We start from the raw sequence: 72,089 nt of genomic DNA, 5'->3' as shown, positions 1-72,089 counted from the left end.
CTTTCGGTATCAAGACCATATTGATACTAAAACTACGTAAAACAGAGCGCCACAGCGCTTTAAAGTGGGAGAGTAGGACGAACGCCGCCTATATCAGGTTTTAATATACAAGCAAAGTGTAAAAATGGATGTACGAAAATTAAAAAAAAAAACATTAGTGCAGATCACTCACAAGATTAACAAAAGAAAAACACAGGTAAATCTCTCTTGCGCACTTGCGAACGCTTTCACGTTGAGTGAAGCTGCTTTATTTTCTTTCTTAGTGGGGCAGCCTCTATCGTCAGACGTATAGCATGGCGACGGTACAGTTCTTATTAGTTACTACGGGAAATGTAGACGCCAGCGGCTACCCCGAAAGAATTATCCGGGAAACTGAGAATAGGCTACTTCCATAAAAACACACAGCCAGGCATTCCACGCTCGCACACCCATTACGTACGTCGCAAGAATCAGAGTAGCTCCGTCGCGCGTTTTTTTTAAGACGACATACGCATTGTCCATGTATAAACCAGCAAAGCCCAGAAGCGGGTTACAGATTGGAAAGTCAGATTTCCGGGTGTTTTGTTCCTAAAAGTCGTATGGAAGGCACCTTACGATTATTGTCGTCATGTGAACAACATTGAGAAAATGGCGGAAGTTTACAATGGATTAAGAAGCACCAACGTGATGTGAAGAATGACAACAAGAGGAGGAACGCTACTGGTGAACATGCGCACAAACATTCTCACAGTATTGACATGAATAGGCCCGATAGTCTGGCTCGGGAAAACAACGTCTCGTACCAGCGGCTGGTTAAATCGCATTTCCTAATTTAGAAAAGGCGGCTTACGAAGAACCAGACGGAAATGACAATGCTGGTCGGCTACGCATGCTCTTTACTGCATGTGCTGGGCGCATAAGTGATAATTATTCAAAATTGACAAGCTACATAAGTGACAATGTTACATAAGGAACAAGCACTCAGTGAACGAAGAACGCGCATGGGGTTCCGAATGGTCAATTATATTTTTCTTTCGTAGTGAGTGTTTGCACTTCGTTTCTTCCCTGGAGCTGACTTTCAGTACGCTGGCGGCCACTTCAGACATAACAGTGTGTCAATTACTACTCAAGTCGCCGCAGAATGTAGGTACTTGAACCTTACCCAGGAAGCTCTGGTCGTTTATGCTTCCGTATAACTTGGGGGATTTGCGTAGTGCGGTAGCCGCTATCACACACAGGATGGGAGGAGAGGTGTTGGCACCATCTCTTGGCCGAGCCGGCCATATTCACCTGGCATGACCGGGATCACCAATGAACATTGCAAGCCCTAAACATCTCAGTCGTTAAAAAAAACCAAAGTGAGAATGCGCTGGCTGGAAACAAAGGTAAATCTAAACATTGCGTTAGCCCTCATTACAAGATACTCAAGTAAAATGTGCCTCGCCACTTTTCTCAGAAAACTTATTAAAACGAATTCGGAGGACAAAAAAAAGTAGGCTTCCCCGTCCGTGCTGCGGAGCTCCAAAATCATCACTACTTTAAGCACACGCTACGCTATGTCTAGAAAGGGGACTAAGATCTTCTTCAGAAAAACTGCGGTGGCTCCGTCAGGTAAGTAATAACCTCATTCTGCTTAATCAGGAAGCAAGATTACGAAGAGCAGGGTAAATTATCATGTTTGTATATTTAATATTCGCACACAGAAACTCCCCCATACTCTGCATTTCAGGCTAGTCTGCGCACATTTTCGTGCCAAAGGTTCTATTCATCAGTGCCTAAATTCTGGAGAGCCAAAATCACGTCATATCCCACTAGGGGGAATTCCCGTGCTATTATTTATCACTGGGGAGGCATTGCCGCAACTAACTTCCGGAATATACAACGTGGCCTAATACAATACAACAATTATTTATTTTATTTTATTTACACATACTGCCAATCCCAATTAGGGATTATTGCAGGAAGGGCACATACATTGTGGAAGTGCAAGATTTATACAAAGGATACTCATTGAAATATTGCAAAAGGAGGGAAACAAAACCAACTGCAATACATTTTTTGACTACATCACTACAATGATAACTACATCAATACCAACTAATAGTGAAAAAAATAGTGAGCATTTCAAACAGCGTACAAAAAAAAACTCAGTTTGTCATTTCAAAAACAATAAGTAACATTCAAGCAGGGATGAAAAAGTTTCCAATGATTGACTGTTTGTTATACTGATTGGCAAATTATTCCACTCACTAATTGCTAGTGGAAAAAAAGAATATTTCAGACAGTCAGTACGGCACTGATATTCATTCAGTATCTGTGAATGCTTTTGTCCTGTTGGCCTTGTTTTTGCGTATGACATGTACTTTGAATTGACTATGTTTAGCTGTTCGTGAATTAATTTATACAGGAATTTCTGACGTGCCAGTTTAGCGCGATTTTTTATTGTTAAGAGACCTGCTTTTTTTAAAAGTTCTGTGGGTGAGTCTGTTATTCTGTACTTGTTATGAACAAATCTTATCGCTTTTCGTTGTACTCGTTCTAAGGCATTTATGAGATTGTTTGTAAAGGGAAACCACGCGACGTTTGCATAATTTAAGACGGGTCTGACGAATGCTTTGTAGGCGAGAAGTTTCGTTTCATGTGGTGCAGAACCGAGACTTCTACGAAGGAAAAACAGTCGTTTTAATGCAGCTGATGTGACATGGCTAATGTGGATATCCCATCTAAAATCTGGTGTTAAAGTTAAACCTAGATATTTGTGCTCAGTCCCTACCGGAAGGGGAGAGTTATTTATAACATAAACGAATTCAGATACATGTTTTTTTCTGGTTATCCTCAAGAGAGCAAATTTTTTAACATTCAGGGTCATTTTCCAGAGAGCACACCAGCTAGATATGTACTGCAAGGCATTGTTCAATTTTACATGATCTTCCGGGGCGTTAATTTCTTGGTAAAGTATACAGTCATCGGCGAAAAGCCTCACATTAACACCAATGCCAGCAGGTAAATCTTTAATGAAGATCACGAATAAAATGGGCGCCAAAACACTGCCTTGTGGTACACCTGACGTAACATTGGCTATGGTAGAACTTTCGCGATTGACTTACACGTACTGCGTTCTGTTACTCAGATAATTGTCTATCCAGTCAGTAAGTGGACCTGTGCCTATTGTTGCTTCTAATTTTCTTACAAGTTTTTTGTGTGGCACCCGATCAAAAGCCTTTGAGAAATCCAATAGAATTAAACCGGTTTGTTTTCTGCAGTCTACATTGAGGGAGATGTCGTGAATTAGTTCAATCAGTTGGGTAACTGTGGATAGTCTTTTGCGAAAACCGCGTTGTAGCAGCGATAAGATGTGATTCTGTTCAAGGTACAATGTTAGATGTTTAAGAATTATGTGTTCCAGTAGTTTGCAGGTTGTGCTGATTAGTGAGATGGGTCTGAGGTTGGATGGATCAGCTTCGCTACCAGATTTATGAACAGGGGCTACCTTTGCGATTTTCCATTCTTGGGGGAGGGAAAAGGTTGATAGGGACTTATTGAAAAGTATACACAAGTATTTGGCTACCCATTCAGCATATCTCCTAAGAAATTCGTTGGGCAAGTTGTCGGGACCGGCTCCCTTTTTAGTATCTAATTTTAACAACAAATTAAGCACTCCGGACTCTGTCACAACAAGTGGTTCAATATGTCGGTGGTTACAAATGTCAATATCAGGCACATTTCCGTCATCAACCGTGAAAACAGATTGAAAATAGTTATTTAGCGAGTTTGCTTTATCTTTGCTTTCTTCCGGGGCCGCGGGCCTATTACGGTTTTTGGGATTGAGGTAGTTCCAGAACTTCTGGGGAGATGTTTTCAAAAAGTTGGGTAGCGTTCTCGTAAAATAGTTTACTTTAGACATTTTTATTTCGGATTTCGTGTTACTAAGAGCTTGACTCAACTTGTTCCGAATTTGTGGCTTAGGTTTTGCCTTCAAAGTTTTTCTGAGGCGCTTTACTTTACGCTTGGAATGAATAATTCCACGCGTTATCCAGGGGTTATGTTTTATTGTTTTCTTTGTTTTAGCCGGCAGATAGTTAAGAACGCAGTGTGTTACGACCGCTTTGAACCTTGCTCATAGGATTTCTATATTTGTGTCAGAATCATTCGCAAGTAGTTGAAACGAAGCAAGTTCATGGAAAAGATGATCAAGTATGCTGGTGTCATCGGCATGGTTAAAGTCAAGATATGTAGTAAAGGAGTTGAACGGTATTGGGATGTCAAATACAAAAACAGAGCCTTGAATAACTTCACGGTCTGATACGCCTTTAAGAAGTACAATGTGTGCTTGATCTGCAGGAAAATGATCGCTTAAAAACACCCAGTCAAGTACATTAGAACAGCACCCTTGAACACGGGTAGGCTGTTTTACAATTTGGGAGAGATTAAATGTCAACATGATATTAAGGAGCACATCCAAGCATGCGCTGTGGTGTTGCATTGTTTGCCAGTTTATATCGGGTAGATTAAAATCGCCGAGCATGATTAGCCTGGCTCCGAGTACATGCCGATGCATATACGTGTGCAATGCTTGCAAGCTATCCTTGTCTGAAGATGGGCTGCGATAAACGCAGAAAACAAATACTGGGCGAGAAGTGAAGAGAAGCTTGCAAAATATTGCCTCGACTCCGGTAACCTCAGGAATTATTTCAAAGGAAAGGTCTTTTTTATTAAGATGGCCGCGCCTCCCCCACGTTTCGGCCTATCTTTATGAATGATAACGTAGTTGGGGGGTGTTACCTCAAAATCCTTTATCTCATTTGTCAGCCACGTTTCTGTCAAAGCTACAAAGTCCGGTTGAATTCCAAGAAGTAAGGATTCAAGTGGTACTAATTTTTGAAGCATGCTGCGGGTGTTTATGTTAAGAAATGTTACTTCTTTTGTTGGCTGCGGCGTTGTGGCTCGCCTGGTGCTTCCGCTGCGTCGTTGTTTTTATCGTTGATGCTGTGACAGCCAGCGGTTATGAGCGCAATAGCATTTGTTTCCTCATCCCATCGGTACAGGTCTTCGTTCACTTTTAATTTGTCATAAACCAGAAATACTTTGTCTCCAGCTTTTTTTCTTGCTTTTGCAACTTGCCAAAGCTTTTTTTCTGATGTCTCTTACTCTATTTGAGAAGTCTTCTCCAACAGAGAAAGCGGTTCCTTTTAGTTTCGTGCTGTTTCTAAGAATGGTTGCTTTGTCTCGGAAGTCGAGGAGTTTTAGTATGACTGGTCTAGTTTTTTGAGCGTCTTGTTTTCCTATCCTGTGAATTCTTTCTATTGGAACGAGTTTGATCTTCAGTATGTTCTTAAGTATCTGCTCACTTATAGTTTGTTCGAGGGTTTCGGGGTTTTCGTCTGCCTCCTCCGGTACACCGTACACAAGTAAAGTTGACCTTCTAGACCGGTTTTCTAAGTCGTCTATTTTTAACTCCAAGTGGTGAACGGTTTTTTCAAGATTGGTTACTTGGGAGACACAGGACGTGATCTTGTTTTCCAGTAATGTTACTTGTTCTAGTTTGGCTTCAATAGACTTCAACCGTTCTTCTTTTATTTCTTTTATGTCATCTGCAATTACTTGAAGCTGTTTCATGATCTTGGCCATATCGGGCCCCGGGTTTGTTTCAATGTCACCACTGAGCAACAGTAATTCCTTAATACAGGCACACATGTCAAACAATTGTGCATACATCTGCCCAGGGCACGGCAGCACTATCAGGCATAGGTAATTTGAGCGAATACAATTGCCATAACGCTTGCTCACCTGCGGCAGATAAACAAACGGGTTGAGACGTTGCATCCTGGCAGTGCTGCCGTGCCCTGTGGCTTGAGTTGAGGGGTGTCCAGTCTTTATACCACTCCAGTCTGCCAGCAGCGCCGTCTTCACGTTGTGGTGATCTGCTTGAGCGCATGAAGTCACCGACGCAGGCCTGTTTCCAGGCAAATCGCCGAGCGTAGATTCCAAGTGCGCAATGCGCACATGATGCGCTTGGTGGCTCGGAAGTGGTGCGCCGTCGAATCCAGATAGCAGAGCCGGGTCTTCGCTCCCTGCTTCCCTGAGCAGCAGGACGCCAATTATCTGCGGCAGATAAGCAAACGGGTTGAGACGTTGCATCCTGGCAGTGCTGCCGTGCACTGTGGCTTGAGTTGAGGGGTGTCCAGTCTTTATACCCCCCCAGTCTGCCAGCAGCGCCGTCTTCACGTTGTGGTGATCTGCGTCAGCGCATGAAGTCACCGACGCAGGGCTCTTTTCCAGACAAATCGCCGAGCGTAGATTCCAAGTGCACAATCCGCACATGATGCGCTTGGTGGCTGGGAAGTGGTGCGCCGTCGAATCCAGATAGCAGAGCCGGGTCTTTGCTTACTGCTTGCGTGAGCAGCAGGCCGCCAATTATCTGCGGCAGATAAACAAACGCGTTGAGACGTTGCATCCTGGCAGTGCTGCCGTGCCCAATCCAGTCATCCGCGATGAGTACGGTGAGGTTCTAAAAGTAGCGGAAGTAAGCCCCCGGCTAAATTACGTGGCCCCCAGGAACTACTTTATGCGTATCTTCATATACCATCACAAAGATTGCATTAAATTCCACAACCTGAACTTTTTAAAGCAAAGCTTTTTCCCTCTACCCCCCAAGGGGTCTTTCGCGACCGTAGGTGTCACCAGAAAACTCCAGCGAACAAATAAAATAATTTATTGGCACCGCCGGGAATCGAATCTGGAACCAATCGACTAACAAAGCGAGAGCCCGTTGTCTTACCAATTTAGCTAGGAGCGCAAGCGGAGACGGGGAAGACAGGTGGTGTACTCACCAAGCACATCTACGGGTTTACCTTCTGCGTTCTCGCTGAATGCCACGTGAAAGCGTCACGCGACCACTCACGCCCTTCTAGCGGCCCTGTGCGAACCTTGCTCATGTGCTAAGAGTTACAAAAATTAAAGGAAGCTCACACGATTGCATGGCATCTCACTTCTAGAACGCCAATGTTGTAAAGCCTGTGGCCTCCAGTGTTCACGTAAAAAATCACACTCCTTGTCGTCCGCCCTCCCGCCAAATCAAGCAACACATTCCAATACTCCTTGATGGCCAGGCCATCACTCCAAGCCCCAGCATCCATATCCTGAGCCTACACCTCAAGGCTAACACCAAAAGTGACGTCACCTTGTAGCGCCTCAAAAACGGCATTAATCAAATCATACATGTGATCATCAGACGAGTTGCCACCAAGAAGCGAGGCCTAAGGAATCCCGTACTTTTCGAATAATTGAAGCTTTTGTCCTCTCGAGAGTCACTTACGTCAACCCCGAGTCTTCTTCTCGACAAGGAAGACATAAAGATGCGTTATATAATGATTAGAAAGGCGGTCCAGCAGGCCATTGGTCTTCTCATGAGTGCGTCCACGCAGAGGCTGCTTAGCACGGGGCTCCACAACACGGTGGAAGAGCTTATAGTAGGCCATCTTTCTAACCAGAAGGTCTGACTCAGAACTGCGCTGGGTAACCGTATGCTTCACCAGATTGGCTGGGCAGCCCAGAATGTCACTCCGCTTGACGCACTCCCAGACTCTTGGCGACTAAACCTAAAGATGCTCCCTTTGCTTAGAAATATGAACCCCTCACATGACGAGGGTCACCGAAAAGCACGGGCTCAAGCGCTAAACACCACCCTCGATGGGGATCATGCAGTTATCTACACAGACGCCTCCAAACATCGAGGGCAGCAATACGCCATCATCGTGGCTACCTCCAGAACCAACCTCCTTGCGTGTACCTCGCTTAGAACCCAAGAAATAACGGCAGCAGAAGAGGCAGCCATCACCCTGGCTCTCACTCAACCAGGGATTCGGAGGGTAGTCACCGATTCCCAGCAAGCATACTGGATTACCAGTCGGGTTCGGTGTCCTGACCTGCACTGCGCGTGACAATAAACCGTTCCCCGAACGGTTCCATTCAGCTCATCTGGACACCCCCTCACGCTTCAATGGAGGGCAACAAATACGCCCACCCAACAAGCCTGCGGTTTTACCTGCCGTGCTCCGGAGCTGCACGAGTACAGTCACCCGCTTGTCACGTTCAGGGAGATAACCCAGCATTATCGCCTTCTGAGACAGACCGTACCTTCGCCTTACCCTGACCTTTCCAGAGAACAACAAACTACCCTACGGCTCATACAATCCGGGAACCTTCCCACAGCCTACGCGTCTTCACTTAATGTATCCGAATCGCTACGACGCTGAATGTAAATTTTGCTCAGAAGTAGGAACACTCCACCCCGTAATCGGGGTGTGCTACTTTAGCCCTGAGCACCCTCTTCTCTTTCCGTAAACTACCCAACAAGAGCAATGGGAGATGCTGCTGTCCAGGCCTCTCTACCTACCCAGCTTCAGCGGGTGGATAGAACACAGGCCGCGCGGACTGCATGTGGGCCCCACAGAAGAAGGAATCACTCCCCAGGGCTGCACTCTGGGCCGTTCAGAAATCTGAACAGAAGTATTTCTTCCTACTCCTCCGTCTCTGCCGCAAATCTCGTCGCCTCCGTTCGCGGCGCAGAGACGGAGAAGACAGATCGTCTAACACCGAGTTGGAGCTTACTTTAATTTTATAAAAAAGTTTCCACTCTTGTGCTACACCAATACAACTCAACCAAACACCGATCATGCATCATGCATTGATTTAACCTTAACAAGAATATATCTTTGAAGTAAGAAATGGTGTGGTTAAGTGCATTTCACTTCTCTCTGGTGTAGATAGATAGATAGAAGAAACTTTATTTAGTCGCCTGCAGAGCCACACCACCATTAAATGGCGCCGCGACGCGGGCCCTTACGTCTTGTCAGCGTGTGGTCTTTACTCGACTACGGCGCGTGCTACTCCCGTGTTCGGTCACCCTTGGGGGCAACGTCCCGTCGGTTTCGCTCGGCTTTTGTCTTTCAAGTGCCGCGGAGACCTGCTGGACGGCCCAGGTTTGGATTTCTTGGTCATAGCACTTCGCCGCAGCCACGAGCCGCGGTGGAATCGTTGGACTTGTCTTGCTATTTGTAGAGCGATGTGAGTGAATTTAAGTGACGTCGCATGGGTAAGAGTTATGGGTGCCGTTTACAGCTTTGCTTTCCAACCACATTCACGGGGTGGATTGGCGCGATTTTTTTAGATTACTTTTATTGCGGACAGTTTTGTACTGCACGTGAATTAGCCTATCGGACTATTAAAGATATAAAATAAAAAATAATTTAAGAGCGCACAATTTGTTCCAGAAGTAATATTGCCGCCTTTGTTTTACGTCAGTTCCGTTTTAATATTTCTGTGATTTACGCATAAATTGTAGGCACCAGTCGTCTAAGAAACTCCCAAATTTGCTTGTTAACTACCTGTACTAACTAAACAAGACGGCACTGCAAGAAGAATATTGTAGTTTCTGTACGGTTAGGTCATCCCTTTATTCTCTACAATAAAAAAGACCGACGAGTGAGGAAGTTTGTTTTGGTTTTAATCGAGCGGCATAATGACGCTGTTTCTAAGGAAGACCTTCCCCCTTTCACTTTTGTATAAATAACTCTCAAAGCCATTTGGAATTGCCACAAAACAGACACCCGTGTCAGCGACAGCGTTAAAGGTTAGTTATTTTTCCTTCTACCGACGCCCAGAAAAACAAAGCTAGATGCTTAGGAGCAGCATCAGCAGCTCCCATAATGGTTAAAAGTATACAGTCCCAGCTTCCACAAAGAAATATATTCTAAACCAACCTGTTAAAAAAACGACGATATTTTATTTGCGAGTATTTTGCTGGAAAGCGCACATAAAGCAATTTTGCACATTATAGTAATAAACCACGTATGCATACCTATAACCCTGCCAACATATTACGTAATATGTTGGTTCTATAAACGGAGGTTCTCGTAACATGTCTACTGTATCCACAATTCTGAAATAAAAAAAATTATGTCCTGTAAGGGGATACATACTTTGTGGTACCGGAATTATTTTCTCGCCGATTATTATGTCCTCTGAAAAAGTGAAGCATGACAGCGTCAGAGTGGAACCACCTACCAGCATCAATTGCGCTTATCAACGATTTTGATGAATTCAAAAGACGTTTGAATGACCTGTATTCTATCAGCTGAGTGAAGTATTTCATTCCTTGTACAATGTTTCATATATTCCACTACTGTATTATGTCTTGTAATTCTTTCTCATGGGTCATCTGTTCACAGTAGCATTTGCACTTTGTCATTGTCATGTCGTATTTGTTTTTGGTACGTGTTTCATTACGAGTATGAACACGCCTACAGATTTTAAAGCAAAGCTTTTAACCTCTACCCCCCTAGGGTTCTTTTGCGACCGTTGGTGTCACCAGAAAACTCCCCCGAACAAATAAAAGAATTTTCTGGCACCGCCGGGAGTTGAACCTGGAACTAATAGACTAAGAAAGTGAGAGCCCGTTGTCTTACCGATTTAGCTACAAGCCCACGCGAAGACTGGGAAAACAGGTGGTGTACTCACCAAACACATCTGCGGGTATACCCGTGCGTTCTCGCTGAATGCCACGTGAAAGCGTCAAGCGCCCACTCACGCCCGTCTAGCGGCACTGTGCGCACCTTGCTCATGTGCTAAGAGTTACAAAAATTGAAGGAAGCTCACACCAATGCATGGAACCTCACTTCTAGTACGCCAATGTGCTAAAGCCTGTGGCCCGCAGTGTTCACGTAAACAATCACAGCTCCTTGTCGTCCGCCCTCACACCAAACCAAGGAATACATTCAAATACTTCTTGATGGCCAGGCCATCACTCCAAGCCCCAGCATCAAGTTCCTGGGCCTACATCTCGAGGCTAGCACCAAGTGTGACATCTCCTTGCAGCGCCTCAAAAACAGCGTTAATCAAATCATACACATGATCAGGCGAGTTGCGACTAAGAAGAAGCGAGGCCTAAAGGAATCCGGTACCTTTCGATTAATTGAAGCTATTCTCCTCTCGAGAGTTACTTACGTCAACCCCCTGTCTTCTTGTCGACAAGGAAGACATAGATATGCTTTATATAATGATTAGAAAGGCGGTCGTGCAGGCCATTGGTCTTCTCATGAGTGCGTCCACACAGAGGCTGCTTAGCACGGGGCTCCACAACACGGTAGAAGAGCTGGTAGAAGGCCATCTTTCTAACCAGAAGGTCCGACTCAGAACAGCGATGGGTAACCGCATGCTTCATCAGATTGGCTGGGCAGCCCAGAATGTCACTCCGCTTGACGTACTCCCAGACTCTTGGTGACTAAATCTAAAGATGCTTCCTTTGCTAAGAAATATGAACCCCTCACATGACAAGGGCCACCAAAAAGCACGGGCTCAAGCGCTAAACACCACCCTCGGTGGGGATCAAGCAGTTATCTACACAGACGCCTCCAAACATCGAGGGCAGCAATATGCCATTATCGTGGCTACCTCCAGAACCAACCTCCTTGCGTGTACCTCGCTTAGGAACAAAGAAATGACGGCAGCAGAAAAGGCAGCCATCACCTTGGCTCTCGCTCAACCAGGGGTTCGGAGAGTAGTCATCGATTCCCAGCAAGCCTACTGGATTCACCCGTAGGGTTGGGTGTACTGACCTGCACTGCGCGTCCTAAAAAACCACTCCTCAAATGGCTCCATTGAGCTCATCTGGACACCCCCTCAAGCTTCAATAGAGGGCAACAAATACGCCAACCCAACAAGCCTGCGCCTTTACCTCCCGTGCTATGGAGCTGCACGAGGACAGTCACCCGCTTGTCACGTTCAGGGAGATAACCCAGCATTATCGCCTTCTGAGACAGACCGTACCTTCGCCTTACCCTGGCCTTTCCAGAGAACAACAAACTACCCTACGGCTCATACAATCCGGGAACCTTCCCACAGCCTACGCGTCTTCACTTAATGTATCCGAATCGCTACGACGCTGAATGTAAATTTTGCTCAGAAGTAGGAACACTCCACCCCGTAATCGGGGTGTGCTACTTTAGCCCTGAGCACCCTCTTCTCTTTCCGTAAACTACCCAACAAGAGCAATGGGAGATGCTGCTGTCCAGGCCCTCTCTACCTACGCAGTTTCAGCAGGGGGATAGAACACAGGCCGCGCGGACTGCATATGGGCCCCACAGAAGAAGGAATCACTCCCCAGGGCTGCACTCTGGGCCGTTCAGAAATCTTAAAAGAAGTATTTCTTCCGACTAATCCTTCTCTGCCGCAAATCTCGTCGCCTCCGTTCGCGGCGCAGAGACGGAGAAGACAGATCGTCTAACACCGGGTTGGAGCTTACTTTAATTTTTTTAAAAAGTTTCCACTCTTGTGCTACACCAATACAACTCAACCAAACACCCATCATGCTTCATGCATTGATTTAACCTTAACAAGAATATCTCTTTGAAGTAAGAAATGGTGTGGTTAAGTGCATTTCACTTCACTCTAGTTTAGATAGATAGATAGAAGCAACTTTATTTAGTCGCCTGTAGAGTGACACCACCATTAAATGGCGCCACGACGTGGGCCCTTACGTCTTCTCAGCGCGTGGTCTTTACTCGACTACGGCGCGTGCTACTCCCGTGTTCGGTCACCCTTGGGGGCAACGTCCCGGCGGTTTCGCTCGCCTTTTGTCTTTCAAGAGCCGCCGAGACCTGCTGGACGGCCCAGGTTTGGATTTCTTGGTCATAGCACTTCGCCGCAGCCACGAGCCGCGGCGGAATCGTTGTACTTGTCTTGCTATTTGTAGAGCGATGTGAGTGAATTTAAGTGACGTCGCATGGGTAAGAGGCATGGGTGCCGTTTACAGCTTTGCTTTCCAACCACATTCACGGGGTGGATTGGCGCGATTTTTTTTGGGTGTATTACTATCTTTTTACCTTTGCCTTGTACACGCGTTGCCAAGGTGTCCTATGTTTGCCATTTTTTGTTTGTGTTGTACTGCTCATGTACCACTTCCCTCAGTAATGCCCCTGGGGCCATAAGGTTATCTTGAATAAATAAATAAACACGATTACCGCCTACACAAAGTTTGAATGGTACTGGCTGATATTATTGGATTAATAAAAAAATACCTTATCTCTGACCTAGGAATTTTTCTGCATTTATTGCCTGGATTTTATCTCAAAATGAAGAGTGTAGTACGACTGTTTTAGTGCATCTTCTATCATTCATAACCCACAGTGCACTAAAACCAACTAAAGTTTGTTAGATGCATGCTTTCTTAAATTATCCACATTAAAAGTACCTACATGTATTGTGCATCATTCTTCGACGGCAGTCCGTAAAGTCGTTTTTATACCAAACGAAAGAAGTTTTTAACCAGTGGACATATTTTACTCATACAAACACCAGCTAACAAAACACTAAACACATTACTCACATGCAGCACTTGTATTAGGGCCTGCTGGCACGTGTTCAGTTTTTGTGTCGTCCCTTTCTTGCCGAACTTCTATCCCCTACATTTCTTTACCTGCCTTTCCGCTATGATGGTTCGGGTTCCGCACTTTTTCTCGTGCAGAAATTTTACCGCGGTCCTTATACCGTGAGTGCCAGCAATCCTTCCAATTGTATCAAGCTTCGCTGGTGCGACCCAAAGCCATGCCAACAGCGATTGCCCGAAGACATAGAAAAAAACATTATCTGTACCGCGGTTCACTCCGGTCTGGCCTGCAAAGAAGCATCTCACACTGCCGCCTAAAAACTCCCTTCCCGCACATTACAATCCTTAACACAAGTTACCCTACGAACACTCACTGTAAACCTTGTACCCCGTCACAACAGCTCACCATGTGCTTACGAAATTGCACCCATACGAGAAGAGCATATCCTCCCGTCAACACTGGTTTTCTAACTGCGACAAATATATCTATAACTGACAACGAACTGATACGTGTAACAACTACACCAACCAGACGACCATGTCCCCATCCATAAACCCCAAAACTATCCCCCGTCAGGCACTCCTCTCAGAAGCTATCACCACGACTATTCCTGCGTACGCGGCCCTGACCTCGTCCACTCCCCTTCCCATGAGCAGTGGCAGTCTGCGTGGACCAACTTGGCATCGGAGCGTAATATAAAACCCTGGCTCCACGAGCCCTGGAATCAGCACAGGCCCATGGCCTTCTGGGCCTAGGAAGCTGAGCACCAGCTATTCCTAACGTCCTTTTACTGAATAAATGTTTGTTTATTCTCATGCTCAACGTAACTGCGCCAATATGGCAAAACGTTTATGCCTATATATTTCTTTTCACTGAATTTTATGAAAGTGAAAATGCCGTTTTGCACCTCCCAATTAAAAACTGGTTTGAGCCACTTTGCTTTCGGTTTACACAAATGGTGAGCTCTCATGGAGGCCTGGTAAACAAATTGCAGACTCACTGGTTAGTGTTGTCAAGCCACAACTTTTGATTTTATGTAGTTTAAAGTCATGTAGAAAAACTGCCCTGTTACCCTCTCCTTCCAAGCGTGCAAATACACCCATGGAAGCAAAACGTTATTTAAACTTTCACAATTTCATTAAAGAAACTGGCAGTAGCAATTCTGCCAACAGACGCACACGAAGAGCGACCTTTACTTCAAACATACTTCTAATTTATGATTCATATAATTTTTTATTCAATCATTAAGTCCGGTAATTTTGTTACTTTAGGTAATCGGTTGGCACAGGTGCAAAGCTTTTTATTACATTGTTAGCAACAATAATAACACCAGCCCCATACAGGTATAGCACGGATAACATTGCCACCACTGAGGTTTTTGCGTAAAAAGTGAACTAAATATTTACGTTTCTGAATATAAAAATCTATTTGTCCACCGTGAAGCCTACCAAAGAAAACTCATCAACAAAAGACGCACAACATGCGCCTGCAGAGGGTACCATAAATATAAAGTGGTGGTATGGGAGTGCGCGTAATATACAAACGTGTATTAAAACCGCGTTACTCCTGCAAGGTTAATTCTACAAGAAAGATTGGAAAAGCAGTAAGCGAAGCAAGGTCGTTACGTGCCGTACACATGAGGCGAGAATAAAAAACGTGCAAGCAAGCTGCGTGCAACTATCATAGCGACAGCTTCCAACCGAGCCCGTTGTGTGAAATAGCTTATTTGGGTTGCTTGATTTGATTTTAGGGTTTAACGTGCCGAAGCGACGTAGGCGATGAGACGCGCCGTAGTGGAGGGCTCCGGATTAATTTTGACCACCTGGGGATCTTTACGTGCGCCGAAGTCTTTTAAAAACATGCGTTTTTGCTGTTCGCCTCCATCCGAAAAGCGGCCGCCGAGGCCGGGAATCGAACCCGCGACCTCGTTCTCAGCTGCGCAACGCCTTAGCCACTGAGCATCCGCGGGGGGTATCTGCTTATTGTTCGCTATTCTATGAATGTCAATTTTCTATCCTCCGTTCTCAGCGCCCCATTTTCTTCGAGAGTGCATCGCTGGGCAAAACAGCAGAATGCATGGGGCAAGTTGACATGCCTGCGGCCTTTCCGCAGAAAGAGCAAGTAGTGCTCAAATGCGTGCGGCTGGCGTCAGAAGGCTTAAAACAAAATGCCCAGAAAATTTTTTAAAATCTTAGGTTTTGATTTTTTTTCCGAATTTCGAAAAGTCAATCTTTACTGAATTAAGTTGTATTGTAAATAAATGGTATTCACAATCCAGTGTTTTGTTTCAAGGTGCTCCGCCAGCACACTTGCACCTCTGCTTCAAAGAAGCAGGGCACCCGAACCGTCCAGATTCGGGAGGCCCGTTTCGCAACCACCTATATAAAAATTGTGGCAGCCGCAGCACATTGAGCCGCACGACAAGCGAGTAGCACAATTTCTCAATCTGCACAAAAAACCCATATCTTGCGGTTACAAATATACAGTTACCTAGTAGAAATTAGGTTGTTACGTCAATATCCTTAGGCCACCCGAAAAAACAAGCCCATCTAAAAACCAAACAACAAAACAAAAAGCATTTTTGTTAGCTGGCCCCACACGAGGAAGACGACAATGAAAACCGAAGAAATAACTAACTGATACTACAATAAAAACCTGTGACAACCACCAAACCATGTAAAGCCCTTCATGTGCACCATAACCCCTAATGATCAAGGTTAACCTGTTCAGTCTTTCTAATAATTGAATGACTCAGAACTTGTGGAAAAGCTGTGACGCATAAATTCTCGCTTGCTACTGGAGTTTATTGCTGTCCGGTGACGCACGGGCTGCTCAGTTGCTGCTAATAACGTATTTTATTTTACGAATTCATGACAATCTTGTGGTACGTGGCCAACAAATATTTTATTCCCTGCAAAATTCAGTTGAAGCCAGTACGAGCTACAATTATTCGAAACCTACCGTCTTCGCCCTACATAAATGGCAACGATGCCTTGGCTGTGTTAGAGATATAATCTGAGATACCTAGGTCCCCAGATGCCATTTTTGAGAATATTTCTTGAATTACTTTTCGCCTGCGTCAATCTTTTTTTGTAGCAGCCGGAAGGCAGTACGAAGTAATAGCGTTGCGGCTGTTCTCAAAGCACATGATTAAGTTTTTAAGCTTGGGCGGTTTCACCTACGTTCTTGAGGCTTAAATGAACTATCCCTCTTCTTGTAAAAAGTTAAATATGCCCATACACATTTTTTGAAGATTAGACTGGTGGTGCCAAATATTTTTCAACAGTAGCGAATTATGATCACCACCATCCTCGAGGTTGGCTGTCATATAAAGCTCCTTTTTTCTACTTTATTTTGCGTAGACTGCTTCTCTAGCGCGTTATTTTTGCACAATTGCGGACAAAGTACATTCGGCTGTTTTTGTGAAAATACGTTAACTTTCCCCTTTTTGTCTTCGACAGGGTCAGCGTGAATCATTTTGGCATGTATACGTTTTGTCGCAAACCCCTGGGCACAGCATCTAATAATATTGATTGTGCATATAATATTTCAGAACGTCTGATGACATTGCACATCGTTTTATTACACTGGTACAGTAGCTCTACGCATTGGAGATTTTCTTTCTATTTCCCCCAAGATTCCATGGTCCGATAACCTTTGACTCACCACTTGGCAGCAGTGAGTCACATTCACTGTGCACGCGCGTGAGCGTGAAAAGTAAATATGAAAACAAACTTACACTGCTTCGCCGCCACGAGAATGTATGAGAATGGCCCGGAAGCTTCGCCGCATTATCACTGTAAATTCAAGCCGATATTTTGATCAGGGGGAAAGAATAAAAACAGACAGACCAATTGCTGCCGCGCCTTCTTGTTTTCTTTGTCTGCGTTGGTGCATTTCTATAAAGAGCACGAATGTAGAGACAGAGCCGGCCCATTGCTTGCAAGCAGAGGTCGGGGGAATCACTCAGGAGTCCAGTCACTCAGACTCATTCGGACTCAAACTCGCACGTGAGTTTGAGTTTGATGATGACATAGTCATGCGATAGTCATGAGATATTCATGGTCATGAGATATTCTGAGATAGTCTGAGATGAGTTGAAATGAGATATTCATGAGTCTGAGATGAGATGAGTCTGAGATAAGATATTCATGAGATAGTCCTGGTGAGTCATAGATTGTGTTAAAATGGGTGAGGCCGCTAAAGCAAATGGGGTATCAAATTCATGGTTTCAATCAGGGGAATCACATGGGGAATATAGATGATGTGTTCTGCTTACAGTCATGAAGGTTGTGGTTAATCAGATGTGAATAAAATTCATATGATCGTGCTAGGGTGTGTGGGGTATGAAATTAAATGTCTCGTTGAGGGGAATCACGTGGGACAAAAATAAAATGCTTTCTCGTTTTATTATGAGATAGTCGTCGTGAGTCATAGATTGAGTGAACATTTAGAGAGACGCCATTAGGGCTTGTTGGGTATCAAGTTCAGTATCTCTATGAGGAGAATCGCATGAAATAAACAAAGAAATTCACCAGCGTTGTTTTGGTGGTTATGCGGGCATTTTTCTAGACATTGCGAGCCGCAAGGTGTCGACCAAGCTACGTTTTAAAGATGGGCTGGTCGAATGCCGCAAGCACGTTTGATTACTTCGAAGCACCAGATGAGGGTTTTTGAATATTGTAAGGGCTTTGGGTAGTTGGTGAAGTAGAACTGTTATTCTACGAGACAGCCAGCTCCGAACGTCGGTTCATTAACCAACGATCACGATGATCAGTACAGAAGAAGACGAAGGGTTCCTGGAAGTGTTTATCATGGGGATAATGTGGAAGTGAAATGAATAAATTTTCACGCATGGAAGCTTCGCGCTTACAATATTGCCCGTCCTTCAAAACTGAACTTGCCTTTACTAAATAGCAGGTGTTCGCTTTAGCTACACGCCCAGGAGGAAACAGAAACTAATAATTGTACAGCCCCGATGACCTTACGACAAAACTCTGAATTTTTTTATTTATGAAGTGAGTGCACAGAATGATCTTACAATGCGGCCACTGCCCGGTTTAAATTTTCTACCTCCAACCCTTCCCTTTGGCACCACTGTTCAGTTTGTGCCACCGTTCTAGCATCTGCGATGAATTTCCGCCGTTAATTCCTAACTAGTACTGATCAGAGGGATGCCCTTTCTATCTGCACCACATGTTTTTATTAATCGAAACTTTATGTTGATACCCCACACACTCTACCGGAATGCTTTGAATTTTAACCACATTTATTTGTTGCCATGACTATCGCATGAGGACAACAAGGAAGCAGCTCTTATATGACACAAGTGATTCCCCTCATCAAGACTTTCAATTTGATACCCATACCTCGCGGTGGCATCACTTTGATTTTTAACCCAATGGATTACTCACCTTGACTATGTCATGATTAAGACCAGAAGGAATTTTTTTCTCACGTGATTTCCCTCATTGAGACCTCCAACGTGACACCCTACACGCCCTAGCGCATATCACTTTGAATGTTAGCCATATCTGACACCATGAGTGTGGCACGATTATAACCAGGAAGTATTTTTTCTCCAACGCGAATCCTCTTACCGAGATAATCAAGTCGATACCACACACACACACTAGCGACATCCCAATAAATTTTAAACCAATATATGATTCAAGTGACTATGTCATTATTACTACCAATGTGCATTTCGTAATTGTCCAACCTTATTTCCCAAGTCGAAACAGTATTTTGAGACCCCATACGCCTACGAGCCAGCACTATCAAGTCCAACGTGTATTATGACTCACGATAACTAAGTTACGATTATGACCACAAAGCGCTTTTGTTTTCCCACGTGATTTGCCTCCTTGAGAACTTCAATTTGATATCCAACAGGCCCTAGCAGCACATCACTTTGACTTTTAACCCACTCTGTGACTATCCATTACTTCCGCGTTACACGCTTCACCATTTTCCATATTTCGTTTCATTACTTTGCAATTTTTAGCTGGTTTAAATTTCATTTGATTGATTATCTATATTTACGCTTTTATAATGATTACAGGCTGGATCTCAGCGATATCTGAATTTTGTGTAATAGAGTGCGTTACACGATCCTGACCGGGGGAGGGACAAGGGGGTGCTCGGCAAAGAATGCTACGCATTAAAAAAGCAAAGACATACCCATGAACAACTCTAACTTAAGAGATTTGTGGGGACAGTTCGCTTTGACACAAAGCGCTTTTCAGGATGAGGGCAAGAATGCGTGGGATCGTAACCCTAAGCAGCTTCGACGTGAATCAACTGAGCCGTCAGCGCACGTCCCCTCGCCCAATCTTGTTTGTTTCGCCTCAGGGCCCCAGCCAACCACAAAGTCTGGACCGCCGCTGTCATGAACACAAACACGGAGCCTACATGAAGTTTGTTATCCAATATATACGTACAATTGCATGCAACCAGTACTTATCATCATGGCCAGCCGGTATAGGTGTATTGCATCTCAAACAAAAATTGTTGCCGACCTCACAGGAGTTACGAGGTTCTATCGTAGCCGATGCAAGAGTTTGAGCTCACGAATTTGCAACCATAATGTTTTTACCAAGCGTGAATTTTAAACTCTCAATGCTAATGAGATCAGAGTACATCTGCGCCCGAGTAAATTCCTAGCACGACAGAGGTGTGAGTGCAGTTAAGTTCTTAATTCATTTTCCGTTTTCAGGACATTTTCAGTTTGGAGTCCATTTTGAGTTTGGGTACTTTTTGGGGTTTTACGCTTTTGAGTTTGAGTGTATGTTGAGTACTGAGTACATTTTGAGTTTCATTAAACTCTGAGTTTTGAGTACATTTTGAGTTTGAGTACATTTTAGGTACTGAGTACATTTTGAGTGTGAGAACATTTTGAGTTTTGAGTACATTTTGGGTACTGAGTACATTTTGAGTACTGCGTACATTTTGAGTATGAGTACATTCTTATATTTGAGTACATTTTGAGTTTGAGCACTTTTTGAGTATTGAGTACATTTTGAGTTTGAGTAAATTTTTACTTTGGGTACATTTTGATCTTTGAGTCCGAGGGAGTTCTGAGTTCGGCGCTGACTGTTAGAGTGTCAGTGAGCGTAGATGTGCTGCTCAGCATTGAGTCTGAGTTTGAATGAGTGGTGATTAGAAAAAAAATGTCAGTGAGTTTGAGTGAGCCGCGTCAACTTTGCGGAGGTATGCTTGCAAGTCACAGACGGACAGTCGGAGCACACAGTGGAACTCCCGCTTGAAGAGGGTAGCCAGAGGGACGCCAGGTATTTCTCCCCAAGCAACCCTTAACGCCGTAAGGAGATTACAGGTGTGCAGGTATCACTTTGCAATTTTCTGGCTCTCAGACCCGCCCCAACGCACGTAAGACTGCTGCCTGCTCCAGAAGGAACCATCATCTTTTATGTATTGGCTAAACCAAATATCTCCAACCGTGCTGCGAAGGCTCTTCGGTACACAAACAGTTCTACCTCACCACAAAAAGAATCTGGCCACCCAGGTGTAGTAGTTTGGCTGACGCCTCCAACGACTTTCCAGAAATGTTCTCGCTCCTGCAGCAGCTGTATATCAACATACCACGGCTGCGGCTAGGCAAGCGCTAAAACAGCTGATGATATGGATCTCTTAGCAAGGAGAGGTCGCCCATCGATCTTTATGCTGGCAACTTTCAATGCACGAACCCTGTCTAGAGAAAAAACCTAAGCTGTACTGCTCTAAGAGATATTCCACTCTGAAAGCTCTCTTTGTAGTAACAAGAGGAGCTCTTAGACATAAATGCGCTATCATACTGGGAATCGAAGTTAGAAGAACAGGAGCAGTATTCATGGAAGGGATGTTCGGGCCTATTTTATGCTACTTAGAACTCAATGAGAATACCATAGAGTTGGATTCTAAATTTATCAAAGATTACCACTTAATGTGGAAGAATTTTTACATTATAAAACATTCGAAGTTGTTCTGATCATTTCAAATAGGCGTTACAAGCTCAACATCATTCAGCCACAACTAGCCACGATGATGGAGTCATCGACATTGTCCAGGATGACGTGGACTCAGCAAGGAGTATGATGACAACACAGTTAACGATGGCGATGGTTGAGCTTAGAACAAAAGTCGGTAAGAAGCAAATCAGAGGAATGTCAGTGGAAAACTTCGCAGTATACAAGCGTAGCAGTCATTAGATACACTGGTTGAACTTGAGAAAATATTGTATTGCTGCGAACCATGTATGGGCTTGCCTATTTATTGTTTGTTTTACTGCCGGGCCACGCCCGGCTGTGTTATCTGCGTTCCAAGCAAAGCGCGTCTTCAATCTTTATTTTTATGCAGCACGGGCTATCATATTCAGATAAGCAAACTGTTTCGCCCCAACGCCGCTAGCCCAGCATAATCGTCTGTGATCTACAATGTTCTGGATGTGAATCGACGGTTCCAGAAACACTCGCGCCGAAAGATAAAAAGCGTGCAGAGCAGACGCCACGGCATTCGGTTCGACGACACTCGCCTGCGCAAGTCACTCTGTTGACCGCTGCTTCGCCGCCTCTGTATTCTTTTGAGTTGTTAGGGGAGCACAAGTTCGCTCCAATAAACTTGTTTCTCATGCAAGACAACTGCATCGTCCTTGGCTTCGTGACATCTGGTGGAGGTGCTGGGTACATGAACCTTACGCCCTCGTCAAGCCAACAAGCAAATGCCACTGGAGCCAGCCGCCGACAACAAGGTCTGCTTACGGACAAAGTGAAGAAAGAAGACGTCGTGACCACCACCATGATCAACGCAAGCACCATGACCATCGCTCCCAGTCCTGCCCTCGTTCTTCAGCAACCAAGGGAGCCCTCATCATTTCGTGGGTCCCCTTCGGAGGACCCCGAAGACTGGTTGGAGCAAGTTGAACGGTTCAGGCTGTTCAATCGATGGGACGACGCGGAGACACCGAGGCAAGTGTTCTTCTACCTTGACGACTCAGCACGGAGCTGGTTCAAAAGCCATGAGAGCTCCCAAGAGTCTTGGAACAATTTCCGAACGCAGTTTTAACGACGTTCACCACGGTTGTGCGAAAAGAGCGGGCCGTCGTCTTGCTGCAGACGCGGACACAACACCCTGACGAAAGTGTTGTTGTGTTCGTCGAAGAGATGAAGAGGCTCTTCAAGCGTGCTGACCCTAAATGACGGGAGAAAAGTAGTTAGGCTTCTTATTACGCGGCGTGAAGGAAGAATTGTTTGCTGGACTTGTCCGCAACCCGAACAAAACCGTCGCCGAATTCGTGACCAAATCCAGCACAGTTGAGAAGGCGAGCCGCAAGCCATGTCCTACGCGGCTGCTGTTCGCCGGCCTCGCCCAACTGCGCCCTCCCGTCACGAAACTCCGTACCGTCGCCCCCTGTCGCCGGCCCGACCACCTGCGGTGCAACCCCTCGCCCCAAGGAAGACCGAGGTGTGGCGAATGCCCGAAAATCTACCTGTGTGCTACCACTGCGGATAGGCCGACCACATCTACCTTTGCTTCCCCTACAAGAGGCTCGGTTTGCGAGGATTCTCTGTCGACGCACCACGCCCCCGACCCGGCCAGCGCCATACTGAGATCGAAGACTACCTGTCACACATTAACCAAAGACCAGCCCGATTCAACCGTTCACCGTAGCCCTACCCGCACCAGTCGCCAAACCGCCGCACCACTACTGACTTCTCACGTGGAAGGGCTCCCAGCCCACGCGAGAGAAACTAAAAGCAGCAACTTCTGGAGGTAAAGTTGCAGGACCACGGAAAAATGAAAACTCTCCAACGACGCAGCGACTCGCTGAAGACCATGATTCACGACATGCCCTCAGCCCGACGACCCGATCTAACCCTGACGTCACTTCCGAACACGACGACAGGAAAACAGCGCTACACGTACCCGACATGACCGAACCTGCCGCTGAGAATACGACGAAGACGACGACGCATAGTGCCCCACCATCAACACGTTCAAGCAGAGATACGATGCCACGACGCACCCGGAACTCGAGGAAGGCGGCGTCCGACGTTCAGCTGTCCATCGACGGCTTTGATGTAGTCGCTCTCATAGACACGGGAGCCGACTACTCAGTAATGAGCAGGCCATTTGCGTCTAAAAAGTTATGACCAGAGAGGACGGTCCGCACATACGCATAGCAGGAGGCCACTTCGTGACGCCAAGTGGAACGTGCACATCGCGCGTCACCATAGACGGCATAACGTACCCTGCGGCGTTCGTCGTTCTGTTTAACTGCTCCCGCGACGTAATTCTTGGAATGGATTTTTTGATTGACAACGGTGCAAAAATCGATCAGCAGACCAAGTCAATAACCTTTTCCCACCATCTCTCCATGACGCCGGAACAGAACCCTGAACGTCGTGCTGCTGTAAGGATTGCCGATGATCATGTCACCCTGACACCCCGCTCAAGCTTGATGATCGCAGTCTACTGTGAAGATGCTGCTCCTGACGTCGACGCTATCGGAGACAGGGATCAAAGCTGGCTTCTCGACAGTGGTGTCTCTGTCGCAAGAGGCATTGCACGCTTGAGGAAACACCAATCCCACGTTTTGGTTACTAATTTCCCCGAGGAGTACTACCTTTTAAACAAGGGCGCGGCAATTGCATTACTCGAAGAAACGCAATAAGGAAGTGACGTGATCACGGTCGCCGACATTGAACGCACACCCGTAGAAACCTTCATGCTCCTGCAGCCCTTCGACGTGAGTCCGGCGCTACCGCAAGAACAGCGGAACAAATTATTGGCTTTGCTGCGTCGCTATAGCGAATGTTTTTCGTCGAGTTCAAAATTACGTCAGACACCTCTACCGAAGCACCGTATTATAACTGAAGATGGAGCCCGACCTACCCGACAGTCACCATACCGCATCTTTTCCCACGAACGGGAAGCCATCCGGACTCACGTCGACGACATGCTCAGCGACGACATTATACAGCCATCGAAAAGCCCCTGGTCTGCGCCGGTCATACTCGTAAAGAAAAAAGACGGCACAATAAGGTTCTGCGTTGACTACCGGCGACTAAACAAAATCACCAAAAAGGACATTTATCCCCTGCCACGAATCGACGACACCCTTGACCATGCCTAGTACTTCTCATCGATGGATTTGAAGACCGGCTACTGGCAAATTGAAGTGGACGAGAGAGACCGAGAGAAGACTGCGTTTAGAACCGAGGACGGCCTATACGAGTTCAAGGTGATGCCTTTTGGGCTGTGCACGGCGCCAGCAACATTTCAGAGAGTCATGGACACTGTGCTAGCTGGCCTGAAGTGGCACACTTGCCTAGTATACCTCGGCGACGTTGTGGTATTCGCCCGCAATTTCGGCGAACACCTTGCAAGGTTGGAGTCTGTACTCGAGGCCATTCGTACATCGGGGTTAACGCAGAAGCCTGAAAAGTGTCGTTTCGCGTATGAGGAGCTGAAGTTCTTGGGCCACGTCGTCAACGCTGCGGGAGTCCTACCTGACCCGCCAAAAACTTGGGCCATTGAGAACTTCGCAAGGCCGAAAGACAAGAAGGGCGTGTGAAGATTTCTCGGACTGTGCGAATACTACTGGCGCTTTGTCGCAAACTTCGCCCTCATTGCAGAGCCACTCATACGATTGACGAAAGATAGCACGCCTTTTAGCTGGGAAAACGACCAAGAAAAGGCATTCTGCGAGCTGCAAAAACGCCTGCAAAGACCTCCCGTGCTCGCTCATTTCGACGAAAACGCCGAAACAGAAATGCACACCGACGCCAGCAATATAGGCTTGGGTGCCGTTCTCGTCCAAAAGCAAAGCGCTGGCGAAAAAGTAATCGCCTTTGCAAGCCGTGGTCGGTCGAAGGAGGAGAAAAATTACTCAGCCTCTGAAAAAGAGTACCTCGCAATTATATGGGCCATTTCAAAATTTCGCCCATACGTATATGGTAGACCATTCAAGGTTGTCACAGACCACCATGCGCTCTCTTGGCTCGCCAATTTGAAGGACCCCTCTGGCTGTCTTGGGTGGTGGAGCTTGCGCCTGCAAGAGTTCGACGGTACAATCGTCTACAAATCCGGCAGGAAACACTCCGACGCCGACTGCCTGTTTCGCGCCCCCGTCGACCCGCCACCAATAGACTGCGATGAAGACAGCGCGTTCTTCGGAGTCGTTACAGAGAGCGACCTAGCTGCACAGCAGCGTGCCGACCCCGACTTGCGTGTCATGATCGACTACTTAGAAGGACGAAATGTCGCCGTGCCTAGGTTGTTCAAGCGGAACTTGCCAGCATTCAGCCTCAAAAACTCAGTCCTCGTGAAGAAGAATTTCAGCCCCGGAACAAGAACGCATTACCTACTTGTCATCCCTGCAGAGCTCCGTGCCGAAATTTTGGAAGCTTGCCACGACAACCCGTCTTCGGGACATCTCGGCACAGCTCGCACTATTGCAAAAATCAAGGCGAAGTACTTCTGGCCCCGCCTTACATCCGACGTCACCCACTACGTTTGGAGTTGCCGTGACTGCCAGCGACGAAACACGCCGCCGACACGACCCACCGGCTTTCTGCAACCGATCGCCGTCCCGTCGAGGCCCTTTCAACAGATTGGAATGGACCTTCTACGCCCGTTCCCTACGTCACAATCACAGAACAAGTGGGTTGTCGTGGCGACAGACTACATGACGCGCTACGCAGAGACCTCCGCTCTTCCGAGGGGCACTCTACAGGAAGTCGCGAAGTTCTTCATAAGCCAAGTTGTGCTGCGACATGGAGCCCCGGAAGTCCTAATCATGGACCGCGGAACGGCCTTTACTGCGGAGCTGATGCAAGGAATATTACGCTACAGCAACACGGATCACAGAAGAACGACGGCGTACCACCCCCAAACGAACGGACTAACAGAACGTCTGAACAAGACAATCGTAGATATGCTGTCAATGTACGTTGATGTTCAACATAAGACTTGGGACGAAGTGCTCCCGTATGTCACATTTGCGTACAACACGGCTATCCTGGAGACGACGCAGCTGACGCCGTTCGAGCTTGTCTACGGAAGACGGCCAACTACGACGCTCGACGCCATGCTTCCGCACGTAGAAGACGATGACCTCAACACCGACGTCCAAGGATACCTTCAGCGTGCGGAGGAGGCCCGCCAGCTGGCTCAAGTTCGTACTATGCGCCAGCAGCTCGTGGATGCCGGGCGCTACAACATTGTTGGTCAACAAATTCTCGTAGAAATATAAGAATGGGAAAGTCTCGATAGCACAACTAAAAACCAAGTTGGTTTCATCATAAGTGACAGCCCAGGCATTTTGCAGGACTCTGAGTTTCTAAGTAGGGTTCGAATGAGGAATAATAGCATTATGATATGCAAGGCATGCCTGAAACTCGTAAGAGAAAAAGAAAACTTACAGAAAGTAGGACGCCAAGCATGGGGTTATTCAGAGCCAGCCCGAAGGAGTTTAAAGGAACCCTCCAAAGAAAGTTGCGCTTCCAAACGAGCAGAACAAGGGCAGTGAAGAAAGGCTAAAGGACAAGCAAAAACGGAAATCTCCGAAACTCCAAAGGCTGTGCGAGCAGCTTTACGTAAGAAAGAAACGGCGAGACTGGATTAGAAAACGAAGGAACTAATTTGGAACCAAAGTTTTCAAGTGCGCTGGATAATATTTAGTTAGCCGAGCTGTTTAATTCATTACTGGAAGAAAAACGAACATTCGTGTATATAACATGGCAGCGATACAGGAAACCCTGCAAATAGCAGAGCGTTTGAAACCAACTAAGCGGAAGCCTAAAATCGGCAACGACTGAATGCATGCGTTCTGAGACGAGCAGGGTAACAATACGCACAATATGACGTAATAATTAGGGTAGCAGAACGATTGCACACCAAATTGTATTCTATTGACGTTAGGTCAGAGAAAACTACACAGAGTGCAAGCTTTGCTTGCCATGTACCTCTAGTAACTGAATAGGAATAAGACAGGCTTTGAAAGGCCCAAAAACAGAAGACGTTGTAGGTGCTGACGGCAAAACTGTGCCTCGTTTGAAGGAGGGAGAAGATATATTACTGAAACAACTTGCTGGGCCTTTTTCGGAATAATTGATTGATTGATTGATTGTCGGGTTTAACGCGTCGACACCATGCAGCCGATGAGGCACGCCGTAGTGGAAGGCTCAGGATTTATTTTCACCACCTAAGAATCTTTATGTGCGCCAAAATCTCGTGCACACTGCCGTTTGTGCTTTTCAGCTCCATCAGAAATGCGGCCGCCACGGCCGGGAATAAAAACGGCGTCTTAAGAACCTAAAATGTCCCGGCAGCCTAAAAATCGTCAACAATATCTGATTTATAAAAAGGGGGTAGCGGACAGCCCCAGTGGCAGCGGAAGTATCGTGACGTAGGCCAACGAGTGCGCTCACCCGTGTTGAATTCCGACGCCGCCCGGCATCTGTAGATAAATAATCCCCCCTGTTCGGGATAAAATCGGCTTTGCTACAAGGTCTGGACTTCATTCAACTCCTGCGTGGCCTTCGCTCTACAAGGTAAAGACAAAGTAGCATAAAAAATTACAGACCAATCAGACTCCCCTCAGGTGTTTAAAAGCTCTTTACCAAATTATATTTAACCGCATTGAAGACAGCTGCGATTCCCAACAACCCACATAGAAGGCGTACTGAACTATAAATCATGGAACAGTAGAAGTGGGGGGCACGATGGCTAGACAGGATACTGGTAAACGTCCCCAGGAGACGAAAGATCTCATTAAAAAGAGAGAAACCTTAAGAATGTCCAACCCACCTGATAGAATAGAACTAGCGGATGTTTCTAGGTTATTGAATAAGCGTGAGACAGCTCACATATGAAAGTATAATATAGAGAGGATCAACTATGCTGTAAATAACAGAGGCAGCCTGAAAACAGTGAAGACCCATCGGTTTCGTTGCGAAATATCCGACGTATGCACTTAAAGCGAATGTCATCACAAATTGGGATAAAATATACTTAATAGCCGATGAGTTCTATAGAAATCTGTGCAGCAGCCGGATATCTAGGATAATGCCAAACAAAAAGTAGTTCCGAGGAGATAGACATCCCACCTGTAACTGCAGAAGAAGTAAAGAAGGCTTTGAAAGAAATCAAAGCACCTGGTGAGGATCACATACAGCAGACCCCTTCAAGGATAGCGGGGAAATTGTACTTGAAAAACTAGCAAACCTGTACACGCAATGACTAATCGCGAGTGGACCGGAATTTTTGAAGAACGTGAACATCATCGTAATTGATATGAAGGGTTACATGAAGGACTTGAAAAATCACAGGCCGATCAGCTTACTGTCAGTCGACTACAAGGCACATAACCAGTGTGTAGATGATCATTATATTATATTACTAGAGGATATTAACAAATATCTACACCTACCGTCATCGTCCCTAAAAAGAGCAGTAAAATACCTATAAGGAAGGGCATCTGACCAGGAGACACACTCTACAATGCAGTTCACAGCATGCTTACAGGAAGTATTCCGTACATTGGATTGGGAACAGGCAGAAGTAAGGGTTAAAGGTGAATACCTGAGTAACCCCAGGTTCTTTGATGACACTGCCTTGCTAAGTAACTCAGGGTGCGAATTTCAAATCATGGCTTTCGCACTGGACAAGAAGAGTAGACCCGTGGGCCTCAAAATAAAATGCAGAAACATAAAGTATTATAATCTTAGGAGAGCACAGTTGTCTGAGATAGGTGTCCAGGCAGTGAAAGTGGTAAACGAATATATCTACTAACCCCTTGTTGTGACCCCGCATGCCAACAACGAGGAAAAATAATTAGAAGGATAAGAATTGGGTGGATTGCATACGGCAGGCATTCTCAGATAGTTAATGGCAGCCTACCATTTTCCCTGAAGAAGTAACACCAGAGATAGCAGGGGAGACGTGTGACTACACCTAAATCCCACGTTAACTCATGTTAGCTTGCAGTGCGAGCAAACGAAAGTAAACTGTAGTTACTCGTGCCAGCCGGTGTCACGCTACACAAACAAAGCATGAAGTAGCTGCTAGGTTAGCCACGGAACAATGTTGATCATGATCACAACCGTAATGATAAATCTTTTGTTTGGGCAATTCTAGACATTTTTATTGCTGGTGGCCTCGTAAAATGGTGCTATTATTCGCTAAATAATGCATTTATCCGGTTGATTTCTTATCAAAGTGCAAACAACCATAACCGACCACCTCCGAGCTTGTTACATCAAGGTCAACTACCACATCGCTTTCGCTACTTGGAGGTCGGAAACACACGGGCTGCAGAGGGGTGGAAACGGGGATTGCAACATTTTGTAAATCATGTTGCAACAACAAGATTTATCGGTAGTTTTATTCGTGTTTTTCGGGTTGATGAATGCTGCGGGAATCGCTGAGCAGATCGTAATTTCGTACCACCAGGGCCCAAAAGGACCACTCTTTTCTGTTACCTAGACGGCATCGTTAATTTCTCAATTACAGTTGTAGAACATTTTGTGTACGAGTTTGATGTCGTGATATTTAGGAAGGTTTTTCCCCAATTTTTTTTATTTCGTTCCCTTTTTAAGTTGACACAGTCCGGTATACGTTACAATTGCTCTCGTGCATGCCGAAGAATGTATAAAACACTGAAAGCAGCTTCTACATCGACAACAATGCTGTAAATTTCACCAAACAGAGCCCCATCCTCAGCCAAGGCTCAATTGATGATCGCTCCGTCAATGTTGTTGTGTAGGGCTACGGGATCATTTGGGCTGTTCATATATTTACTCTGATCAGCATATCCATTACATTCGATTGAACGAATATTTACAGACGACCATACTGTTTACTCATTCTGCTCCCCGAATTGCTTGTCCAGGCGCCATGGCCTAGGAATTCTTCTCCTGCAGGAGTACCATTTTTCTCGTACATGTAAACTGAGAAGAATACTGTGAATGCAGTTTTCTGTTTGCTCTCCTATTGTCGTTTTCTTCTGCTCTACGGGAAACCCAGCACAAAACACCCGTTGTGGCACTCCCCACTTCAGGTTGCTTCACGAAGCACTCTAACTTGAAGTAACGGCAAACGCCACCCCGTTTTTTCGCACTAATATTGATTTCCTTGATGACAGTGTACCGGCCAACAAGAGTCATACGTGTAACCATCGCCCCAATTCCAACTACTACACGATGTTCTTTGCAGCCAAAAGTAACACCAAACACTATATTGGCAGCAAACATCTCCTCATTGCACCTCGTGCACTCCGGCCGCCTATACGTGAAGCTGGTCACAACGCAGTAACCGCAAGACACCTTTTGTGCTCAAAAAAGACACGATGACATAAGTAGCTCCAACTGGTGCATCGCCTTTTCATAAGTGCCATTGACTTCACACCTTCCTCATCTTTTGCAAGAAAAAACATATTTCAATATTACTGTCGCCGACAGACCACTTTTTATTGCGTGGGGTGATTTCACACCATCAAACATTTTTACGGGTTTTGTCCTTCGACGCAATATGTAATACCCGAAACCATCAATAATTCGGCACGCAACATACGATCCGAACCCACTATTTCAATAAAGAAGTGGAAGTGTCTACTTTTTTCCTGTTTCCCATCCCCTATCGCCATTGACGACAACGCGTCATCGTTACTGATCCCAGACGCGTTTTTCTATGCAGATGCACATGGCTTACAAAATATCCAGTGGCTATCCAATGTTGAAGTGTTAACGTGGAAGCTTCAATAAAACGGTCTGAAACGTTTCTTCGATCTATATCACCCCCGATCAATGCAACTGGGACATCTTCCTTTTTTGGATATCTTCACTGATAATAAGCAATACAATCTTTCGGCAACCTACGAATAGCGATTACACGTTATTCTTTTTCGTTTTTGGCTGGCTTCTTTCTATGGCCTGAGTGTTAATGTTTTTGCTTGTTTCTGTCTCCAAGTCCGTTTCCAAGTGCGTTTGCAAGTCAGTTCCAGGTATTCTAAGGTATTTTGCGCGTCTGTGCATTTACAATCAATAGCACGTCTACAAGACCCGCAGTAACGGATCATCACAAGGTCGGGTTTCGTCGGGGAGATGAATTGCATTATGGGACGGCACTTCCCGTGCACGTATTCTGCAGTATGATTTTGCAGGGGCCATCCTCACAAGCGTAAAAAAATAACCCAACATTTCTGGTCTGCAGCCGTTCAGTAGTCGGGCGGCCTGGTAACTCTCGCTGGAGCGGCGTCTCCACTCCGTGGAGGGGACCGTATAGAAGCTTTTTAGATGTGACGCTGAGAGCATCTCTTGTCGGCGGCCCTGTCCTTCCTGCGTGCGTCCGTCGTCGTCGGCGTGCGCACTCTCCTCTCCGATAGCGAACGCTCTCTCGCGAGGGGCATTGGATTGGATTCGATTGGATTGGCTTGGCTTGGCTTGGATTGGATTGGATTAAAGCGGATTGTGTTGGATTGTGATGCGTCACAGCCGGGGCAGACGCGCTGGCGCGTGCCCAAGTGAGAGCGAACACACTCTCTCAACATCTGCGGGTGTGTGGCCCAGCGCGCTCTCACTCCGCCGGTGGGCGGCGCTTCCAGCGGTGCTGCGCATGTGCAGTACTCTCTCTCTCCGCGGTCTCCTCTGCTTCGGGCGCGCTGCGCATATAACCGGCGTGCCACTCTCCGGTGGCTTTTCGGTCGACGGTTGCTCTCCACTTGCGCTTGAACCCCCCCTCAGTGTCGCATCACACCAGGGTTCCCGCGAGGGGAGGTGGGCGTAATTTTTTGTTATGCTGCAAGTGCTTTTACATTTGTTACAAATGTCTACACTATAAAACGTTAAAGTTCTAGCCACTGTCCATAGTCTCACTCACAATGTTTGCTCCATTCTGCAACAAAACTCATAAACGAGCCATGAACAGAATATACAACTTCGTGTGACTTGAAAGAACTAGCATTTAGTATCTCACTTAGCTGCATTGCCGCCCCAAAAATTTTTTTTGACAAAAAAAAGCAAGAAGTATTTAAAAACTTTTAAATTGGCCCCACAGTGAAGTGTTATGAGCAAGAATGACGTCATACCGGCCAGCGATAAAAAATCATTTTCGGTGCGTTAACTGCACGTTAGCATTTAATTGATGCGGTAAAATGGAACTAGAGGCCGCTATACAGAAGTCCAGTCATGTGTCGTCATGACAGGTCAGTTAGGCGGCCACCAATCGCACAAACAAGGTTCCGTGACGTCATAAAAAAGTATTATTTAATTATTTTTTTATTTTTTTTATTTAAGGTTGCCCCCAAGGCCCGGGTAGGGCGTTACAGAGGTGAGCAGGCATAAAAGATACAGATATCGCAAAAAAATAATGAACACACAAGATAAACAAGGCTACAAGTCAAAATATACAAGGAATCACAAAACGGCAAAATCAAGAGAAAAGTCGCAAGAAAAGCACAAATGTAGCCTGTGGACAATAGCGACAGATAAGCATTTAAAAACCGATTGCTAAGGGACATGAAATGGAAAAAAGGCGCTACAAATCTGTGTATGATGCAATACGTAATACTTAAATGGAGTGGCTGATATAGTGATGTCGGTGAGCAGATTGAACACGACAAAATTAGTACAACAAGGCACAACAGCGTTAAAGAAATTTTAGGAGGCGCTACAAAACTGTTTATGCTGCAAAACAAAATAGTTCCAAACCAATGACAAAATGAGTACAACAATTCACAACAGCGCTAAAGAAATTTTAGAATGAAGTATTATTACAAACATGGATAGTCGAAGCTGATTTCAACAACTTATTGTTACGGAATATTTAAGGGGTTCTGGAAGGCGGTTCCAATGGTTGATTGCTTGGGGTAGAAAAGAGAAATAGAACGGATTTGCATGACAATGAATGGGGTTCAATTTTAAGGCGATGATTTAAGTGACGAGATATAAAACAGGGACTTGATAGGAGTAAGGCATGAAGCGTCTCGTGATAAAACATTTTGGGAAATAAACACAAACGTTGTGTCTGGTGGCGTAAATATAGATCGGGGAGTAGCAACTGTGATTTCATTGTCATGACACTAGATGTGCGATGATATTCAGAAAGAATGAAGCGTGCGGAGCGGTTCTGGATGGACTTCACAGATGAAGCTAAATATTTGAGGCCAGGGTCCCGTATAGAAGCCGCGTATTCCAATTTAGGGCGTATAAGAGCTTTGTACTGTTGTAGTTTCAGCGAAGATGTTAGACCAGAAAAATTATGTTATAAATACCTAATGTGCGGTTCGCATTGTTTGTTATATAGTTTTTATGCGGATCTCAGGATAGACTGGATAATCTGCACGCGCCCAAGTATTTATAGGAAGCTACGGTTTCAATAATATTCCATTGAAGGGTATAATTAGGGCTTCGAGGCGTTTTTCGCAATACTTGCAATGATTGACATTTATTAGTATTAGGTGTCATTAACCAGTCGTTACACCATGCAGAGATCATGTTAATATTGGACTGAAGTATGGTGGAGTCAATATCACCTGTAATCTCACGGTAAAGAACACAATCATCTGAGAATAGGTTAATGAGAGAGTGAACTTTACTAGGCAATTCATTAATGTAAATTAGGAAGAGCAGGGGTCCGAGGACAGAGCCTTGGGGTACGCCTGAATATACCGGACAAAAAGACGACGTGCTTTGGTTAACCGTGACAAACTGAGAGCGGTTTAAGAGGAAGTTACGTAACCAGAGAAGAGCGTTAGGATCAAGGTGGAGCGTACTTAGTTTAGTATTAATAGTTTGTTTGTAAAGCATGCCAGTTTGGGTTTCCCAGGAAAAGTTTTTACGAAAGCCGTGTTGTGAATCGTGGAAAATGTGTTAGAATCCAAGTGGCGGGCGATTTCCGATGAGAAAATATGTTAAAAAATTTTTCACGGAATGCAAGTCAATGAAATGGAGCAGTATTCATTTGCAGTGTGTTTATCAGCACTATGGACGGGAACCACCTTCTCTACCTTCCAGTCACGCGGCAGGGTGCCTGGGGGCATAGACTGCTCAAAAATTCTAGACAGAATAAGAATTCCTGTCAGAAATTCTAGACAGGAGTACTCTTTAGTGTTTTTCAAAAACTTGGAATTTATAATATCAACGCCAGAGGCTGAGAAAAGATTAAGAGTATCGATAATTTTTGCGACGCCGCATGGATCAATAAATACGGGATGCATGTTAGAAAATTCACGGCTATCAACTCTTTGACGAGGTGCGTGCTGGCACTTCGAAAAAGAGGTTACAAAGAAATCATTTACACTGAAACACACTGTTCATCCCATAGCACGACGCCATCACTTGAATGAATTGTTATAGGGTCATCCTTATGACCATTCACAAGTTTCGAGAATTGACGTGGTTTTTTTTAAACATATGAGGCAACGTTTGCGTTTGATATGTATGCTTGGCCTCACGGAGCACGCGAAGATAGCTTCGATGTGCAGCATGATAAGCGCGCCATTGTTTTGGAAGATTTGAGCGTTTCGCGGTACGGTATAGACGCTTCTTTTTGTTAGCTAGTAGCTCAAGATGTTTATTGAACCACGGGAATCGGTTAGTTTTAATAGAACGGAGCGGGATATATTTACTAGTTAGTTCGGCCACTTTGTCGCTGAAGAGACACCTGTTGTGCTCTAACAACCGCGTGGAAAAGTTGTCCATCAATTCGTCAAGAAATATGGATATTTCTGTGTTTATGCTACCATTATCTGCGTTAGAATAATCCCATATTTGCTTCACTTTTTCTCCGGCGACCGGGTGTTGAAAAATTTCAATCATATTCAAGAAGGGCATGATCGCTAAGCCCTGGTAGAACTAACCAAGAAGTAACTGCTTCTGGACAGGTTGTTAAAATAAGGTCGAGCTTGTTAACCGAGTTACCCGGGCCGGTTGAGTTACCTTGTGAGCGAAGTAGAAGGTTGAGCAGAGATCAAGAAAGGCCTTAGCTTCGGAATTTGGAGGTACTGCACTGGGACCATCCGTGACCCATTTTATGCTGGGATAATTAAATTCACCGAGAAGAATAACTGGCGTGTGGGGGTATCGAACATAAATTAAGTTAATTACGTCGTGAAGGTTATCATTGAAATATTTGTCGGCTGAGTGGGATCTGTAGCATGCACCAATTATAATTTTGTTATCTTTGAGAGTTAAGGACGCCCTTACAATTTCTAGGTTGCCAGATATGTTTATGGGAGCAGACATGAAATTTGAGTTTATTCCTATCATTGCACCACCACCTGACCTATACGTTCTATCGTTACGATAGAATGCGTACTTCTTTTTGCATTCTAAAATCTCAGAGTCGCGAATTTGGCTCGACTCCCACGTTTCAGGGAGAACTATGATGTGAGCGGTTGCTGAATCAATCAATGCACTTAGCTGGTCTCGCTTATTAAGAATGCTGCTGATGTTCGTCAAAACAACCGAAAGCATCTTGCTAGATCCCCATATCCTCAATAAGTCCTAATTGGAAAGATCACACGAGGTTGTAGCTGAAGTGGAAGCACTCGGACTATTTTTAGGGATCAAGGTGTGATGATTCCACTTGCTGTCGACAACGCGGCCGGTATCGGTATTGAACGTGTAACATTTGCCACCCAAAAGTAATTTTGCGAGAAATTGGCGAGGGGGTCATGGCTGCTTCACACGTTTTCTTTATATCTTAGTTACGTTTTCGAAGATTGCGATAATATTGAAATCATTGTTATGGGGACTAAGATGTCTTTGTTATAAACCAAACTTGTATTTTGTATTGATGGCTTCTCTAAGAAGCAGCTGATTTTATATATATGACTAGTGAATACAATAATACTAATATAAGCATGTAGGGTGTAGTAACCGGCATCCGGGCAAGCGTGGAAAACGTTGCTTTATTTCCCGAGGCGTGCACTGGCAGCCTCACAACTGAAGGACGCGCACCCAAGCCGGGTGCGCCAATTTATACACAAAGCGTCGCTGCTGCGCACGCGCTGCTAGCCAACCGCTGCGCTGATAACGCGATCGCAACACGACACTCCCTCCCTGCACAATTCTAAAAACTATCGTAGGTCAAACGGTCCGGTGGTCGTCGTTCCCTGTTGCTCCTCCGCAAAGGGACCGCTTCTTCATTGCTGGCCGACGGCGCTACCGTGGCACGTGTAGCCGGCTCGGCAAGGCGTTCCGTTGTAAGTGCAGCAGGGACCACGTCAGGTGCATGAGGCAGTTCGCATTCAGGGTGGTTGTCTGGATGATTGGTCGATTCAACGCAGGATGGTCGCAGATGGTCAGCGTGCACGAACCTCACTTTGTTTCCGACGCACACCAAATAGGTTGACGGAGACTTGACACGCTTCACTCTGCCAAGCCACCATTTCACCACATCACCGCGCACAGAACGCACCAACACACTGTCACCCACAGCAAACACTCGGGGCCGACCTCTTCGCTTGTCAGCCAGAGTTTTCATTTTCTCCCTCCTCACAACCATTTCATTTCGAGTGTCTGGCCGTAGCAACGACAACCTGGTCCGCAGTTTCCTTCGCAGGAATAATTCCGCGGGTGTCCTTCCCGTAAAAGTGTGAGGAGTTGTGCGGTAAGAAAACAAAAAGTTGTCTAGTCTGTGTTGAAGAGACCTCGTAGTGCCTTTTTCAGAATCTTCTAGATTCTGTTTGAGTAGTGCTTTCTTGGTGGATTGCACCGCGCGCTCCGCAGCTCCGTTAGACTGCGGATGATAGGGGGGTGTCAGTGTGTGCCTAACACCATTCGATGAAAGAAAGTCTTCGAACTCTTGTGCACGAAACTGCGGACCATTGCCAGTTACCACTTCCAAAGGAAGTCCATGCGCAGCAAACCAAGATCGCACAACTTCAATCGTCTTCGCGGCAGTTGTTACACCCATAGGTTTAATTTCCAACCATTTGGAGTAGGAGTCTATGGCTAGCAGAAACATTTTTCCTTTTTCTTCTGCAAAATCAAGATGTACTCTTTCCCATGGGTTTTGGCACACTTGCCATGGTGTCAAAGGTACAGGTTGAGCTTCAGGAAGGACAGACTGACAAATTTTGCACTTCCGCACAGTTTCTTCCAGGGCGCTATCCATGCCTGGCCACCATAGCATTGACCTTGCTACCGCTTTCATTTTGGTTATCCCTAAGTGCTGTGCGTGCAGCAACCCCAAGACAACACTGTGCAAGGACTGCGGCACAACTACGCGATTCAGCCACACAATGCATCCGTTATCTACACTGAGTTCAAACCGGCGCAACCAGAATGGCTTTAACTGCTCGGGTACAGTTTTTTCCAGCCGTGCCATATCATGTCACGAACGACACTCAACAGTTTGTCCTGTCAAGTTTCGCGCTCAATATCTTTCGCTGTCAGCGGCAACTCATTCAGTGGCGCAAAATAAAAAATATCTTCACTGTGGTCGTCCGTGTCCGGCAGCGGCAAGCGAGACAACGCGTCCGCATGACTGATAGCCGACCCTGGCTTATGCTTTATCTTGTAGCGATAGTTCGCCAAAAATGTGACCCATCGATGCACTCTTGCAGTTGCAACAGCGCTGCCCTGCCGTTTAAGATCAAGCAGGGTTGTCAGGGGTTGGTGGTCCGTTAACACGTTGAAATCTCGCCCGTAAAGATACTTGTGAAATTTTTTCACCGCGAAAACTATGCTCAGGGCTTCTTTTTCTATTTGCGCATAGTTACGCTCGGACGGGGACAACGACCGTGAAGCAAAAGCGATGGGTTTTTCATTCCCGTTTTCAACGTGCGATAACACAGCCCCTAGCCCGTATTCCGATGCGTCACACGTGATTTGCAGTGGCTTTTTTACATCGTAGAGCTGCAAGACGCTTTTGTCGGACAGCATTTTCTTGCAAGTTGCGAACGCCTCGTCGCACTTACGCGACCAATGCCATCTGCTCTCCTTGCGGAGCAAGTCGTGCAGCGGTTCTAGAATCGTAGCCAAATTTGGCAGAAACTTTCCATAGAAATTTACTAAGCCCAAAAAGGCCTTCAGCTGCGTCAGGCTAGTAGGTTTCGGCGCCTCTTTGATGGCCACGACCTTTTCGGCCGTAGGGTGCAAGCCATTTTTGTCAATGTCATGCCCCAAATACGTTATGCGCTGCTGAAAGAGCCTACACTTCTTGGCATTTACTTTGATACCATGTTCACTCAGGCGCCTTAGCACCTCCTCCACTCTGTCGTAACACTGCTTGTAGTCTACTCCGGCTATGACAATGTCATCCAAGTAGCAGGCAGTGCCAGGCATACCTTGCAGGATTTGATCCATTACAGCTTGGAAAATTGCTGGAGCACACGCTACGCCATAAGGCAAGCGACGGAACCTAAAAAGGCCCATGTGAGTGTTTATGGTGAGCAATTCTTGTGCTCACCAATGTCATCCAAGTAGCAGGCAGTGCCAGGCATACCTTGCAGGATTTGATCTATTACAGCTTGGAAAATTGCTGGAGCACACGCTACGCCATAAGGCAAGCGACGGAACCTAAAAAGGCCCATGTGAGTGTTTATGGTGAGCAATTCTTGTGCTTGCTCATCCAGTTCCAGCTGAAGGTACGCCTTCGACAGATCAATGACAGAAAACACGGTTCCGCCTTCAAGTGTGGCAAAAATATCCTCGGGCAGCGGCAAGGGGTAATGATCGACTTCAATTGCAGGATTTACTGTGATTTTGTAATCCCCACAGTGCCGAAGTTCTGTTCCGTCTTTCTTTGGAACAATCACAAGAGGCGTCGCCCACTTGCTGTGCCTTACCCGATACACTACCCCCGCTTTTTCGAGATTAGCGAAATCTTGCTCGACTCGCTCGCGCAAGGCGTATGGCACTGATCGCGCTTTGCAGAACACTGGGCATGCGTTCTCTTTAAGTACAATGCTTGCTTTGAAACCCTTGATAGCACCAAAACCAGCATTAAATACATCACGGTACTTTTCAGTGAGGGGCGTTTCCCTTTCCAATGCCTGCACGGAAAAAACCTCACGCCAGTTGAGTTTTATCTTTGAAAGCCAATTTCGGCCAAACAGCGTAGGCATCCTTGCGCCTTCAGACTCTTTAGCAATCACCAGAGGCAATTTGAAACACTGTCCTTGATACTCAACTTTTACGTCGGCTACTCCAGCAACACCGACAGGCGTACCGTTGTACGTCATTAATTTCACATCCTCTTGCGTGAAACTGGCATTAGGAAAGTGCCTCGCCCACTCTACTTCCGAAATAATCGACACGGCCGCACCCGTATCAATTTCCATAGGAACTACCTTCCCATTTATCGTAACGTTTACTCTAAATGGGGGTGTGTCGGAACGGTTCACGTGACACAAAGTAAGCAAATCTCTAGCCTCCTGCGGCTCTACTCTATGCACAAGTTTCGTTTTACACATTTTCGCAATGTGACCCTTTTTTTTACATTTGAAACAGTCACTAGTCAAAAAAGCGCAACTCACAGGAGGGTGGTGTCCTGCACACCGTTGACAGCTCGTTTTAGTCCCTTGCGACGCCTTCTTAGCAGGGCTCGTTTTTCTTCGTCCCACTTTGCTTGGTTTTCCTTTTTGCGGAGATTTCTGCGTCCCTCGTTGCCAGTACACTTCCGTACTGTCAGAAGATGCTCCCGACTTGTTTGGTTGCAGCATCTCTTTCGTGTCCTGGCTCGCTGCTTCCATGGCGATGGCGACCTTGCACGCATGCTCCCACGTGATTTCTTCGTCCGGAAGGGCAAGTAACCTGCAGCGTACGGCTTCAGTGCGCAATCCCGCCACCAGCCGATCCCGCAGAGCGTCGTTCAGGAAATTGCCGAACTCGCATGTCGAAGCCAGCTTCTTCAATTCCACTATGAAGTCTGCCACGCTTTCATGTGGCGCTTATTGGCGTTGGTTGAACCGATAGCGTTCGGCGACCAGTGAACGTTTTGGAGTGTAATGTTTCTTCAGCACACTCACCGCTTCCACGTACGATGCCTTGGCCGGTGTCTTGGGCAGCAGTAAGCTCCGGAGCGTGACATAGGCGGTTTCCCCTATGGCCGTCAAGAAGACTTGCAGTTTCTTCTCTGCAGCGATGTCATTGGCGTCAGCGAACAATTCGAAGCGTTCCAAGTACACCTCGAAATTACCGCTGTCCGGCTGGAACTCCGGCAACGTGCCGACGGTTTTGCTGTGCACAACGGGCGCAGTCATTTTAGAAGCTCGGTGCGGATCCCATCCTCGTCGCCACTTGTAGTAACCGGCATCCGGGCAAGCGTGGAAAACGTTGCTTTATTTCCCGAGGCGCGCACTGGCAGCCTCACAACTGAAGGACGCGCACCCAAGCCGGGTGCGCCAATTTATACACAAAGCGTCGCTGCTGCGCACGCGCTGCTAGCCAACCGCTGCGCTGATAACGCGATCGCAACACGACATAGGGTAAAAACGTGGTAAACGTAGAAGTCAACACCACATTTTTGTTGCAAAAGTGGTCGTTGTACACAGCTGGCGCGGCAAAAATTGAAGCTTTGAATCCGATCGTCAGGGCAAACCTCCAAGCATACACGAAAAAGCTGTCACTCTGGTGGCAACCACATCCTATCAATTTTACTTTGTTTGGCATAACGCTCCTCGATTATAGGGTAACTGTGGAGTGATGTGAAGGTATTTCTTTTACATACATATTGCAAGACTCGTCTTGCCTGTGTAATGTAAATTTTTATGCTGCCAGAGCAACCAAAATTATATTTACCCTCTACAACTGAGAGCTTCATAATGAACGGCATGACTTCGCCTCTTTTTGAAAGAAACTTTCCTTTCATGCGTCTTCTTATCCTACAGAAAAATAAAAAAAACTTTACTTCCGCCACCAGTCTTGCACAACAAAACTATAGCTTACCTTAACTGATCAACCGTGTAGTGTCTAATAAACTCAACCGTGTCCATTCCAACATGAACAACTTTATCAGCTTTGCATGTGAGGCACTCGTCTCTATGTGTTCCGTTGGTGGTCCAAATGTACTCGTGTTTAACCTTCATGAACTGAAAACACAAGCGTAACAGATTACGCCTAAAATAGGGGAAATATTCATTTTGTTAAATCAAATAAACAAACGTCACTATTTACCCACAATATATTAAATTTTCTACCTTTATATTTCTCGCCCTTGTGTTTTTGACACACCGCGTAATGTGCATACAGCCTTCAGGAGATTTTTGCCGCACGAAAATGCATTACTGAGAAATAACACTAAGAGAGCAGAGGGAAGTGTTTTATGCATTGTTACGAGTAACTGTGTGAGGTAGCAGTGTTGTAAGGATTGCTCAAAGCATATTCAGCAATTTTTAATGTGTTTTAGTTTTATATTTCTGACGTGATTTATTTTGAAGCCACAAAACGTACTTACCCGAATGTGAAACTCAAAGTATGTTCATGTAATGTAGCGAAGCTGCTCCGAAAAAGCGTCAACTAATAATTTTATGTTTAATGGCGTGGTACCGTTGGCGAGCTACATTGGGAAAACCACAGCACAACTTATATTTCAACCACAATATTAGATTTAAAGAGGCGTAATAAAGCATTAAGGCAATGATTTGTATGCAAGTAGCAAATATACGGGGGCTTGTTCTCCAAGTCCTCCCGGTATTTCCAGAGACGAAACCTGGAAAGCCTTCCAAAAAATTGGAAAATGGGCGACGTTCAAGTCAGGCAGAACGGGTGGCCCCGAAGAATCTGATATATCACTAGAGGGGCTGTCGCAATACCGTGCCATATGTTTGGTGGGTTCTGATGTTTAGCTAATGACGAGAGAACGTTTTCTTCCAAATATGCTGGATATATTTCAAATTGCTCGCTTCGAAGTAAGACTTCCCTCAAGCCACCTGAACCGGCAGCTTCATGGCATGGTCTGATGGTGGCTTTCCGAGAAATTTTGGCACAATGAGTGCTCGCAGAATTTTGCGAGATTGCAGGACACTCAAGGTGAAACCTCTGAAGCCTTTGACAGTCATTTATTGTGGTTGTGTGGCCGACGACTTCATCAAGGTTGCCGCATTCGAAGACATTTACATCAGACGTAGGGAGGCTTGAGGCTGTTGAACCGTTTGAAACTTTTGGAGTTATTTTTGAACAGACTACTTAACTCCCACAACCGGCATTTTTTGCTTGCAGGAAGCAGCAGCGCTCGTTTCAAGTTCATGTCCCGCCTATGCTGTCCCATTCTTTTCCAAGCGCTCCTTCACTGGACGCGCGGGCTGACAGAAATTCGCAGACCTTCTGCGGTCTATTGCGTAATGCCCGAGAGAATATATTTTACATAAAACCTCCCATCAACCGCTGAACTCATTTTTCTCAATCATAGTCCCAATCATGAGACTGAGCATATAACATTCGGGTCATTTTCGCTCTGTTTATTGGAAAGCATTCACTTGGAATTTCGTTTCTCGCCTGGAGGGTCGCCAGAGCTTGCCTCTGCTCATATACGCAGACGTAGGTGTACGACAGCTGCCGAAAAAGTCCTTCAACGATGGTGTCACGCTCTCGCCGTTTTTGAACAATGTCTGTTCCGACAATTCAAGGAGAAGGGAAAGCTTTTAAGTTTGTGTTCACTGTTAGGCTACATATATTAGTGTTTGTAACGCACCCTGTTTTGGAGATCATTTTCGTGGCGTTTGAAGAAGTCCGCATTAAGACATTTTGCTGTGCAAGGCATGTGTCCGATGAAGTACGAAGGTGCGAAGCCGTATTCGAAGCTACACTGCTTGTTTCGCGCATGCCATGTTTTTGAGTAGCTCGGCTATAGGTGCATTTCAGTCACCAATAATCGGCGTCAGTGGCTTGCTCCCTGATTAAGAGGTGTTAAATGTGGGGCTGCCCTTCTTGGGAAACGTATTCGGGGATATTTTCATGGTCAATAGTATTATCGAGGAAACTCTACCAGGTTCATAGTGCAACATTTCGCGCAATTGTGAAATAATTACGTGTACTGGAAGTAGCATATGCCTATACCCAACAAGTACCGACCGCTTCGAGCATCTTCACGTGCGTCTCCGGCCTACCTTCAAGACCTCACGATGGAGCAGTCCTCGTAGCTTGGGGAAACGGAGCTGATGGACTTATTCAAATTTTCCTGTTCGTGGTTGAATATTTGTTTGCAATGGTATCCCTAACACGAATGGAACGGATGTTGTCCTTCATCGGTATGACATGGCATGCGTAACGACATTTTTAACAGCTTCACTGTTTTAGGGTGAGCCTCTTTGTCAGTCTGATGAAGTCTGTACGTCACGCAAGGGTTGCAGCTAGTAACGCAGGAGGTGGAAAAACTACTATCAGGAAATAAGAACAAGGGTAGCAGATGCGTACCGCGTCTATGTGTAGGGCTCCTGGATGGTTCTACATATAGGTGCGCCCAACATGTATGACGCACCCATCTGTAGGGCGCCTCAGGAGCCCATGTGTAGGGCTGCTCAGGTGGTGTTCCTCTGCCCTTGGCCTCTTTAACAAACATGAGTTGGCCATAGAGGGCTGGGCAGGTCGCGGAAGCTTGCCAAGCCTCTTTTGAATTGTTCTTATTTTCATTATCTGTGGACAATATGTGAGCGCACGGTCAAAGGGCATGAAATAATGTACATGAATCACCACACCTTAAGCAGTTCCAACTAGTTTGTTCTTTTTGTGGGAATGAGGAAAATTCTAGGAAAGAATTGGTTGCGCAATGAAAGTCGAACGAGCAATTACACCCTCAAACGGGATGCAGCAAGTTTCTCTTCCCATAGGCGGCGCTTCTCGGATGGTCTCTAAGCCTCATCAGCGGTGGTTCTTATACCCACCAATAAGAGAGCCATGGTTTCAGGTGGCGGGGGTCGTCTCCATTCTTTTAAGCGAGGGAAAGAGAAGGAAGTCGGCCACCACTCACATTTCGGTTACCTTCGGGTCTGCGTCGCGACGGCGCTGCCGCTGTAGGACGGGCTCCCGTTTGCTTCAAGCAGACACAAAAAATCAGCTACACTCCAGTTTTAAAACTATTTCTTTCTGAAACGGGCTGTACTCTACAGTTTATATTACTGAGGAATAATAGTGTCCTTCAAAAAAGCTCTGCGAATAGTCTTGTAACCATGACTCGATACGTGACGAAATGTAATGATATTTGTTGCACATTACAGTTTAATAATAAAACTTTTAAGATGGTGAATAAGGAGAAGGTAGTGCTTATATTACAGACGGGGTTGCGCGCAATTGGCATGGACGTTACTCGGACGATGGGTGGAACGCAAGGTTCGGGAAAAATAACACAATAAATTTACCTTCTCCTGCACTTACGTTCCAATATTTCACACTCCTATGCTTTACGATGATTTGTGAGGGCTCTTCGTTCGCAGGGCCGGAGCGCCCTTTGAACACAAGTACTAAGGTTAAGAAACAGACTGGGTGGCAACTCTTGTATTCAAGGTAAGGCTTCTAATACGACAAAAAAAACTTTCTGTAGAAACTATAACAGCCCATCTTACCTTTTCATAGACTTACCTCTCTCAAATTGACCGGCCTATGCTCTACTGCGTGAGTAAATGAATCTTGTGGAGGCGTGGCACTGCTCCCCATACAAACAGGTATTGAGCTTAACAGGTACATTATGTTGGCCGCTGTTATAATTAGGCTGAAAAAGGAAACCAGCAGAAGCTTACATTGATTTTTATGTTACAACATAAAAAGAGTCATATTTCTCACATCCGTTTCTCGTGTTCTCATGAATTGTACAATCATCAAAATTGCAACGCAAACTTTTGTGGAGGAGGTTGTCCCTGTTATTTTTGCAGAAATGGTATGAGATACACAATTAAAGAACTTGTCCGGTTCTTAAAACCGCGAACAGAGGTAAACTGGGATGAACAAAATTTGTCTTTAAAATTTAATATAACAATCCTAACGACATTGCCCAAAACAAAATGTTGTGTACTGAAGTTTCCGTGTTACAGTGGCATACCTAAAGTATTTTAAGAATTCAGATATACCCGAGTGCTAGGTAATACTAGTTGAGAATTGTTCTACAGCATCCGTGACTTCATATACGCGCGTGCTCTAAAAACATTCACCAAGATACCGCGAGTATCGCTTGCAAGTTTCCGTTTCAGCCTTTGCTTGGTCCTGTCCTCCGACTTGTGTTAAGGCGTCTAACCACGCTACTGTGCTTCTGAAGTGCTAAAAAGCTGTGTTTTATTTAAAACCAACACCCCACTGAACGGCTGAGACTAGCGCAGATCACGTTTTTTCAGGTATGAGTAGGCATTTAGGCATCTGACTAATCATAGCACCTGTTGATAAAAAAACGGTTATCTGGAGGCCTCGCTTGTGGATAAATAAAACACTTGCAAACGAACTCTTTAGTTCATGAAATTAAGCTTTCTAAGACTTTGTACGGATCAATGTCTGTTTATGCATAGTTTTCAACTAGAGTACAAAAAATAACACTCGGAGTTTGGGACTAACTTGATGTACTTGCGTAATATATCGGTAACCATCGGGAATTTATGGGTATTTTTATGACAATTGTTTTGGTTTTATCCCCTTGTAGGGCAACGGGAAATATCTGTCCCATTTTTTGTTCCCCACAAAATTGCTCGTGAGAGGCAATGGGACGCATCAAGCCCATTTTTTCTGTGCTGCCATCTACATTGAGGTTTTTACACTTCCGTTGAATCTGGTTCAGAAGCTGTACAATAGGTGGCGTTAGGTGTACATTATTTTGAAAATTGTGTTTCCCGTTTCACCGGCGGCACAAATTTCCGCATTGTGAGTCTCCGGAAAGGAATAATTCAAGATGACAAGTGAGTGTACCCTTTTCTGTGCTTTGAAAGAAGTAGTTCCAGCTTGTAATAATCGGGTGTTTTCAGCAATAGAAGCAATACTTACTTCTAAAAGCGTTTTCGAATGGTGCCAGGGCAAAAACTGCATGACGAGGGGCTAAGCCTTGTGCCACCACTGCCTGCATTCGATGTTGAGTGAAACATTTCGCCGACTCTTTTGTTTTCTATTTGCTCGTAAAAACGCAGGTAAACGATTGCTGACGCGAGAGGAAGCGCTAGAATTATATTTTAGCCTTCCTGACGACCCAACGTCGAGTGATTCCGCCAGATACGGATGAAGACTTCGTACCCGAGCTCGCTCCGCCCGATTCAGATGAGGAAACCAGTGAAGCCGAAGCGGCGGCATCAACGAGCAAACTACAAAAGCGAAAGGCTACCTATGCAAGAAAGAGAAGGAAGCAGAAGAAAGTGCCTAGAATTTGCGACGAAGCAGAAGTCGAAGAGGAGGAGGTTGGGGCATGGAATAGCAGTGAACCGGATGCCGTCATTCGTGTTCCGAAAATTTGGGACCCACAATACAGTGCAAACCTCCCGACGACGCCGTGTGAAGCTTTTGCTCTTTATTTTGACGAAGGTATCATGCAGACACTGGTGACTGAGACAAACCGCTTTGCCAAACAGAAAGGCCGACAACTTTGGAAAGAGCTTACAATTGATGAACTCCGTGCATACTTCGGCATACTTCTGCTGATGAGCACAAACCCCAGGCATCAAATGTACCTGTACTGGAGCAGTGACACTTTTTTCAATTGTCCTGAAATATCAAAGGTCATGTCGTTCCGTCGTTTTCAAGCCATTATGAACTGTTTGCACCTCACCGACCTAACCAAGGAAAAAAAGAAAGGTGAAGACGGGTACGACAGATTGGCAAGAGTGCGTCCTCTCATTCTTTCACTGAATGAAAAATTCAAGAGACAATACACTCCATCAGCGCACCAAGCCATTGATGAGAGTATGATACGATTCAAAGGCCGGTCCTCGCTGAAGCAGTACCTTCCCATGAAACCTATCAAGCGGGGATACAAGGTGTGGTGCAGAGCCGACTCCCAGACAGGTTACCTGATTGAATTTCAGGTGTACGAAGGCAAAGGTGCAGACCGACCTGCGAACGTAGGTCTCGGCGAGCATGTTGTGCTCTCCCTCATTGACGGAGTAGAGGCTGGCACGCAGCTATATTTCGATAACTTTTTCACGTCCACACGCCTAATGGAGGCCTTGAAAGAAAAGAACATTTTGGCCGCAGGAGCGGTTCGCCCAAACCGCAAGGACTTAACTGACGAAATCAAACGGGATAACAAGCTACAGAAGGGAGAGTATATCTGGCGGGCGAAAGGGAGCATCACAGCTTATCAGTGGCGGGACACGAAAAACGTACACGTGCTGTCCAACTTTCATCACCCCAGCGACACTGAGGACGTTGTTCGGAAGCTTTCCAATGGCTCATCCATATCCGTCCAGTGCCCAAAAGCAGTCTCCGACTACAACACCTGGATGGGTGGAGTCGACAAGTTTGACCAAAGAAGGAACGCATACCCGGTGGATCGACGATCTAAGAAGTCGTGGTACCGAATTTTTTACTTTCTGCTGGACGCAGCAATAGTAAATGCTTTTCTTCAAATGAAAGCAGTCAGTGAAATGACCTACCTTTGGTTCCGGCTCGTCCTCGGTCGCCAGCTGATAAACGGCCAAACATTCAAAGGGTCCAGCAATCGCCCTTATCGAGTCAACAAAAAAGGTGCCAAACATTGCCAGAAAATGGTAGGGGTTGCTGATGAAGTCCGATTTCTGGGAGCTGGACATCACCCTCAGAAGATTGCAAAAAGGAGGCGGTGTCGTTGGTGCTCGACTGCCAAGAAAGAAGCCCGCACCAACCTCCTGTGTTCTGTGTGCAATGTGCCCCTTTGTTCAACGTGTTTTGGACCTTTTCATGCCGGCTGAATGTAACCCAGGAGCCCTCAATGAGCATTGGGACAAATGCGTCCCACTTTTTGAATTTCAATTTAGCTTCAGTGGGACGAATGCGTCCCAGTTTTTTTTAATAAAGTACTCATTGTTCAGCCTTGAAATTTCTTGCAAACTACTTCTGTTGGCTTGGTTAGTAAAATAAGACAACCTTTTTCTAGTTTTTTTTAAAAAAACATATCCTGCCCTACAAAGGGTTAAGGCGTCTAACCACGCTACTGTGCTTCTGAAGTGCTAAAAAGCTGTGTTTTATTTAAAACCAACACCCCACTGAACGGCTGAGACTAGCGCAGATCACGTTTTTTCAGGTATGAGTAGGCATTTAGGCATCTGACTAATCATAGCACCTGTTGATAAAAAAACGGTTATCTGGAGGCCTCGCTTGTGGATAAATAAAACACTTGCAAACGAACTCTTTAGTTCATGAAATTAAGCTTTCTAAGACTTTGTACGGATCAATGTCTGTTTATGCATAGTTTTCAACTAGAGTACAAAAAATAACACTCGGAGTTTGGGACTAACTTGATGTACTTGCGTAATATATCGGTAACCATCGGGAATTTATGGGTATTTTTATGACAATTGTTTTGGTTTTATCCGCGTATTACAGCGTGTTGGTTTTTCTTCGTACCAGAATACTGCACCGTGTTCGAATAGAGCACCAGACCTAAAAAAATCTTTGTGAGAAGGTCACATAAAGCGTCCAGTGAAATGTGAATATATTTAACAACATTTTTGGCCAAGCGCTCACCAGTCCGAAAGAAGACATTAGCACTGTTACACCCGTATTAGTGATTACGCACTGAGGGTATAGCACATGGAAGCTACTTCAGTTCACAATAATTGTTTTCATTGAGAAAAGTGGAGCACGCAAATTTCCTTTTATCTGCGATATTACAGATGTATATTTAAAATACCACTGTGAGTTCAAATTGACAGGTAATGTTGCCGATATAGCACGCTGAACGCGCCAGTTACGGTTTCGACGCCCAATACGTGTTATTATGCGGTTTCTATTTTCGTGATACAAAGGAAAAATAACAAAACGTTAATTGCATACACCAACTTTAAAAAGAAACGATGAAACAAACAATGTTTTTAGAGTTTTGCCTGAAGCAAAATGCCAACAATTCTCCATGCCTGCTGTGCAGCGCCTGATCTGTATCCTCGCCTCACGCTAATATACCTATTTTCGTGAACCCGCCGCGCGCTCAGAAGAGCCTCGACTCTATTGCACACGCAGTGACTGTGCGAACTTGTGCCTTCGCCATACTAAAAAACAAATCTCGCAAATTCTGTAATAACCTTTTCATCGCCATTTGCTTTGAATGGTCTGGCCTGCAGACATGGAAGAAATCACCAAGCATTTGAAGAGTCTAATTTTTTTTATATTTTAACAGCTCAATTGCATTTCACTCGTCATCATCCTTACCGTTTAAGTATACTGCAGGATGACTGTCCCTCCTATGGACCTCCGACACCTGCTGCCCTAATCTGCCAAGTTTATTTCTGGCGTACGCTTTTTTTAGTTCACTCTTACCTATAGTTAGTGGGTTTCCCTTTTTTTCTAGACAGATGAAATGGTACCCAATGGTGTTCATCCCTTGTCATTGCGTCTCACTCGATGACCAGCCCAAGTTTATTTCTTTTTCTGAAATTTAACTTCCATTTATTGCACACGAACCTAAACGTGTTAAAGGAAGATAGTTTCCTGTACTGAAGCCTTACTCTCGTATATTTTCTCAATGGCCCCTTGTACTTACCTAAGTTTTATTTGCAGTTTTTTTAGCGAGAGGCTGAGTTTCCGCTACTTACGTGGTCCGCGGCAGCACGCATTGGTTGATTTACATATTACAACGACAGTTTTCAGGCGTGGCTTTTCGATATTCGTAATCGGTTTTCTACTGACACCACGCAATACCTAATGCTGGATTTCTTTTTAGTGTTTTGGATAACGAATCACAGCTTATCCTGATAACGAGTACATACGACGTGATAGGACCGAAGGTAGTTATGCTCCTATACTTTTATTGGTGCGTTATTAAGCTGAAAACGGGGCTTTCAGCATGTGAATTTCAAAATACTGAACATTCATAAACACTACTTGGTAGCCCAATCACCAAGCCTTCTTATTTATTTTTCTCAAAAATTTTGTGACGGTGTTCTGCTTACTCACTGAGAAAGACAATGCCGTTTGAAGACCAACACGCGCCCAGGTATTCCCTCTTTAGCCAAAATCCTTATTTGTGCGAATGTAGCTCACTAAATAATGCCTCCGCACACACTGTGAGCCCTTTTTCAAAGTTTTTATCTTTCTTTAAGGCAACTCAACAACACTTGGGGCCACAGAAAAGTACACCCACTTGCCCTGGCCGCCCAAAAAGGAGATAACTGTATATGTAATTGGTTTGCAAGCAAAAATTATGAAAATATAGCAATCGCGCTTCTGCCGTGGCACAAATGTTTCGGAATTTTGGAAAGCAAAGGTCTGCATAGCGTTCCACATTGGTTTCAAAACGTCATCGTTATTGCCGCAGCACACGATAAACAGATTTTCGAAATATAATAGTATACAAAGGCGAGGAAGAAATGTAATAAAATATCATCGCCCTTTTTGCCAGCTGAGCTTCAAACAACACAATGTTTTTGTAGCTACCTTGGCCACTGCGGTGCCTGACGTTTCCAACGACCACACGTCAATGAATCTCACCAGTAAGCGAGGATCTCCGATTATTTGTTCTGAACCACGCGCAATTAAAGTAAAACTGACAAACGCTGGCTCCACAGCGCTCCAGACGCGTGGGGCAACGTTGACCGTGGGACACTTCTCCCGCTTTCCCTCCCGTTTTCGTCGGGCTTTCTGTGGAGGTATGGAGTGTTGTCCTGCTTCGAAGTAACCATCATAGCAGGTACCTTAGCGCCTACACTACGAGCACTCAACCACGCTAAGCAGGCTCTTTTGGACATAAACAGTGCTATCTCATAAAAGAAGGTTCTGGCCACCCTGCAGCAGTAGTGGCCCGCTATCTGCCCCGAATAACCTACTCAACTGCCCGTTATCACGCCCCTGCAGCTGTAGACCACCGGTCCGCGTCGGCGGTCAGAACAATAATAGCTGGGTCTGGTCACGTCGCCATTTGAACTTCACCCTTATAAAATTCAACCCACGAGCCTTGTCTAAGGAGGAAAGGTTAGCTGTAATGCAATAGGACATCTCGTACTTTAGGTGGAATCTCATGGGTTAAGTGAAGTTGTTAGGACGGAAGAACGTTTCATGGAGATCAACTAGTGGACATATTCTGTGATATAGTGTACCATAAAAAAGAAGGAACACGGAACAGGATTTGGTATCCACAAAGACATTATAGGAAACGTGGAGGTGGTTTTTACCATTAGTGAGAGGGTCCCGCCTGTTTTGGTAAAAGTAAACAAGCGATACAGGTTAAAAATAGTACCGGACAATGCCACAACAACTGCATATTATGACGAAGCCGTAAACAGATTCTACGAGGACATCTAATCTGCAATAAAGAAGGCAACAACGCAGTTCGTGATTGTGATTAAAGAATATACGCAAAGGTCGGTGAAAAGTAAATCGGAGAGTGGTCAGTGGGAAACTTTTAGTAGACCATCGTAACGGTCGACGAAATCCACTGTTATGTTTGGAAGAGATAAATCACCTCAGATAGATGATCACATTCTTTTTCAAACAAAAACCAAATATCCTTCATTTTAGGTTGCAGCCCAAGTACGGCGAAAGACGTAGAAAGGCCAAATAAGTTTAGTAGCAGCGATCATATTATGGTTAGACGGAAGGCGAGTCTAAATCTCTAGAAAAAGAAAGAAACTCACGAAAACTAAAAAGCCCCGCATGGAGTCAATCAGAGCCAGATCGCACGAGTGTAAAATAAGTGGTCAAAACGAATTCGCGCACCTTAACCAGCGGTACGAGCTCGGCGCAGACAAGGCAAATGAAAACACAACATGTCCACTCGGTGAATAAGTGGTGGCTGTGGATAAAACAACAGGTAGGGAACAAAGAGTAAAACTAGAACTATTAGGAAAACGAATGAACTAATTCTTAAACGTAAGAACATGAGCTTGTCAAGCACGGCGGATCGAATTCACTTAGACGATACCATCAAAACCAATTAGCAGAGCAGAAGTAGAACCAACGACATTCGTGCATATAAAATGACAGGGATCACGGAAGCGCTACCAAAAGTTGTAAGATTCAAATCAAATAACACAAAGCCTGCATCTGCAAACACAGTAGGCAGGCACTCAGATACGGGCACGCTAACATTACCCACAACTTGGACGAGATAATAAAGTAGCAGAATAATTCCATACCATGCTGGGTGCTTGCGACGTTAGACAAGAACAACTACACAGTGTACGAGCTAAAGAGGAAGCCGGAAAGGATCTCAAAAGGGTTGGAATGCGAAAATCTGCACGTAATGACGGCATAACCGTGGAACTTCTGTACGAGGGAAAAGGTATTGTACAGAAAAAAACTGCCTGTATTATTCTCGGACTGCTTGAAGACTGAAAAGGAGCTCATAGGTTAAAAAAGACGCAGAAGTGTTCTGGTTTATAAGAAGGGAAATCCCAAAGGCCTCAATAATTTCAGATTAATCAGACTATTCTAGGTTGTGTACAAGCCGTTTACTAAAGTGTAGGTAGCCGGATAGGTGACAGCCTAGATTCACGATAACACAGGGAGAAGCAGGGTTAAGGAAATCGTACTCAACTATGAATGAAATCTATATCTTAACTATGGTGATAAAAATTCCCAGATTACAGTACAGGCATTTACACGGCATTTATATAATATCAGAAAGCGTTTATTTCTGTACCCACAACAGCCGTGCTAGAAGCAATAAAAGACCAGGGAATAGAGGAAACCTGCATAACACCAACAACTGTTACGTAGGTTTTTGCTATTTTTCTTGAAGTATCCTGTCTATAAAGAATGAATAGGCTAGATAACTTTCCACAGGCAAAGCGATATATTTCCCATCCGAAAGATACTAAAACAAGGAGATACCATCCCGCCAATACTATTCAAATTATCCATGGAAAGATTTCGAAACCTTGACCGGGAAAACATGATTAACGGTAAATTGGAAATACAGGAGCCATTTGGGGTTGGCGGACGACATAGTGTTCATTACGGAGACTGGAGACAACATGCGCAGAATGATTGATGAACTACAATCAGAAGGCATGGCCGTAGGGCTAAAATAAATATGAATAAATATAAAGTAATGAGAGATACACATTCAAAAACATCCTAATCAGCTTATAAAATGGTAAGCTAAAACAAGCTAACGAATATAATTACCTTGTACGGAGGGTTTGGGCTGACCCAAACAAAGAGAGAAATCCCGCGCAGAATAATATAGGTTCGAGCGCATTCGAGAAGCACTCCAAGTAATAAAAAGTTAGCCACCTTCATCACTGAAAACAAATCAACAACCAGCGCTTTCTGCTGGTGATGACGTCGGTACCTTAAATTTGGCGCGTTACTAAACAATTAGAAACATATCTTACATCGGCTGAAGGGGCCATAGAACGATAAAAACAGGAGAAACTATTAGGGATAAGGGACGGGCTTCCTGGAATTTGGAACAAACTCGAGTTGAAGATAACGTACTTCAAACGAAGTAAAATAAATAGACTTGGGCTGGCCATGTAGTGAGAAGACCCAAAAACCGATTGAGAATTACTGTGACAGAGTGGATACCTGGAGTAGGTTAAAAAGAATAGGAAAGCGATTAGGCGGATGGACAGATACAATAGAAAAATTTGGGGGGCATACTGCGGAATATAGAAGCGCAGGACTGGAGTGGTTAGAGGTCAATGAGAGAGCCCTTCGTTCTGTAGAAGACCTGAGTAGGCTCGTGATTACGAATAATATGATGATGACGGCGATACCTTTGATGGAAAATCCTCCCATACGCCATTTAAAACAATGGTTTAAAATAACTCCTCACTGATTGTTTCCCGTTATTTTCGGTTCTGCTTGTTGCATGCCTTTAAAACACAGTGGGGTTGCTTGAATAAATTTAGTTGTGCATCAGCACTTTCTCAGTTTGTTCTTTCTTTTCTCTGCTTTGTGAATTTAGCGTGACTATGTTTTATTTATGCGACCCTAATCCTTCCCATTGAAGCTTTTAGGGTACTTGAAACAAAACAATGTAACGAATGACATAAAGTTTTCAGGGCTATTCAGCACTAATATCGTTCTTAGTACCTTATTTCAGCTCTCAATGCTCTACAAATAACATTGATCTGTCGATAAATCACTGCTACCTCACGTTTGTATGTCGTGTAGGTACTTGAAAGCAAGAACATGGATTTCTAATTTCTAATAGAAATCCTGGTGTATGCAATAATGTGACTATTAAAAACAGTGAACAGGGTAAACGGGAGAGGCAAAAACAACCATATAGAATAAAATGTAGTTCATTACTCCCACGGGAAACAATACACTGGATTTACTAGACATTGGACTTATGATTTCGTAACATTGACAAATCTCGGGGATATTCGAAAAATTATAAATAACCTACTATTACACTCTGCCAAGCAAGTGAATTCTGCAAATAATGCCGAAAAAAGTACTGTTGCAAGTCGCAATGCAGATCTGCAAGCTCTACTTACTGGCGCACAATTTGCTCGAATTGCACTTGCAATAAAACTTTCGTAACTTCATGTCGGTTTGTATTTTCTCATCTTCATTCTAGGTATTTTACCGCCGCCAAAAATCCACAACTTTTCAACCTCTATTTACCCATTTACCTTCTGGCTGTCGCATAGAGCCTTAGTTACAATAATTTAACGTCATCTGAGCGAAAATAGATTGTAAGCCACGCCGAATAAAAAAAAATATAAAGATACCGGTAGATTACGTTAGAGAACGAAATTTGACATCCGCTGTAATGCAGCCGTATGGTTAACAAAGGAAGCTGTAAAGCTTTCATTTGTGGCCGTATGGCTGCATTGTTATGGAGGAAAAATTAAATTCATGGAAACTTACTCCACCTGGGGGGTTTCGCCTGTATCAGGGCAGGTAGATAAGTTAGTTGCCACCACAGACATTATTTTGTTTGTCTTTTTTCTCCAGTGTGCATTCGTGTTCGTAATGTGCTATCGGGTACACAAGCTCTTATTGCATACTTTACGTCTTCACCGTTTTATTATTTTCCTAATAAAATCAAAAGCCAATGTATACGTCTTACAAAAATACGACGTATACAAAATACAAATTTCGTGCTTATAGAAAAAAAAAGAATATATGAGAAACCTTGTGGTATATGAAAGATTTGGTTGCGCAATAAACGTATCTTGATGAATGAAGTGCAAGTAAGAGTTTTTATCCATTACCACTAGTCCAAAATATTGTCTGGAGGCCATGTGTCAATGTCTATTGAAGTACATGAATATAATTAGCTTGTTTTTGGGCTATATTGTTAGCATAATAAGCCTTTGAAGCAGTGTACCCAAGAGCACTTATGAAGAACAATCCCATTCTTAACCACAAGAACACAAAATGACCAATCAGTGTAGTATTAGTTTCGTTGCCAATGACGGCTGCCTAATATTGTCTGTTATTGTTTGGTGGGTGTGCAGTCTGGCACATGCTGTTGCAGTACATTTCTCTTGCTCATACTTTAGTGCTCATCAAAAAATTCCTGACAAACAGAAATTTGTTTCATACAATTTGACACTTTGATATATAGTAAACATTACTTTTCGAGTAATGATCATTTCGCGCTTTCTTACGTTATAATTGCCTTTTTAAACAAGTATTTAGAGCTTCATTGTTTGAATCATACTAAGAAAAACTCAGTAATCTGCATGTAACCACAGGCTCGCAAATAACGCAGAAAGCCTTTAGGAACGACCGAGTAACGATTTCTGATATGAATGTGGGTAATTGCTTAGGATGAAATCAGCTAATAGCGATTAGGAAAGGCTGTAATAGCTTCAAAAAAGTTTTATAAAAATCCGACTAGCACCGCAATTTATAGAAAAGTAGAGGCTGAAACGCAAAACCATGCACACAATCAACCTAATGAGAACTTCACGGTGTTCTTTATTTTGTCTCGTAAATCATGGTGAACATTTTAGACCACTTATGTGCAAAACAAAAAGCGATAGAGCAAAGTTCGGGATGTTTTACGATTGGCTGTTTTATATTCTAAATTGTAGTGGTGGGTAGAAGCGCCTGAGGCAATTTTCAACGCCTTAAAAATTGTGGTGGATTGAGCGGGCTTTCCCGCCATTGACGGCAAAGGGTTATTTTTAGAAAACCAGAAGGTAGTCGCCCGTAGAAAGAAAGTAATCAAATAATTTTTGTTTAAATACATTGCGTGACTCCAGGCTCTCTTCTTCAGCACAAAACAACTAGAGGTGAATTTTTTGTAATGAGGGATGTTGAAACAAAAACAGATTTCGAAGTTGCATAGGCAAGCACAGAAAAAGATCAGGCTTTTGTGCGAAATACGAACACAAACAAAATCGCTTTATATTTCGTTACAGTGTCACAAGATTTCGTGTAACCTGACAATACTTGCTTATATGCACTGATAAAATACATGGAGTCCTTTGTTTGCAAAAAAATAGGATTTCCTTGTAATACAGTGAAAGCGTAATTGGAGTATTTTGTGGCTGACACAGTACACCAAACAAGTTATTCCTTTAGGCGAATACCACAAAACATTTATATATTTACCGCGAGCAATTATTTCATAGTGCAATCTATAGCAGATCCTCAGTGATACATCCTAAGCTTCTGGCGCGATATTGTTCCCATCTTTTCATTCATATAGTGGCACAGGACGTCACTCTTCCACGCGAATATTTCTAGAGTAAGTACTTTCAAGGAAAGGCTTGCGCTCAAAATTGTATAGCAATTCCACGGAATTAGTCATTTTTTATATATATGGGGGCACCAAATACATTATTGCCTAAGAATTTGTTTTCGATCTATGCTGTTGTTTGCTTTTACAAACGTAAAAGGAACTGTTCCGTTCGTAACTAGCCAGTAATTCTGGAGTTGTTACCTGTAGAGCATTTTTGCAGCTCCTCTGTATATCGCTGGATGGTCCTCTTGTTTCGTGACTGTCATAACCACAGTTGGGTGACTTGTTTTCCAGCTCATTTGCTTCTGTTCTCGATTTTGTACTACTTGCTGGCTGCCAGATGTCTAAAAAACTGCTTTATTTATACTATGTGCAGTACGCTGCAGAGACACCATGTGGTCGGTAATTTGATGAATAAGATCGGCCAACACAATAGTCTTTTTTCATAAAATGATAACCAAAGACGGTGTCAGACTGCTAAGCGAGGTGCTGTACATTGTATTTTATGCAGAGGTCACGTGCACTTATAGCCTTTTCATTGACCCTGGTGACGAATTTTTCTCACGAATTGCCGTTTCGCCCAGATATTTTCCTCCTTGTACAACAAACATTTCCATAGAAAAATACGTAGATATCTTGCTGTGAAGTGCAGTGCCCGTGTCTATGTCTGGTACTACTCTGACACATATATCGCTTTTTTTACTGAATAAGACGTTTTTGCTTGGCGAAAAGCCTTACTTACCTTTCAATTTTCTGCTTTCACAATGCTCTCTGATGATGGAGCTAATATTGATAGACACAAGCACACAAGCGGCGTTGTGGCAGCCGCGACTGTCGGCACCAAAACGAAGCGTCATTATTGACCATGTCTATGACAAGCTACATGGCGGCGTCATGCATCATCGTGAAACCCCTGCTTGTCCTCAGTGGCGCTCCTGACAAAAACAAAATACGCTCCTCAGGTACAGTGTGGATTGCCGCTGCCGTAGCAGGATGAGCGGAAAAGGTGTTGCTGAGCTACATAGAAGAGACTAGGGCCTGGATCGTTTACAAGGTGACAAAGTTTTTTCTAGCTATAATATACTTCAAGAAAAATACCAATATCCGGTTCGTGAATTTGATAATGCAGATGGCTCACATGAGTTCAAAGTAATGTCTATTGAATTAGGCAAGGTTCCAGCCACATTTCAAAGAATGATGGGCTGCATCTTCACTGGTCTGAAACGAAAACGTCTCGGCTTCTTCTATGGCGTCATGTTGTTGCAGAGTTTGAGGATAATCTGCAATGCCAGCATTTAATATTGACGTGCGAAACGAGCAATGGGCTTTCGGAACCCTAAAGGGTCCCTTTGGTACTCGCACGTTAAGCATCCTTAGACATGGCTTGTGCAAAAATTGTGTTTGTCTGCTCCTCTAAATGGTCGGTACGCTTGCCCTTACCGATTTCGATGAAAGCCCTCCTCAGCCTAATAAGGGCTCTTCCATAGTCCCTCGCTTTGTGCGCAATCGCGACTGCCATTGCTTCAATCCAGAACAATTTAAATTTCTTCCATTTATAAGCAGCGTCTTTCAAGGTAGAACAGTAGGTCACCTACATGTTTGTTATACATAAATTGCAATACATGCATTCTCTTAACCACGAGATGTTGCCGCGAACCATGCATTGTGTTTATTTGTGTTTTGCTTTTACCGCCCGGCTGCGCCAGTGTTATCTCAGTGCCAAGGGAAGCGCGTGTTCTACTCTTTCTTTCTGTGCCGCTTGTGTTATCTGTTCTGATAGGGAAAGCATAACGATCTAACGTGAACAGCCCAGAAAAATCTTCTTGGATCTACAAGGTTCTAGATGTGAATCGACGGTTCGAGATAAAGAGCCTGCAGAGCAGAAGCCGGGGTATTCGACTTGCCGTAGCTCGCATACGTACGTCACTTTGTTGCTGCTGCTTCGCCACCTCCGTATTCATTGAGTTGTTAAGGGAGCACAAGTTCGCTCCAATAAACGTGTTTTCCTCGAAGACAACTGCGTCGTCTGTGGCTTCGTGACATCTGGTAGAGGTGAGGGGTACATGAACCCTAAGCCCTCGTCAAGCCGACAAGCAAGTCCCACCCGTGCCAGCCGCCGACAACAAGGTCTTCAGCCAGAGTTTGGACTGCTTCCGGATAAAGTGAAGAAAGAAGACGTCGAGATCTCCACTATTATCGACGCAGGCTCCATGAGCATCGCTCCAGTCCTGCCCTCGTTCTTTAGCAACCCAGGGAGCCCGCCTCATTTCATGGGTCACCTTCGGATGACCCAGAAGACTGGTTGGAGCAAGTCGAACGGGTCAGGCTGTTCAATCGATGGGGCGACGCGGAGACACTTAGGCAAGTATTCTTCTACCTTGAAGACTCAGCACAGATCTGGTTCGAAAACCATGAGACTTCCCTAGAGTCTTGGAACGATTTCCGAACGCACTTTTTAACGACGTTCACCACGGTTGTGCGAAACGAGCGGGCCGAAGTCTTGGCGCAGACCCGGAAACAACACCCTAACTAAAGTGTTGTGTTATTCGAAGAGATGAAGAGGCTCTTTAGGCGTGCTGACCAGTGCATGGTGGAAAAAAAGAAGTTACGCTTCCTAATGCGCGGTGTGAAGGAGGAATTGTTTGCTGGACTTGTCCGCAGCCCGCCCAAAACCGTCACCGAATTTGTGAACGAAGCCAGCACAATGGAGAAGGCTCTTGAAATGCGTACTAAGCAGTATGACCGCAACGTTGTTGGCGCGGCCAATGTGAACTACGTTGACAGCATGCCGATTCCGCAGACAGCCTACGCGAGACTATCCGCGCAATAGTGAGGGAGGAGCTGCGGAAACTTCTCCCCACGCCGCCGCAGCCGCTTGTCGCTTCCCTTATTGATGTGATTAGGGAAGAAGTGCAGCAAGCGCTGGGAACCTCAACGACGTCAGAAGCCCCCCGCGAGCCGCAAGCCATGTCCTACGTGGCTGTTGTTCGCCGACCTCGCCTAACTGCGCCCTACTGTAAAAAAAACTCCGTACCGTCGCCCCCTGTCGCTGGCCCGACCACCTTCGGTGCACCCCCGCCCCAAGGAAGACCGAGGTGTGGCGAACTCCGGATAATCGACAGCTGTGCTACCACTGCGGAGAAGCTGACAACATCTACCGTCGCTGCGCTACCAGAGGCTCGGTTTGCGAGGCTCCTCCATCGACGCACCGCGCCCCCGACCCGGCTAGCACCCTACTGAGATCGAAGACTACCTATCCAACAACAACCGACGACCAGCCCGATTCAACCGTTCACCGTCGCCTCACCCGTACCAGTCACCACACCTACGCAGCATTGCTGACTTCTCACGTGTAAGGTCCCCCAGACCACGCAGGGAAACTACAAGACATATCATCCTGACATTTGACCATTGCGTCCTTCCAGACAACATAATAGCTGGCTTCATCCGCTGCTCCGTCTGAGCCTACATACCAAATCCGCGGAGCTGTTTCAAGGGGCAGCGGTTCGGGCATGGTACTAACTCGTCTCTGGGCCAAATAACCTGCGCGAAGTGTGCCCAATATGACCACCAGGCAGATAATTGTAGCTCACGACAACTCCTCGGCATTACTGTCAGGGTCCACACGCGGCGTACTTCAGAAAATGCAATACGTTTCAAATTGAGAATAAAATATTAACATAGAGGTCACACAAAACATCAGCTTCCCGGAGGCCCGAAAGAGGTTCACCTCTTTCCCATTGTGGAGGTACTCCGACGTGGCTCGTAGGGGGGCGGAGCGGCGTCTGGTTTTGGCGGGGACCCAATGCCACAAGTCGGATCTGGACCCGCCCCTAACCTCCATCGGGTTGCCTCTATTGGCCCAACCCGGCACCAAACCACCTGCTCAGTCAGCCATGGCTGTTATGGAAACCACGACCGTTGGGGATGCTGCTGCATCCTCTGTTTCCTCTCCACCGGCCCGAAGCACACGCGCGGGCACGGAGGAGATGGAGACTGAGTAAACCATAGTAGCTTTCATTCCCGCCGCATTGCCTCGGCCACCCGGTACTCTCCGGACGCCCTCAGCTGTCGAGGCTCGAACAAAAGGCACTGGAAAGGGTGCCATCTCCAGGGGGTTCGGTCCGCCGAGTACCCTTCCAAATCTGATGATGACATGGATGTTGGACCTTTCCTGTCTGCTTCACAGCGAAAGGAGCGAGTGGCTCCATCTAAGCCTCCAAAGTAGGTAAAGATACCCCTCCCAAGAGTGGAAGCCCCGAAAGACCTTACGTAAATAGTCACACTGCAGTAGCTCTTACACATCATAATGGGAAGAGAAAATATTGTTCAATAGAACTGCAGAGGCCTTCTTAATATTCCTCACTATGTATACGAGATCCGGCATGCTAATCAGCCAAGTGTAAAGTGTGTACAAGAAACAAAGTTGAATTCAAATCACGCGCATTTCTTGAAAAGTTACACGGTGTTAGAAATGACAGGGACGGCTGCACACACTCTTCTAGCAGTGTGGCCATAATCGCCCAGAAATCCTTAGCAGGCCACCCTCTCAATCTGAACTCTGTCCTTAAGGCTGTAGCAATTCGAAAAAATATTTCATACGTTATAAATGGTAGTTTTCGTATACATTCCTCCTGATTGTTCACTTTCGAGCTCTTACTTCGAGGCGCTGGTTGACCAGCTGCCCAAACCATACATCCCTACAGGCGACCCTAATGCCCACAATTTGAAGCTTTTCATATATGGATGCCCGAGGTAACCTGATAGAGGCGTTTTTAACATCGTCCGGAGCAAGCCTTTTCAAAAAGAAACAGTCTACCTACCCAAACATAGCACAATTATTTCTCTTTCCTTGTCTGGAGTGGGTTATGGGCACCGACCCACAAGGCAGTTACCACTTCCTAACCTGACTAACATATATAGGTAAAGACCCATGCAGCCCATCTTCCCAGAACAGGTTCAATAAAGCAAGAGGTAATCCGGAAGGATTTACAGAGACATCAAAACTACACTACACAGCCATAAGACACCTACACGTTAATGAAGCCGCTCAACTGCTAATGGCGCACATCCTCGACGCCACCGAAAACTCACTTCCCCACACCTCTCGTGCCCCGTGCAATCATAGGAGGCCGTGGTGGAATGAGGACTGTACGCGGCAGCTAGAGTTCGAGAACGAGGCCTTGGGTATCTTTTGTCGGTATTCCACACCGGGTCACCTCGTTTTGTTAAGACGTGAAAACGCGTTTGGAAAACGTGGGCCCCATTGGGCAAAAGAAGAGAGTTCGCACACCTACTTAACATTCATGAACGCATAGACGGACAACACAAAGTCTGGACACGTATACGAAAACTCAAAGGACATCAGACACACAGCCTGCCCCTGGTCAGTACAGCAGGGGACGCGCTGGAAGACCAGGCTAATACACTCGTATAACACTTCAAACACGTGCCCAGTTCAGCGCACTACACAAACACTTTCATGAAACGCATACTCTCATCCAAAAACAAGCCTTTACAAGATAGCCACAGATCACCCACATCTTATGACAGCGAGTTATCGCTTCATGAGCTGACGGGTGCTCTGAGCCCCTGCAAACCCTTAGCTCCCGGCCCAGACAACATCACATATACAATGATAGAGCACTTACACGCAGACACTCTTCTAACATTCCTACATCTGTACAATAAATCTGGCTTTCGAGGCAGCTTCCAAACTCTTGGAGGGAGGTCATTGTAATGGTTTTCCTATAAGAAAGGAAGGACCCTTCGTCCCCCTCAATGTACCATCCCATATCCCTCACAAGCTGCCTGTGAAAGCTTCTAGAGAAGATGATCAACAGAAGACTCATGTACCTCTTGGAGTACGACGGTCTACTGGAGAGCGGTGAGGCAGGCTTCCGGGTGGGGTGATCTACTAATGACCAACTTGTCGCTCTTGAATCATATATCAAGGATTCCTTCGTGCATACACAATTTTGTCTTACGGTGTTTTTCGACATCGAGAAACCCTATGACACTGCTTGGCAGTATGGAATCTTGAAGTCAGTTGGTGTTGCAGGCAAGATGTTGAACATCCTTTGGAGTTATATATCGGAGACAACCTTTCGTGTGAGAGTTATTTCTGTACTGTCAAAGGTTCATGTGCCAAATGGCGTGCCACTAGGTGGGGTGTTGAGCTTCACTTTGTTCAAAGCTAAGGTGAACTCTCTTGGAAAGGCATTGCCACCTACAATCTGTTATTCTGTGTATGTACTGACGTCCATAGTTCATTTCAATCATTTAATATGCCAATCTGCGAACGTCGGGTCCAGCTTGGCGTCAAGAAACTTGCCGGCTGTGCAAACAATAATGGTGTTAATCCTAATTCTGTTAAGAACTATTGTGTTCGGTTCTCCAGGAGGCGTGGGGTCCACCCAGATCCAGAGATTACTTTTTACGGCCTGTCAATATTTTAGTTAACGAAAAGCTTATATTCATCCCCCATATCCCACAGCTTGAATGCAAATGCTTAAAAACAATGAATATTCTAAGGTACTCTAGCATCAATCTTATAAGGCCGACAAACAACTTCTGCTGCACCTTTACACAGGCTTGGTGGTGTCTCAGCTTGACTACGGCGGTGTCGTGTATAGTTCAGCTACAAAAACAGGACTGAAAATGCTCGCGCAGTGCTGCATCTTGGCCTTCGCCACTCATGTGGTGCTTTAGATATTAACCCTATCGAAAGTGTGTATGTCGAGTGCGACAAATGGTGCCTAGGGCATCAACAGGAGTAGGTTGACCTGCTGTGTGCTTCTAAAATCGTGTACCCTAACAACCATCTTTTTAATCCTATCGTGAACCATACATAAACTTACAACTCTTTAAATAGTCCATCCATTTCTTTACCTTTCTCTCTTCGAGTGAGAGAGGAGTCTTGTGCACTCAATGTCCCCCTTTCAGACATGCACAAGACGCCAATCCACAATTTGATTCCACCATGGAATCTTCGTCATATATCATGCAACCTGTCATTAACGCCACTAGAACAAAATAGGGTAGCCAGGACTGCATTCTGCAGCACTTCCTGCTCCTGCAGGGCAAGTACAGCTGCGCAGAAATCTTCAGTGACGCGTCTGAAACTGCTTCTGCTGTCTCTCGTACAGCGCACGGAGAAAAGGTTTGCGTTACTAAACCAATTAATTCTCATAGCAGTATTTACACGGTAGAAGCGTATGGTATCTTATTCATTTAAAATGAAATCATCAAACATAAAATTTTCAATTCCATCGTGTACAGACATTCTGTAAACGTTGTCCAGGCGCTGTCATCAGGAAGGTTGGCTAAAAGCAAACTGATCAATGTTCTTTTAATGGTTATATTGGCTGCATATGCTTAAAGTTTGAAAATAACTATATGCGGGGTACCATGTCACTATGGGATCCCTGGCAATGAGACCGCTCATCAAATGGCTGGTGCTGCTGCTCTCATGACCACAGTTGACATAACAACAGTACCTTACACCGACCTAAAGACACACATTGGACGACTGCTTTGTAACACATGGCAATTACAGTGGAGTCAACAAACAGACAACAAGCTACATGTCATAAAATCACAATTGGCACTCTACACAAATCATTCAGACTACAGATACACTGAAGTCGCACTGGCCAGCTTGCGGATAGGCCACACACATGTAACGCCTCCCCCTTGCTCACTCGAACGTCTGGACCCATGTGTATCAGGTGTTGAAAGAGCCTATCCGTAGTCCACGTACGAATCACATGCAAGGCACTTGACGCGACATGACAGAAACATTTCCCTGGATTATACCGACGGCACATTCTACTGCACCCATCATACTTTTTAGTCGACAAACCAATGTTCTCTAGTCGACGTATTGTTAAGTTTTTAGCTGAGGTAAAGTTTCTCGAGCTCCTTTCATATCCCGTGTAATCATCTTGGCCCTATTAGCCAGCCATATCTATTGTCTTTTGTTCTCCGTCACTTTTACTTTTACTCACATGGTTTAGTGTGTGCGGTGTCATCAAAAATTCAGTAAAGTCTTCTCTGGCACTCTTTTTCCTTGTTGGCTTTGCACCATTAGGCACCAACCATCATCATCACTTTCACGCCAACAGTTCACAATGCCTCTACCTAAGAATTCAGCTTTAAATTGTATGAATTTTGATGACGCTGCATGACCATGCTGCTTTCCCATCTTTACTTTGCACTGTATAATTAGCACTAACTTCACCTATGACATAACCTCACGTCAATGGAAAAAATGCGCAGCTTACACTTGTGGGGAAAGGGTGGACGAACAGCAGAGCTGGTGGCCACTCTCCCTTCGTCTAGACGCGGCCGCCCCACCTGACAGAAACTTCCAAACTTTATTCCAAAAGGGTCGTCATGACTGGCAGGCCTGGACCATTTCGCGCCATTCATATCTCACAAAATGTACCATGTTAGCACATCCAAAAACAGGCGGAACCCGGCTTCCCAAACTCGGCGTGAGCTGGGAAGAGAAGAGCACGCGAGAGATTACGCCACGAACGCTGGTGAGAAACTTCTCGAACATAAAGTCAGATGATACCGGGCGCTTGTCAATAGGCAGTGGCTCACGTGGGCTTGGTAATTTTTTTTTGTTTTGGCGAACCCCTGACCTTGCGCCAGCTCACACGCAAGCCTGGACGACACCAGCACAAACAACAAGACCCACGCTTACGTGCGCTCTGTATTTCTGTGTTTGGATGGCTCAGCCGAGAACATCAATGGCTACGCTCTTAGAAAGGTAAACCGTGTTATTTAGATTACTTTCGCCCCATCAACCTTGTTCATGGCGCCACATCCATTAACATGCGGCGCTGGAACACGTTCAAACTTTTGTACTGGTACAAAAAGCACTCTTGTCAATACTGTTTAAACAATGATATGAAACAGCGAGTGCTACCGGCCCTAAGTTAACTTTGGGGAATGCCAACATATGCTGCTACGGTAAGTCTTTTTTGCCGTCTCATCATTCGTGCAAGCAATATTTTTAAAAATAATCGGATAAGAACAAACGACATGCGTACGGTTGGGGTTGGTGTTGCCGAAAATTGGAAGGGTAAATCCGCATCAACTGTTTCATAGTTACAGGGAATATTATCTATTGGTTTTTCTATAGTTTCGAGTCGAACAGTAACCCAATAACCCTCCTTCCGATTTATTCCGATTTGTCTTTCTCTATCTCTCTCTCCTAGGGGCTCTTATATACAAAACAAAATTTCTGCGGCATCGCAGTCTCCCCTGCACGTGCCTAGCTTAGATGTTCGGGCAATAACGGTTTCATTTCGCGAAGTTCAGCCTAAAGTTGTAGGTAGTTTCGTCTCACTACTATACCCCTCCAGCTTCCGTACATGTAGAGGAGAGGACCATAATTCAGGTCTCGCCACTCTCGCTTCTTTATGGCAACCTAGTTATGCGCGTTAGCTTACTATTGAAAAAACCTGTACGCTTTCTGCGAGAAGAGCACACTCTCAACACTACAACGCGTGCATACTACAACAAATTGGGACGGTTATGCGACGTTGTCTCGCTCTCACTGGCACTAGAGCATTAATGAAAGCTTACAAAATGAGGCTGATAATAAGCCCAGGAGTCGGCACAAGCATCGGTTCGAGCCTCACGGCCACCAACACTATATATCGATATGCCCTTCAAGAGCCACACTGCGAGCGTCAAATAACTTCATTCCTAAATTTATTGTTTCTGTTACTGTTCATGGTCCTCTAGCACATAACCTCGACACTAAAGAGGTGCAACACATAATGGAAAGGGGCTTAATAAAAGAAAACCCAGATGCCGACAAACAGGCACAACAGTTTCTTCGGCTTTGATATCAATCTACACATGCAACAGAGAGTACCCTGCAATTGTTTTAACAATGTGTGACTAGGCTTCTTCACTGACATAACACAGGGATGAATCACAATGAACACCAGAAAAATTACGGCTAGTGTTTGCGAACAAGAACAGCTTACCTGAAGATTAAGCCGTCGTGCGAGACGTTCCCAAACGCCCTTGAAGCATTTTTCTCTCGCGCACATGGGCTCAACAGGGGCTCCTTTACGCATTTAAAGTGAATTAAAATGTCCTCGAATGGTTTACAAACAAGCGTTATTTACGCTTCCTGGGGAAGAGACCACCTACGCTTACGTCATACATGGCTCCTGGTAGCTATTGCAGAGAACTGCTTGTGCGCACGATAGCCCAAAATTACACCGTAGCGGTTTGTGCCATTAAGATATCCCATTTAATAAGCAAGACAAAGAGCATTACATGGATGACCGCTATCCAAAGTGCAAACGCAGTCAGGCAGTTTTTTGCTAGGTATATTTGTTTTCTGAGCGAGGAATTGGTGAATACGGGCCTTATCGAGGGCATCCGCTTACTCGTTAAAGAGAAAGAGTTATGTTTGCGATATTGCAGAAGGCGTGGTCCTTGTCTCCTTATAGCTTTTTTTTACAGCCTGTATTAGGTAACTCGCAACGTGCTCAGTGACGCAGTTGGCGACGTAAGCAAAACCTCCGTCCTCACCCGTGCCCTCACTCTTCACCCGTAGCTGGCGGCTCCAAACGCCCGGCGCTCCCTCCCTTGGGAAAAGAAAACCACCGCTAAGCTCCCTCCGCGTGAAGTTTCGCATCAGTTCAAGGACTTCTGCTCATAAGTAGGCCATGCTAGTTACGTGCTTAGAGGAGGCAGCCCTAAAATACAGACAGCAGGAGGAACCTTCTGAACGTGCCTTCTCTCTGTGAGCTAACTTCATGTATTAGAATATGAAAAACGTGAAAAATGAACAACAGTAAGATCCTGAATTGGTTTGACAAGAACAGGTTAAATACTGCTTTTTGAATTTACATTGATTTTTTTACGGTTTTCTGGGATTGGGAAAGCTTTGCGTGCCTCTTTCTCTCTTGGGGTGACGGGTTGGCGTTTATCTACGCTAACAAAAAGCCGTATGCGCCTAAATAATTAAAATAATTTAGTTCTATACATGTTTTGTATTCACATTTCGCCCGATTGGTGATTGCCGTTTTTCTGGGGCTGAATAATGTCTACCCGAATGACAGCTCCTAGCATGTTTATTACTTGTAACAGGCAGACATACAAAACAACTTCATTTGGCCACAGCTGGGGCGATTAGGCCGGCGACGTGTTTTCCGTCGTCCGTCTGGAACGAGAGCCGCTTTTAGGCAGGGGTCCGGTTCCTTCGGCGAAGCGGGCCAGGTCCTCTTAAACTGGGGGGTTTAGGTGACGCAGGGTGGCCTCCCAGCGCGCCTCGCTGGTGATTGTAAGGAGAATGCGATGGGATCGGTGGCTGGATAGTAGGATGCTATCACAGGCCCGTATCATATGGCATAATGATGCGTGAGGGACCGAACAATATGAACATGCGTCTAAGTAGATGTCGGGAAAGATCGCAAACAAGAGGGGAGAGGTGGGGAAGGAGCGGGTCTGGAGCGGCCGATAGATGACCGCCAAAGGTAGGGATAGAGATGGATCAGAAGGAAGAAAAATGGCACTCTCCAAGCGGTAATGGGTGAGGATGTCCCCGTATGTGTGCAAACTGTCCCGTAGAGTGAATATCTCACTAACACTGGCGGCCCCATCACGCCCTCGGAAGACCGACGCTCGAGAAGCTTCTTGGGCCGCTGAGTTTCCAGGTAGCGGGATTTGGGCGGGAGGCCAGACGAGAGTGATAGAGTGGGATCGAACGTTCTGCGCCTTCAAAAGGACTGATAAAGTTGCTGACGAAACTCTTACGTAAACAAAAATTAGGGTGGCTGATTTAGAGTCACTGATAATAGTTGTTTGAAGGTGGAGTATATGGGTCATAGCCAACGCGATGGCGATCTCTTCTCCCGCCATGGGCAATGTCGCAGGTAAGGAGGCGGAAGTGAGCTGGACTTCTTTCGAGCCACCCACCATGGCTACAGCAGCAGCTCTAGTAGGATAGGTTGCTGCTGCTGTGTATATCGGGGGGGAACCTGGAGGTTACGCCCTTTGAAGGGCTTTCGCTCGAGCCATTACGCCACCGTTCGGGAATAGAACCAGACTAACAGCATTCGTTGACGAATTGTGTGACGTCCTCCACTGATAAATTGTCTAGGTTACGTAACAATTATTACTTATCAGACGTGGTCCAGGGTCCCATCTGGTGTTCAGCCACTGTATGGCTGCATATACCTCGGCCTCTGTTATGGGGGCATCTAATTCGTCGTTGGACTTCCATGTTCGTTCCAAGTTTCTTTTTCGATTTAAAATTGGCGTCAATAGACTCGCATGTGGCCTCCAAGTTTTGAGCCACAGGTTTAAAAGAGTAAATTTATATTTCTCTTTTGAGTCGAGCGATCCTCCTTCGGAGGTTCCGGTTGAGGTTGTGTTGGGAGAGGCGCTCTGCATGCTAGTTTTAGCTTGCAACTTATGAGCGAGGCGTGAATCGGCCTGCGGGAGATCCGCATCGATTTCAATTTCACGTGTGGCCGACTTAATTCGATTGAGCCTACCGTCCTCCCACTTTGAAAGGTTGCCCTTAGTGAGACGAGGAGATTGCTCGGCATATCTAAAGGCTTCCCAATCAACGATGCGGGCAGACTGCCTAAACACCGTTGGGTTTTTACCCAACGCGAGTGGGAGCTGACATATCTGCTGAAGATAGGTTGGGGGTAGTGTCGATGATAACTCTATTGCCCAAACTGGTTAGGTATGCGGGATCTGTGCTGAGAGTAAGTTGTTCCTGTTCTGCTGCTTCCCATAATGACCTGCCTCTGATACTGCCCTTTCGGTAGGCCCACGCTAGATGGTGCGCATTAAAGTCACCCGTTATGACGATTGGTTTTTTCTTTAAACAAAAGCAGCCTTTTTAAAGACAGAAGGAAAACGATGCCTATGAAAGCGAAGGCGGCTGTACACGTTCAGAATAAAGTGACTGAGGTCGTCTTTTTTTGGCGGGGGTGGATGATTTCCACAAAACTGTCGTCTATTTCACTTTCAAGAGTGTGTTGTAAAACAGGGATATTGCGATGAATCAAAATAGTTTTTTCTGTAGGAAGGGAATGTGAGCTGGGGAAGGATTTATATTCCGATAGTTTGGCCATGACACCTGTCTACTGAAGGCATATTACATCGGGGGGGCAGACCTAGAATTCAATTATGAGTGTTTTGTTGTAGGTCGCCGAGCTTACGTCGGTATCCACGACAATTCCATTGCCAAATTGTATAGCTAGGGACGAAACTTTGTAACTGCCCAAATGACTGCAAGGCACTCCTTTTCGGTGGTTGAATAGTTTTGCTCCGCTTTGGTTAGCGTACGGCTCGCATAAGCGATGACTCGTTCAGCTCCATCCTGCATTTGGATGAGCACAGCACCAAGTCCCGCGCTACTTGCATCGGTATGGACTTGACTTTCAGCCTCCTCGTCAAAATGGCCTAAGACGAGCGTCGTTTGCAGAGCGGATTTTAAGTCCTCACATGCGCGGTGTTGTTCTTCATTCCACTCAAACGGGACCCGTTCTTTTGTAAGGTAAGTCAGTGGGACAGCTATCTGGGAGAAGGTCTTAACGAAGCGGTGATAGTAATCGCACAGACCCAGGAACCTTCTCACTGCCGACTTGTCAGACGGTGTTGGGAAACCGCGAACCGCGGCTGTTTTCGCTGGGTCAGCACTTACACCTGCGCTACTAACAATGTGGCCTAGGAACTTCAGCTCATCGTACGCGAACCGGCATTTTTTGGGATTGAGCGTAAAGCTGGCAGTTTCGAGAGCCTTCAGTACTTCTCTAAGTCGTCGTAAGTGTTCGTCAAATGTACTTGCAAAGATGACGACGTCATCGAGATAAACGAGGCAAGTCTGCCATTTAAGGCCGGTGAGAATGGTGTCCATTACACGCTGGAAGGTCGCTGGTGCTGTACATAGCCCGCAAGGCATCACTTTGAACTTATAGAGCCCATCTGGGGTAATAAAGGCCGTCTTTTCTCGGTCCCGCTCGTCAACCTCAATCTGCCAGTACCCACTCTTCAGGTCTATTGACGAGAAGAAGCGGGCATGGCGGAGCCGATCGAGACTGTCATCGATGCGTGGAAGCGGGTACAGGTCCTTCTATGTTATTTTGTTTAACCGCCGTTAATCTACGCAAAACCGCAGTGTCCCATCCTTCTTCTTTAGAAGCACCACTGGTGCAGCCCAAGGACTGTTAGACGGTTGGATGACATCGTCCTTCAGCATTTCTCTCATCTTGGTTCGTATTGCCTATAGTTCTGTGGGCGAAACTCGGTACGGCGGTTGGCGAGTTGGATGCGTGGCGTCATCAGTCAAAATCCGGTGCTTAGCAACAGTGGTTCGGCCAATTCCGGACGGCGTAGCAAAGCAGTGACGAAATTCGCCGAGCAGTGAAAGCAACTCACTCCTTTGTTGACCCGAAAGTTTTGAGTTCACGTCGAGTTCCAGACTTGCTGCCGTTTCCGGCAGAGACGATGTATCGGCGTCGGACACCACGTCAACAGCTGAGATTTTCTCGATGCCTTCCACGTGGGCTACGGCCTTGCCCTTGGTCAGGTCAACGCCGCCTGTATAAACAGTGCCTAACGCGTGAGCGAAAAATGGCCAAACAGCCACTCTCCTGTTGCGCTCTCCTACCCTTCCCCGCTCCGTAGCCTTCCAGCGTGCTTTCGTGTCCGCCAGCCAGCGGCGCTTCTCGGAAACTATGCAAAATAGTGGAAAGTTTGTTTAGCGTTCCCGAGGCGGCGCTCCTACGCCTTCTTGTTTTTCACCATGCCTGTCTGTCTTGGTCTGTCACTGATAAAACTTCATTTGTCACGAAGCAAAATCCCTTGCGCTGCCGCAGGCTGATGCCGGCTTTGCGCGCTTATCTACTCGGATCACAGGCCCTGAAATTTTCTGAGTGGGGCATCCCCCCTCTATCCCCTCCGCAATTAGGTATTGTTTTGACCCCCCTGTTCGCACTCCGCATCGGTACGCACTTCTGAAATTGAGGACTATACTGT

At 45.5% G+C, this 72,089-nt stretch overlaps 1 long non-coding RNA gene and 1 pseudogene across 1 annotated transcript; both read right to left on the bottom strand.

Annotated features, from left to right (window-relative positions):
• Positions 1-4,840: 4,840 nt before the first annotated feature.
• On the bottom strand, positions 4,841-6,149 carry LOC144141788 (uncharacterized; annotated as a pseudogene).
• A 35,123-nt stretch (positions 6,150-41,272) lies between these two features.
• LOC144141378 (uncharacterized) lies at positions 41,273-57,382 on the bottom strand. Its single transcript, XR_013316565.1, has 3 exons — positions 57,258-57,382; positions 44,885-45,014; positions 41,273-41,400 (listed from the first exon to the last, which is right to left on the bottom strand). It is a non-coding gene; the product is annotated as an uncharacterized LOC144141378 (long non-coding RNA).
• Between the last annotated feature and the right edge of the window lie 14,707 nt (positions 57,383-72,089).

The sequence above is a fragment of the Haemaphysalis longicornis genome, unplaced genomic scaffold (assembly GCF_048455015.1).
Source record: "Haemaphysalis longicornis isolate Haplotype H1 unplaced genomic scaffold, Haemaphysalis longicornis Haplotype H1 scaffold_6, whole genome shotgun sequence".
NCBI lineage: Eukaryota > Metazoa > Arthropoda > Arachnida > Ixodida > Ixodidae > Haemaphysalis > Haemaphysalis longicornis.
The sequence above is the reverse complement of the archived record's forward strand: the minus strand, read 5'-3'. Positions and strand labels throughout refer to the sequence as shown.